Source organism: Cibotium barometz, chromosome 11, assembly GCF_041138505.1.
Source record: "Cibotium barometz isolate CiBa-2024 chromosome 11, ASM4113850v1, whole genome shotgun sequence".
Taxonomy (NCBI): Eukaryota; Viridiplantae; Streptophyta; class Polypodiopsida; order Cyatheales; family Cibotiaceae; genus Cibotium; species Cibotium barometz.
Window position 1 is genome coordinate 51515392 of NC_141056.1, and position 72089 is coordinate 51587480.

The following is a 72089-nucleotide window of genomic DNA, read 5'->3' on the forward strand; positions in this document are numbered from 1 at the left end:
GCCCATTCCTTAGTCTTGTTATGCAAATCTTGTAAAGGAATGGGCCACATAGGCCCATTCCTTAGTCTTGTTATGCAAATCTTGTAAAGGTAGGTTAACTTCTCCTGCATGATTGAGTATTATTGTAGCTTGAGCTTCTTTATTTTTACCTTCTTTAGAACCTCCCTTTGATGACAGATGTGCTGAGCATTCACAAGGAATGCATTGACATATGGGTATGTTAATATGTCTAAAGCTTTGCTTGGCCCTCGATCTTCTTTTGGGTTAGGTGGCTTGCCATTGAAGTGTTGCTTGAAATCGTTTTCCCATTGAATGACTTCGGTTTCATCAATGGAGGGGTAATTGATGTGAGGTAAATCAAATTCTAAAGAATTCCCCCCCTCGTTTTAGGCTTTCCAAATACAATGTAATGAGTCAGAATAATTTCCATATACCCAAGGGGTGATAAATATTTCTCTTCCTAGCCCTTAAATATAAGGAGCAATCCCTAGCCTCATAAGGTCCATAAACTTGCATCCAAGTTAGGCTTTTCTCTAAGTAGTTCCCAGATGTTTGGGCTTCAAAGGTTAAATCATCAAGCAAACCTAAATTTATTAGTTCACCCTCTTTAGAGAAATCTTGAGAATTTTGATGCACCCTAACTCAGGCCTTGAAATTGATAATTATAGGATGCAATGGGGCATAGAAGAGATCACTAGGGCTTTCTAGACTAATATGAAGAATGGCCATTACAAATGTTAGGGCATTTTGTCTAGACATCTTTTTAAAAACCCACTGAACTACCTCACTATTCAAAGAAGTCTCAAAGTCTATGTCTCTCACAATCATCATAAACAATAAAAGGGTAGAGGTGTAAAAATTATGGGTCTTTGCATGAGTTCTCATAGAAACAGTTAAGGTAGCTAGATTAGAGGCATGGTTAGAGATGGTATCAAGTAACGTACCTGCCCCTTATTCCACTAGAGAAGACTCCTCCTCTTCATGTTGATTTTGCTTCTAGAGAGTAGATTCTAATTCTCTTGCTTTGTCCATAGCTTTATTATGATACTTTGTGCAATCTTCTTGTGCCTTCTTTCAGCTCTACTGGAATAAAATGTCCTTTTCTGCCTTATGCTGCTTGAGGTTTAGTCTGAGTTCTTGTTCCTTCTGATTTTGAAGCTATTGTACCAGACTTCCCTTGGCTTCCTGTAGTCTACACTCCAAGTCACTACATTGGGTTGTCAAGTCTTTTAACTTATTTGTTTCCTCAGCAACCTTGCTTTGAAGCTGATTCTTGCCTGTTGTTACCAAGGCAAGTTCTTTTCTTGCAATTTCTATCTCTCTTATCAGATCCTAGTTTTGTTATTTTACCTTTTCATAAACGACCCTTAAGCATGTTAACATCTATAACCCACTTTAAAGACATCATTTTTTCCTCTTCAAGATTGACCCACCAATTCACTGATTTGTTCTGCTTGGTTGTTATTGGACTTTGAGCTGTGTTATTTGAGTATTCTATTGGTCAATGATGTGTTTCCTATCTAGTGCCTTTTGTTTGTAAAATTATGCAACCACTTGGTTTAGTGCCCTTGTCAACTCTAAAAGCTATAGTCCTAATTCCTCCTCTACTTATTCTATGCCCAGTCCAAACAGAGTGACTACCTACTCCTGTACTTGTTGCAATTTAGGGTTTAGGACTTCCTTTTGAATGGGTGCTTTTTTTTGTGCAAGAAATGGACACCTACTCGAATTTTCTCACCCAAAAAAAATCCCCTTTTCAATCCTTTGCTTCTTTGTCAAAGGTTCAGAGGGTTTTGACTCTTCTTCAAGCATTTGAGTAGTTATCCCAGAATCAATTTTACTCTTGCCTTTAGCGTTAGTTGTTGCTGCTACTATTGATTAAGAGGTGCGACCTCCATTTTATAAAATGGAATGACTTGATTCATGTCATCACCTAAGGTTTTGATCAATTCATCAAAGGATACCATGGCCCCAACATACTGAAGGAAATGCTTTTTATTTTCTAGCTCTGGATAGGGTGTAGGGTTGATAGTGATTGACTTTTTCATATTCTTCTAATCTTCTTCTTGGCTTTACGAATACACTTAGAAATTTCCTCATCTGAACTTGTCCCATCAGGGCAAAGCAGTAGGATCACCATCTTGCAAAGAAGCAGTTATCATATAAAGAGATATTTCCTCATTATTGGCATTCATGAATTTTGTTCCCGTCTTACTAGGAACTACATCTATCACCAACAATTACATCTAGTTCTCATATAATAAGTGGGGTATGGAATAGAAGCAATCTCTTTTTGTTGTTTAGAATCTCTTTCTTTAACTTTCCTTAGACCAATGTCTATTCCCTCATCGATGAGCTTCCAATGTCTATTCCCTCATCGATGAGCTTTTCCTTTTGTGCAAAGATTCTACTTTCTAGTTTTGCAGCGTTATGCTTACACACCATACATACGCTTCTTTCTGTAGAGTTTTCAGTATGAGATGTAGTATCTGAATCTAGATCGAAAGGAATTAGACTCATTGGATGGGCTTTATAACTCACCAAATCTACCCTAATGATTTGTTCATTCTTTCAAAGGTAAATATGGTTCATACCCCAATCATGTATTATTCGTAATTGCCTCATAAATGGCCTTCCCAATATTATTCTATAGTTGGTAGGATGTTGGAAATCCATGATTACAAATGTATGAGAAAAGTGCATACCATAGGTATCCATAGTCATGCGGCTGATCATCTTACCAAGAGGCTTGTCAATAGAGCCATCATCTATCTTGACTGATACACCTGTAGGTTCTAAAGGAGGTTCACCCCATCTCATCCAACAGGCTTTAGTTGCGATAGGAACACCAGTTCCACCATTAGGGAGAGCAGATACTTGAATTCCTTTGTAGGAAATAGGAATGGTTGCATTAGTATCCCCTCCTTTGTAGTATTGATACTACCCGAGTTTGTTGATGGGTACCTCAAGAATACTCTGGTCATCACATGAGAGTCGGAATTATCATACCTATCAATATCAAATTCTCCCTCGGACTCCATGTCCAAAGACTCAATTGGGCATTTGTTCTTTAACCAATGTTGTATAGACCCCCATAAGGTAGGATTGCCTTGTAAAAGTCCCCCCAATGTCATTTTGATAGGTGTTGATAAGAGGGATTACAACATGTTAGACGTCACAGGCTGTTTTGCCTTTCTCACCTTTTAGCAAGCCTTGGAAATCTCATAGATATCACTGTCACTAGTGGGAATCCTCTTTCTTTTCCACACCCATCCTCAAAGTTCTCACCACTCTCTAGGTAATTAGGAAGCATTAGGAATAGATCATTTTATTGACCCTTCAAGAGGTTCAAGGGCATTCATGATAGAGGGAACTCTAGAACTTGGAGGAGATCTATTTCTAAGATTAAACCAAAAATCATGAGACTCTAGCTGATCTTGACGATTGATAATAGGGTTTATCAAGTTTTCAACTTGTCCTTGCATATTTCCCAATGGCTTCTTCGGTGTTGCCATCATTGGGAAATTTAAAGAGGTTTAACTCCTCAGAGTCTGAAACTATCAATGTTGCATAGTCCTCATCATCCTTATGCAAGACTTCACTTTCTCACTCTGGAGGAATGACACATAGTGGAGGTGGGGGATTTGTTTTGAAGCCATAAATGCCTTCCAACTCTTGTTGAAACTTTTGAACCATCTTAATGGCTTCAGCAATTTGTTCTTTTTCCTTAACATGATTCGGGTATTTCTCAACCTTCTTAGAAAGCTTTTGAGGGTCAGCCTCAAAGCTATTCTCCATTGATCTTTTCACAAATTGCAGGTCCTCATCCTCAAAGATCAAAGGAAGAGACTCATTGGATGATGAACTTATTCTATCCGTAATCTTTACTTTGTCTTTTCCATTGCCAACCGTTATGGATTTATTTTTCTTAGCCATTCTTCTCTTAGCACCCTTGGAGGTTGAAGCTTCCATATCCCCAGTTTTAGCATTCTGGGCTTGAGTCCTTATAGTCTCACAGTGTGGATAGCACATAGAACAAAATGTTCAACATATCGATTTCGGAGTACGCTCATCATATTCAATCCAGTCATCTAACCCAAAGGATTGCTAGCACTGGGGCGAGTGTTGTGTTTTTTAGGGGTAATCCTTGAGTAGGTGATCTACTCCGCACTCTAGACACCACCTCTCCAAAGGAGTAGGAGTAATAACCATAGGAGCGTCCTTATATGCTCTATTAAGACATTTGACTTTTATACGTGGACCTCCACAAGCGTAGCAAGAGAGTGGAGTTCTCCGAGTCAAGGAGTTGATATCCTTGCTTTTGTTGGCCAAACAATCATATTTAACAAGTGGTATACTTGGAGTTAACCATAGTATAGCCAGGAGGCATGACTAGGTATTCCTTGTTTTTTAAAATTTCAACAGGAGAATCATAGCTTGGTTCCATGGTTATGTTCTCCATGTCACTTTTGGGATTTGCCACCATTTGATGCATTGGGGTCACCCTAGGAGGGACTAGTTGTGGTGGTGGCAAGACTGGAGGTGGTAAAGGATTTGTACCTCCCCCTGCCTATACTTGACTCTAGCATTGCACTTGTGGTGCAAGTAACACCACCAACGGTCTTTGTGGAGCTGATAAAGTAGGAGCTCAGCTACTTGATTCATCCATAAAGTGGGATTGAGTTGGTAACACCTGTTGGTGTCATGGTTACCCATGCGAGCACAATATCCACACCACAGGTTATAGGTCTTAGTTTGAGATGGTTCTAGTAGTCATCTCTATGTTGACTTGATTGTTACAGGGGTCAATGATGTTGACATTCATGAGGCAAAGATGCTGCTTCAAAAGAAGTTTAAAATGAAAGATTTGAGTGAGCTATGAAACTTCTTGGGTATAGAGGTGATAAGATCACTTGATAGGATTTGGCTTTTATTACAGAGGTAGTATGCTTTGAACATGCATCCAAGTATAGAATAACAGGTTGTAAGCCAATCTTAGTGTTGTTGGAGTAAAACATAAAATTGGCTATAGATACAAGTGATCTTTTAGAGGATCTTGGAGGATTAGCATTGATAAGGTTAGTTGTAGGTGCATGTGTTTTTGTGTGTTGTGAGATGCAAGAAGTGAAAAAAATAGTGATGTCTGTAGTGAAATATGCAGGCAACATGCATGGGAAATGGGCAAAAGAGGTGTGTGTGTGTGTGTGTGTGTACTTCTCCAAACAAAGACATCTCTAACTTAATTACTTTCTTTGACTCTGTTTGCTGCTTTCTTTGAAATTTACTTGGCATCCCTTTTCTTGGGGAGTCAAGATCAGTAGCTTTTAGAGGCGTAGTAGTGGACTTGCATACGGTTGTGCCCACAACTACAATGAAGTTAGAAAGCCCCTGTAGCTTGATGCATTTGTTTTGGTATTGTCAACACTTGAGATAGAGATGGTGGGAATTACTGGGTGGAGTTATTGAAGATGAGGCCATTTTCTGCTGATTTGGGGAAGGTCCAAGTGATGCGTCATACTATGGGTTAGTCTTTCTCACCATGGTGGGAATTATTGGGTGGAGTTATTGAAGATGAGGCCATGTAAGGTTTCTGTTGATTTGGGGAAGGTCCAGATGATGGGTCATACTATGGGTTAGTCTTGCTCACCATGGTCCCCCTATCCAAAAATGTACATGGAGGGCTGTCGAGACCACAATGAGGTTCAATAAAAGTTTGTGAAAACACACTACTATGTCTATTATATACAAATCCCATATAGATATTGCAAGTGGCATGCATGGGATTCGAGCAAAAGGTGGACCTGTGTAGAAGATTCTTTCAATGAAAACTCCAACATTCTGCTTCCTTTGACTCTTACACATGGTTTAAGATAGCAAATTGGTGGTACAGGACTAGCTAATAAGGTGGGTGAGAATAAGTTTAGGTTGTCCATCAGAATGGAAGAAAATAGGACACCTAGGTTAGCATGTAAACATTGGCCAAGCATATACTCACCATGGTGCCCATCTAGAGATATACTTGGAGGGTTAGCATTGATAAGGTTAGTTGTAGGTGCATGTGTTTATGTGTGTTGTGAGATGGAAGAAGTGAAAAAAATTTGTGATGTCTATTGTGAAATATGCAGGTGACATGCATGGGAAATGGGCAAAAGGTGTGTGTGTGTGCACTTCTCCAAACAAATACATCTCCAACTTAACTACTTTCTTTGACTCTCTTTGTTGCTTCTTTGAAATTTACTCGGCATTCCTTTTCTTGGGGAGTCAAGATCAGTAGCTTGTTAGAGGCATAGTAATGGAGTTACATATAGTTGTGCCCACAACTACAATGAAGTTGGAAAGCCTATGTAGCTTGATGGATTTGTTGGTATTGTCAAGCACTTGAGTTAGAGATAGTGGGAATTACTGGGTGGAGTTATTGAAGATGAGGCCATGTAAGGTTTCTGTTGATTTGGGGAGGTCCAAGTGATGGGTCATACTATGGGTTAGTCTTGCTCACCATGGTCTCCCTATCCAAAAATGTACCTGGAGGGCTGTTGAGACCACGATGAGGTTCAATGAAAGTTTGTGATGAAAAACACTGCCTATCTATCTATTATATACAAAGCCCATGTAGATATTACAAGTGGCATGTATGGGCTTTGAGCAAAAGGTGGACCCGTGTAGAAGCTTCTTTCAATGAAAACTCTAACATTGTGCTTCCTTTGACTCTTACACATGGTTTAAGATAGCAAATTGGTGGAAACTGGCTAATAAGGTGGGTGTGGGAATGAGGTTAGGTTATCCATCATCAGAATGGAAGAAAATAGAACACCTAAACATTGGTAGATCGTGAATAATAATAGATAGGTGAATGGATGCACGTGCTTTTTAAGCCTCTTTTTGAATGGATGCGGGTGCTTTTGAGGCCTCTTTTCAAAGTGTTGGTTGAAAACCCACTTATCAAAGTCTGGCTAGAATTTTGGTTTGGTAGAAACATGCAAAGAAGGAAATCCCTACTTAGCTTAAAAAGCAAGCCACGACCTCTTGTCACATAAAGGAAATCGGTATCTTTATGCTATTTCTCTTTTAATATTAAAAGCACCAATGTTTGAGAGGCTAACAAGAGCAAAGTTCAAAGCTTAGGTTGTTTCATACAGATTGATCACATTACAAAACTGACCCATTGGTTTACAAGTTATTCTCTACAAGTGTGATCAAAGAGGAAGGGATATAAGAGGAAGTTATCCTTGGTGGATGCTTTGGTTTAACAAACTTGCATGCATGATCAACTTAGCTAACATGATGTGAAAACACAACCCCCATGGCAAGATAATAATACTTCTTTGGGAAGGAGATAGAACCCATATGATCATAATGTCGATAGCTAGTAAACCCCCTACTGCTCTCATAGCACCAAAGAATAAACCCCCTAGTACTACTCTTATAGTAGCTAGTAAACCCCATAGTACTACTCTCATAGTAGCTACTAAACCCCCTAGTACTACTCTCATAGTAGCTAGTAAACCCCCTACTGCACTCATAACAATGTCCAGGTTCATGCCTTTAGACTCATGTCTCTAGGATCATCTATGTAAGCTCATGTGTTCAGGCTCACATCTATAGGCTCATGCCTCTAGGCTCATGTATGCAGGTTCACATGTCCAGACTCACGTATGTAGGTTCACGCTCTTTTTGTATAAACTAGGCTTACATCCTTCTCTAGTATGAAGTAGGCCTATCTGGGACACGAAAATCTAAGAACAAGGCCTATGTGACAGGGTTGGTGTATGCACTTATTGGGTAGTAATAAGCGTACTTTATTCCCTAATAATTGCAAAGGACAAATTTTTTCCTTAGAATTTATAACTAGTAAAGATTGTATGACAAGAATATCTTCCAAAACATGGATAGGTGTGTCTACACAGGTTTTTAACTGCAATAATTGGTCCATATGATATTAGGTATACCTACCTCTAGCCTCACATCTATAGGCTCATGGCTCACAAGTCCAGTGGACTCATGGCTCACATCTCCAAGCTATCATGTCTAAGCTCACATTCCCTACTTGAGAGTTGGTTTAGCATAGTTTTTGGTGGTTTTTATGATTTTTTGAACTTGATGGGGTGTGTTTAGTGTTTCTAATCCTAATTAAGAGGTGTGATGCATTTCATAAAATTGACAACTGCGATCCCCACATCACATCACATCATATCCATCCACATCACATCTCATCCATTCACATCTACCTAGATCCATATCACCTCTATTTACATCTATTCACATCACATCCATTCAGATATCATCATGTCACATTCACATCCATTCACATCTCATCACATCCATTCACATCTCATCACACCCATTCACATCCATCACACCCATTCACATTAATTCAACCTAATGAAACTCTGCTTATGTTTTTGGAGTGGATTCCACTCCTAATCATAATTGCTAAGCTAGTTCTCAACTTAAAGCAATGATATCAAGCCTCTTAGGCTTCAATTTCATGCAAATCATAAAAAAACCAAGGTTTTTCCCTACCAAATAGATGAAATAGAATGCCTTAATGCAAAATAGACTTCAAATAGAAATCAAAATAAACAAACAAACACATCCAAAATCGCATGTTTTTGGGAGTGTGTGCTCTTAATAAACACCAAGCTCAACACCAATGTTGATTCAGAGTGTGACCTCCTAATCAACATTGGGCAATATTAGGTAATCCCAATAGCTTGGCATATATAGAAAAATGGAGCTAAGCCCTAGGTTTGTCCTCGCTGAGACAGAGGAGGCGATGCCAAATATGTGCAAGTCAAGGGCTTACCTTAGCCTTGTTAAAGCATGTATCGTTGGGTCTTTCGAGCTACAAATGCAACTTCCCATTACGGGTGTGCTAGCATGTCCGTCGCATCCTCAATCGGAAGACTCGAAAAGGAGAGCTCTCAATGCCTAGATGGAGACAAGAAGAGAGAATCCTTCACAATGGTTCTCTCTCACCAATGTTAGAAATACACCAAAATATCATGTGACATTTGGGATACGGGCATCCGGTCATTAGGTTTATATAGCCAACTTGGTGTGAACACTCTTAAGTGTGAACAACCTCTTAGTTAGAGTCAAAAGATAGGGTTTAATGCCTGTAAAAGGGCATTGTACTTGGTGGTTCATTCATATCTCATATCTCATATCATTCATAATACAATCACCTTGTGTTGTGCCCAACTTGCTCTCTCTTTTCTCTCTTCTTCTTCCTCCTCAACCATGAAGAGATTTCATCCTCCATAGCTCCTTGGTTGAACGTGTGATTGCCAAGATGGTATTAGAGCCATGCTTCTCAATGTTCATGATTAATCTCTACTCATCATCACATATCTTAATCATAATAAAATCGTATTCACTAATACCTTGATCAATGCTAATCATCTGAGGTTTTTAGGGTCATTAATGGTTCATATCTCACATACAAGTGTTTCCAAACCTCTGTAAAGCATTCAATCAAATTTTTCCCTTATTTTGAGTAGTCATTTTGTTAATCCAAAATCGGGTATAAATCTATATTAGCATTGTTTAGGACAATGGGATTTCTAAGCTTATATGCTTCATATACCACATCTATCATGCTCATAAATCATTTGTACATGGGAAAGACACTGGCCTTTGATAAGGCTAAGACCTCCTTAAGAAGATTCAATGCATTATCATTTGGAAGGGACATGGCATCATCATCATGTGAGGCTTTATGAACACATTGGGAATATGATCCATTTTTGCCTACATGGATTTCATTACACAATGAAATCAAGGATGAAGAAGACCAAGGGCTACATCAAAATCTACATCGACATAAAGAAGATCAAAAGCTACATCAACATTATGAGCTACATAAAGAAGATCTTCATCAACATATTGGTCATTAAGGAGGGACTCTCCCTTTATTTCTAAATTCCTATTTTATGTTAAGTTGTGGGTTCTCTGCCTGGGTCATCCCCCAAAATTTGAATCTTTTAGACTTTTTGGGTTTGTTATATAGCCTTGATGTTATAAAAGTCATAGGTGGCTTGCTAAACTAGCCAAGGCCATCCCACCTATGGTCACCCCTCTATCCTAAGTGAATTGTAATCATAACTAGATGTCTAGCATCTATCGTCATTGAATGGCATTGTAAACCACCATGAGTAAGATCTACGGGCACTTGGATGGTCATCATATGCAACTTTGTAAACTGTAACTAGAGCTAGCATTGACAGCAAAGTAGCCATGGATATTTTATTAAGGGAGGTGTTAGAAATACACCAAAATATCATGTGACATTGGGGATACGGTAATCCAGTCATTACGTTTATAGCCAACTTGGTGTGAATACTCTAGGTGTGAACAACCTCTTAGTTAGAGTCAAAAGATAGGGTTTAATGCCTATAAAAGAGTATTGTACTTGGTGGTTCATTCATATCTCATCTCTCATATCATTCATAATACAATCACCTTGTGTTGCCTAACTTGCTCTCTCTTTTCTCTCTTCTTCTTCCTCCTCAACCATGGAGAGATTTCATCCTCCATAACTCCATGGTTGAACTTGTGATTTCCAATAAAGCAAGGGAAGAATGAACTATCAAAGAGAGAAGCCTACAATCAAACCTATTCAAGCATACATCCATCTAGCAAGCATGCATCTAGCAAGCATGAATTCAAAAGCATGCATCCATCTAGCAAGCATGAATTCAAAAGCATACGAGCACACAAGAAGAGGGAAAGAAAAGAGATCACAAGAAAACTATTGCAAGGAAATGATTGTGTATTGCTTATTGCCAAAAATAACTTATATACAAGTGACTAGTTTTCACACTAGACCGACCAAACATAAAAATGGTTCGACCTCTATTACTAGTCTTAAAAGCAACTATGTATCCATAGACTTTTCCTATTTGACATTAAACGCATATGGTAAGGACACTTTATATGTTCCAATGCAGTCTTACAAAAGATAAGTTCCCCTTCACATGGGTTAAATGGCAAAGCGCCTTACGGTAGGTTGGGTGGGTGAAACCATTTTAACCTATGAAGTTTAACATACCCTCCTTCCTAATGGTGATCACATCCTCGCCCAAGTCAATGGAGAAGTTGCTATATTGAGAAGCGGATGGTGTGGATGGTCCAAGATACGCCATGGAGTTAGCGACGGAGGTTAAGTGGTTAGTTCGGGATCGATCTACACGAGATGATAAGGCAAGATGATAGGTAGCCTTGATGGCAAGCAACTTACCGAGGAGGCATGGAAAGTGATAGGTGGCGATGTAGAGGTTCATCATCATGCTGGGCCTTCATTGGTGGTGGAAGTGGTGTGGAGCCTTCAACATGAGGTAGCTAAAAGAAGTGGTCTGCTCCCTGTGAGTGGTAAAATTAGTGCGAAGACCACCATGGAATGATTGGCATGGCTAGATAGAGGTCCAGGATAACTTGGCACATGATAAGATATTATGCATAGATGGGGCTTTTTTTTAAAATAAATATAATAGCCAAGGTGTAAGATAGGGAATGATTGTGTCTTGCTTATTGTCAAAATGACTTATATACAAGTGACTAGCTTTTACACTAGGCTGTCCAAACTTAAAAATGATCTAGTCTCTATTACTAGTCTTACGCAACTATGTACACTGTCTATAGACTTTCCCTATTTCATGGTAAGACTACTTTATATATTCTAGTGCCATCTTACAATAGTTAAGTGCTTGTTCGTAGGGTAACATGGCAAAGTGCCTTGGTAAGTTGGGCAGCAAGGGAAACCATGTTAACCAACGGAGTGGTTAACAATACTAGTATTATCTGACCTAGACAAGGCCTTCATAGACCACGACATCATAGGCATTACATGATAACGATAAATTGTGGATAATGACTCCCCACCCAATTGTAGATTCCTCCACCCTCACGTGAGTCATGAGCGTGGAGGTCTGAGCTTGAGGTTGTCATGATACCAAGAATGACGTGCTCAATCACCCCCAATAATGATGTCATTCCTAAATGAGCAAATGCATGATTCCTCTTTGGGGGGTTATATTTCATTCCCCTAGGAAAATGTAATTCCTCTTTAGGCAACACGTTATTCCTATGGGGAAAACATAATTCCTCTTTAGGCAACACGTTATTCCTATGGGGAAAACGTAATTCAATAGAGAGTGAGTTCAATCTTTTTTTTTTGTTTCTTGGTTTTACTGCAAACGTAAAAGTTGAAGAGTAGGCCCTATGCTATATAATAGGTCACGCAATGCATGTTTCTTGGTTTTATTAACATAAAAGTTGAAGATTAGGCCCTATGCTATATAATGGGTTGCTCGATGCATGGTAATTACTAATAAACAAAGACTAATGGTCTAATAAGGAGCTTTTTATTTAACCTATGTAAAGATGTCTTTTGATAATTTCCATACCGTCCACCACAGCCACGGTGCGAGTCTTTTTTTTTGTGCTCACTTTGAGGGTATCCATTGATTGCAACTCTGCTATCTCTAATCATATGCCCTTGAAATGGTAATGGGATATCACTGATGGGGAGGAGCTTAATCTATCTTAGTATCACACAAGGAAGCTGAGAGTCAATAATCTCCTTCTCAAGGATGCCCTTTTTGTGGAGTATACAGAGGAGGCTATTGGGAGGTTGAAAAGGAGAGGTGTGTCAAACGAAATGCAAGGGATTATTAGAGTTGTAGGTAAGTTGAGAGCAGAAGAAAGGAGGAGTGAGAGAAAGAAGTGGTCAACACAACTAGAGACTTCGAATTAAAAGACAGACTGGCAGACTCAGTACAGAGTAAACCAATATGTACTTCATGTATCAGTCTGGTTTAAAATGTGAAGATGATAGATGTGCCAGAGAGGAGGGAAATTGGGCTAAATGGAAAATTTTAAATGGAAAATTTTCAATAATAAAAGGAAACCAGAGAGCTGTTTATTTAAACTTACCAAAAGGGAGAATAACAGAGAAGTAGTGGGGAATATCTTGGATGAGGATGGTCAACCTTTGGATGACATGAAAATAATGGCTAGAAAATGGGTAGATTTCTTGAGCTCTACACTAAGTTTGAAGGAGGATTGTTCCCAGAGGAGGTTTCAAGCTGAAGATAGACTGCTAGGGCTAATCAATCACTGTGTGGACCGAGATAAGTCTAGATGGTTAGAAAGAAATGTGGATGTTGAGGAGTGCTGGGTTGCTCTCTTGAAATTGGGAAGGGACAAAGACCTTGGGTGAGATAGTCTCTCTGTAGAATTTTTTATTGCCTTCTGGCCATCCCTGAAGATATTGTGGGGGAAGTATAAAGAAAAGCCTTCATCAATACTGGCAGCATGGATAAGGACTTTAAAGAAGGCCTTGTGAAGTTAATTTCAAAACAAACTGCTTGTAAATAGATTTGGACATTAGAGGCCTATTACTCTTTTGACTATGGTTTATAAGATTTTGGCCAAGGTAATTGCCCTCAAAATTACTCTAGCGATGCAAGAAGTTATCTCTAAGAAGCAGCATGGGTTCATTAAGGGCAGATTAATACATGATAACATCTTTGCAACCTTACTAGTAGGAAGAGATGTGGCTCTCAAAACTTAGCAAAAATGTATCATGCTGCAACTAGACTTAGAAAAGGCTTATGATAGAGTTCATTGGTCTTTTGTAGTAACAAGAGTTGTGGAAAGGTTTGGATTTGGGACCAAAATGGCAACATGTATCTACACTTTGTCTTGTGCTACTAAATGGGAGAGTGGTTGGAGGATTTGAGATTAATAAGTTTGTTAAACAAGGTTGTCCCCTAGCTACCCTCCTTTTGCTATTGCCTCTCATCCCTTAGTGGTGTCACTGAGAATGCATGTAGAGGTGGGAGTATCATTGGACTGAAGCTAAGACACAGTGAGCAATTGATTATCTAGTGATTCGATGATGATTCCCTATTGTTCTTGTCGAAAGCCGAGAATAATAATGTAAGATTGGCTTTGGATATTGTACAGGAGTTTGCAGTTGCATCTAGCTCTAGATGCAATATTCAGAAATCCAAAATCATAAGTTTGACAGAAGACAATGATTTTGATTTGCAGAGATGGGGGTGTAAGGTGGTTCAAAAGGGACAAATTGTTAGATTGTTGGGAATCCCCTTTGGGGTTTGTGTTACAAATAAACAGATGACTAATTGGCTAGTCAACAGGTTTCTAGAAAAGCTGAGGAAATGGGAGGGGATCAGGGTGTCCTTTCATAACAGAATTGATATTTTTAATGCTATGTTGAATGATTACATAATGTTCTCATGCCCAGTGATGATGGACTTTGGAAAGTGTCATTGGAAAAGGATTGTTGGAACTATCAAAGATTTCTTATGGAGGAATGGCAGAGCTTCTACAAGGGTCCCAACTTGGCTGGCATGGGATAAATTGTCAATCCCTAAAGGGGAAGGGGGAATTGGAATATTGCATATGCCTACTTACACTTTAGCAAGGAATGCCTTAATGTTGCCCAAATGTCATTGGAGTGAACTCTGGGCTGTAATGATAAGGGAGTCAGCTGAACTGACAGAGGTGCATGCTAAAGGTAGATGGTTGGATTTGGGATGGAAAGATAAATTATTTTCTTATGCTCCTCTTAAAATGACAAACTGCTCTTTCTGCAAGATGTTATGTAAAAGGTGGAAAGATAGCCTATGCCTGATGACATGGGATGGGGGATGCAGAGTGACACGCAATTCTATGCTCAACCTAGGGATTTGGTGGACACAAATTCAAACCCCCATTGGGATTACTTGATATCACTTCTACAAAGAAGTTGAATAATCACTTCTATAAAGAAGTTGAATAATAAAGGGCTAAAGAGATTGAATGATTGTTTGGGACTGGACTGTGGTTGGGTGGAAGGATTTGGACCAGCTGACTTGGGAGTTCCACTTTTCTGGTAGGGAGAGAGAGAGACCTGATGACCCAGGTGCTTGGTCTAATTCCAAGAGGGCAATGCTCTACTGCTGCTGCAAATGAGACTTGCTAGATTAAGGATTGGGCTTAGATAATGGTGCTAAGTTAATAAATGAAAAAACTAAAGATTTATACTCTTAGTTGAGGAAAGGGAATGACAATGTTGAATACTACAACAAGATTTGGAGGGTGAGCTGGTGCTTTGACAACTGGAAAAAAAGATGGAAGCTACTATGGGAGAGTCAGATCCCTAGGAGGTTTCAAGTGTTTCTGTGGAGGGTTTGCATGTGGACTCTCCCTATCGGATCTAAATTGCTTCACAAAAACATCTCTACTAGATGCTGTCCAAGGTGTAAATCTGCATTGAAGGATGGTAAACATGCTTTAACATGCTTTTTAGGATTGTCCAGCCCCATTAGAGGGGCCTGGGGCAGGATTAGAAAATGGGTTGAGTAATGTTTAGGGATTCAAGGTTACTGGGGGGATTGGATTCTTGGAAAAAGGGTCTTAAATGATGAAAATGCAGGGATGCTGTTCAATATAATCAGAGCATACTGTTTGTGGGAAGTCTAGATCACTAGGAATGCCATTTTTTTTCCAAAATGCATCCCTTGTTGGTATTGAGGTGATAGATGTAATGCATAAATGTGTTTGTATGTGATGGTTTGTAATTAATGTGAATAAGTTGAGAGAAGAGGGATTGGATCAACTCGTGCTGAAATTGCAAAGGAGCATTCCTTGATTCATACCTTACTCTGGGGGGCTTCAAACATACTGAGGTTTCCTAACCCACGGTTTACATTTTGCAGGAGAGGTTTACTGAGGCTGGAACACCAGACTGCCCAGATTTGGACCCAGAACGAGAAGATGGTTTCTTAAAGAAAAGCATATTGATTATATTTTTATTGCATTTATAGAGAATCCAATGGAAACTAGACCCACAGTTAAAATATGGTCAAATAAAGGGGGCATTTTTAAAAAGCAAACCCCAAGGGGGTTCACCACACTGAGGCAATGATGGAGGCTTGCATTATGCTGGGCTACCAGATCTCTTGGGAGAAGTCTAGCTTTCTGTTGGAGGAGGAGAGGTGGTCATTACTTTGTGATCTCCTAAATAAAGTGAAGTGTGAAAAATAGTGGACGAAAGTGTGAAAGTTTTTGATGTAAATGACTGAATGGTGTACATGATTTTCTACCTAATTTATATATTTACTATTGTTCCCAAAAAAAAAGCTTGAAAAAGAAGAAATGGTTAGGAAGCAAAGAGGTAGAGAGCTCTGGAAAGATCTATCTCAACCACAATGCCAATGTGAGTGCAAGAATGGGGGAGAGAAGGAGAGGGAGAAGAGTGGAGCAAGCATCATCACTCATACACTCACATGCAATCCACTAGCAAAAAAGCAAGCATGCACATCAAAGAGACAATGCACATATACAAGAAAGCATCACCACAAGAGCACAAAGCTAGACTCAATTTTGATGATAGGATTATGCCTTTTCTCATTAGTCAAATGACATATATACAAGCCCCATATTTATAATGTTTGACTGGCCAAGTAATGTCAAGGACCCAAAAGTATACTTTGTGAATATATTACATGAAGCGCCTAGCGGGGATATAAAAAGATGTGACCTAGAAGGTGATTCTATGCATTAGGAAGTAATGTTTATCAATGTGAGTTAAAAATGTTAACCGTATTGGTAAACATTTCTCGTGATGCGTGGTCACCTTTTTACAAACCCTCTTTGTAACCATGCGAAGTGCTTCATGTAAATAATTTTGGGATATTACGACTTGTGTAATGCCCATTTATAACTATTTCACTAAGAGTATGCGAGTAGGTCAATAGTGTTACTAGCTTTTGGCTCCTCCCCAGACATTGGACTGTAGGTCAGTAGCTTTACTAGATTTTGGCTCCTCAGACATTGGGTAGCCAAGCATTGTGTACACATGAGGCTTTCCTATATAAGTCATCTTTTAGTAGTGGGAAACGGCATAATCCTATTATTACAATTGAGTCTAGGTTTCTCTTGAGCTCTTATGGTAGTAGCTTGCATGATTGCTTACTTCTTCTTTGTTCTAACATGCTCTGGATTATGGTGTATGCTTTGAGTGATGACTACTTGCTTCTCTCCCTCTCTCTCCCTCTTCTCCCTCTCTCTCTCCCCTTTCAGTGATGACTACTTGCTTCTCTCCCTCTCTCTCTCCCCTTCTCCATCGCCATCTCTCCCCTACTCTTTACATGCACATACGCATAGAGGTTGAGATTGAGCGTTCCATAACTCTTTCTCTCTTTCCTCACCACCCATTTGCATTAGCTAAATTGGAGTCACACCATTAGAGGCAAAATGAGGACCCTTTGTCTATTCTTGGATGGCTAAGGTGAAAACCAGCAAATACCCTTGCATTCTTCCCTTATTCCCCTCGTGCAAGTCTCAACTGTTCACTATTTGTGGTGAACAAGTTGCAAGGGCTTGGGCTTAGCCAAGACACAATGTGCCATTGATTCCATGCCTAGGTAGAGGGGCACAGGAAGGAGCTTTTTTGATAGACTCGGCTAGAGGGCACTGGTGACACTATCCTAGTTAAAGAAGTGGGCAAAGCATATAGTGCAAAGCAAGAATCTAGTGGGGGAAATGTAGAGGCTTTGGGTTTTTTATAGGTGGAGGGACAATGGGGATGATAAAGGTAGAGTGAGAGTAGTATGAGCACCTCAAGCTCAATTAAAATAATGTTAGATATAAGTCATTGCACATTGTGCACCTTTTCATATTTCTCATTTAGCCTATCAGTGGCTTATCAGAGGAAAGTTCGAGATCTGCACACTTAATGGTTACTGGGGCTTTGGACACATTCCGACTAATCCGAGTCCCAATCAAAGTCTACCTAGAACTTGTGAACCCAATGAATTCCCAAAATTATGTGTGCTCCTACAAGAGGGGTAACTATACAATCTCGCACAAACTCTATGCCATGAATCACTAGTTCAGCACCTTGAGCTTCAAACTTGATGCTTGCCGAGAACGAGTGGCCTGTTTCGTTACCACATCCTTCGAGCTGTCGTAGTAGTTAAATAAGACAACGACTCTTTGGCCACCTATGTAGCCAAAAGTCTTATGCAGTTCATTGCGCTCCCCATGGTAAGCTTCAAATTTGAGGGATTTGTCACCTACTTTAAAGTCCTTGAGCCTTCTTGTGCCCTAGATGCATGGGCATCTTGCACATCATGGCGAAATACATGAGGCACAGTGGCATGTTTGGCAATAAAACCCTTCTTGTCCATCTTGCCAAGATGTGATGTATTCCCAGTGTGTGTAGCCTAGATCATGTTGCATCCTATAGACATGTGATTCTATTTGCACCTTGTTGGGTTGCATGCCATCTTGATCAAAGTGGTCTTGAAAATTGTGTTTTGCTGTTCCATCTAAGTCATTTAATCTTATATACAAGAATGTTTTAGCCATCTTCATCAACATGGGCTTGAGAATCATGCTTGGGTGCACCTCCTTTTGCTTTTGGAACTGCAAAAATCTGCTTAATGAAGTGCTTGACATTGGCCATCTACTTTGTCTTTAGAACGTTGGTATGCATGGCTATCTTTTACAATGTGTTTTACTAGTTCTCCCTTTAATTTTTTTAATAGCAAGGGTTGAGTATTTGAAATTATCACCAATTTCTTATGTTGATACAAGATCATGGTTGTCTTTATGTGCAAACATCTTGGGCCGATCCAAGCAAAGTGCAGGGTTGTTGCATAAAAAATTTATTATGGCTGTGGGAAGAACATCTTCCACTTCTTTTGGCACATGATTGTGGGAAGAGTTGATTTCATGGGCTGTATTCCTTGTATGCAAGATCTCTGTGTGGGCTAAGTTGAGGAGAATCAAGTGAGATGGGGCTCAATGGAGGCATTTGGTGCTTTTAACTTTGACTCTTCTTTTCAGCTCTTCTCAAGATCAAAGGGGTTCTGAGGCCTTTGAGGCTCTAGATACCATGGACCAAAAGGCCATAACAAGTTAAGGGATATCATTACAAGAGAGAGAGAGAGAGAGAGAGAGAGAGAGAGAGAGAGAGAGAGAGAGAGAGAGAGAGAGAGAGAGAGAGGTTTTATAAATATGTTGGCAATCATATATAGAAGGGTGCTTTTCACGTGCATGAGACATGCGTTAATGACATGTGATGATTGATATCTTATGAGTGCATATTGGATGCATGCCTAGGTATCAAGTGTGACCTTGGAGCAATTGGCCTTCATTGTGTGCTATTGTAGCAAAAGCCCTTTCTCAAACGTGGGTGTCAAGAATATGGCTCCCCTTGTTTGCTTATGTTGTCGAGCTAGCTAACTGTGTGATAAAGATAATGCAGTTAACAGGGTTTTATAGGGACGAGAAAATTCAACACAGATTGGATGAAAAAGTAGAAGCCCATGCACTAGCTAGGTGGGCCATGCACATATGGATGAAAAAACAACATGAAAAACAAATTGGTAAGTAGTCTCGAATTAGTGGTACCATAACATTGCTTACTGTTGTTATATTGTTGCTATATGCAACTCTATTTTTGGAAGACAACAAGAAAAACAAATTGGAAAGAAGTCTCGAATTAGTGGTACCATAACATTGCTTACTGTTGTTATATTGTTGCTATATACAAATCTATCTTTGGAAGATATCTTTCCACTCAAGAACATAGGAAAAAGGTGAAGTGAATCCAAAGCAAATTGGTGGACGAGCTAACTCCCACCCTCAACTTGGAAAACATTGCCTTCCACTGTAGCGTTCGCCTATAGACAAAAGCCCGACAGTGTGAAGTAGATGGTCTTCGCGATCCCATCCGACAGATTGCGAAGAAGCCATGACGGCGGAGAGCGCAGCAGATCTTGCCTCCGAGCTTGAGCATCAGAAGCTCCAGGTACTATGCTGCCCCCGCCCTCCGCCACCTAGTTTTCTTTTCTGTTTTTTCCCTTAAGCTGTATGCGTATGCCTTGCTTCATCTGGTCGAGAGGTCAGAAAACCGTCACCGTTAACCCTTTTCAGTTCCAACGGAGGCCACTAAGTTCTTATCTCCCTGATAGCAGGCCACGACCTAATTTTTGCTTCAACTACTTGGTTCTCTGTTTTTCGTTTTGATAGCTCTATGTAAGAGTTTTGCTCAGCTGTGGTGCTCGGTAAACCCTAATATACTTGTCTAGCAAACCTAGTTGTTCCTTTTTGCCATCTTATGTGTTTAATATATGCGCGTTATGTTCTTGAATTGAAGTTTCGTTTGGCTGAGAAACCCGAACCCTTGTTGCTGAATTTGCTTAGCTTTTGGCATTCTTACGGTTAAAATAGTACCCAATGTCTTGATATGAGAGATGTAGCATGTATCCCTAACCTTTGGCTGCTTCATTGTAGTGTATATATGTATGTATAAGCATGTAGGCATGTGTGTGATGATGCTTCTAAGGTTTAAAGGGTTTGTTCACCGAACCAGTACACGCACGTACTTTTTAACCCCCTTGCATACATCCTTTTGTTGTTGCAATTCGGTAAGAACGCGCCACAACTTGTGGTGTAGCCACAATACCAATGGGGATTTGAACTCGGGACCCTTCCCTCCCCGAGTACATACGCATATGTATTGTCACGCACACACACACACACACACACACACACATGAATACATATGTTTATGTGCTCATGTGCCATGTCACAAACCCAGCCGGCCTGGTAGCATACATACATTCTTAAACATCAAATCAATGAATTTCCTCCTTTGTTTCCATGAGAAATTTGCGTCCTAAATTGACATTCTTAAGCACTATGTTGCAATTTGGTAAGAAGACATTACAACTTGTGGTGGCCACTATACCAATGGGGATTTGAACTTCGGACTCTTCCCTTCACAAGTTACAATCCCAACCCCACACTACTGGGCTGGTAGCACACATACATTCTCAATTGTCAAATCCTAGTGAATCTCCACCTTCTTTTTCAAGAGAAATTTGCATACTAAATTGACATTCTTAAGCACTATGTTGTTACGGCTTCACCATAGTTGCTCTTGTATGTAGTACGGCACTGTGGCATTGTACAATACGATATTGTATGGTACCGTACGGATTGATTTTTTTAAAAAACTCCGTCCCCTCCCTTTGTTTATGACTTGCCTAAAAAAAATAATGGCTGTTTATGGTTGTTTTTGACTGTTATGGGGATTTCTTGCTTTTGGTGTCTTTTTAGGCTTAATAGCCAAGGATCTGTGGATGTTGACTTTTGGTGTGGATTCAAAGGATGAGTTCGCTCTATCCTTGTGATCACTGCACCGTATTTGGAGGGTTGAGGTGAGGCACCTTCCTAAGTTAGGGCAACTCTCCTCAACTACCTCCCTCTTTGTGTCTTCGCAGACCGTCTTCCAACAATTAGTCCTTGGCCTTGGGTGGGTGCCTTGGACTCTTTGGCCTCCCTTTAAAAAGCTCTCCCTCAACCGTCTCTCCATCACAAGTTTCAAGCTCTCATAGCTCTAGCCTCTCAAGCTCAAGCTCCCATTGCTCGCATGCTCTGTTACAACCTCCGAGCTCTCTATCCTTTCAAATTGATAATCCGTAAATTTATAAGTGTTTTTTTTTTGGCTTGCCATAGACAAAGGCCTTAGTGTTTGGTTTCATATTTTTCTATAGGGGAACTCCCGAGGGTATTTTATCATTACAAGGAAGGGGGATTTATTGAGGGTTATCAATTATTTATTCTCTAGGGGAACTCCCGAGTCTCGAGGGTATTTATCATTGCAAGGAAGGGGGATTTATTGAGGGTTATCAATTATTTATGTCCCATCTCGCGCTTTCTCTCTCTCTCTCTGATCGCAAGTTTATTCATTTCAGGATTGCTTTTCAATTGCACACCACAATTGTGCTCTCATCCATTGTGGATACACCTTTGAGTATCACAACGGGCATGACCAACTATTTGTGAAGGTTATTCTTTTTTTTTTTTGGGAAAAAAGGTTATTCTTTTTTGCATCTTGATATACCTGATTTTGGGCTTAGAGATTGGGATTGTACTTGTTCTTTTTTAACTTGTAAGTTTTTTTGATGTTTGTCTTTCTATATTTATGAGAGATGCTGTGATGCTTATCATAATTTATTTGTGCTACTATAATTAGAGGTTTATATCTAGTTTCAACCATGAAATATTAGCTCCATCCAAGCATAAGTCTAACATGAGTTGGAGCTTCCCGTGTTGGTGTGCTCTTTTTGCCCTCATTTCTTCCCCTCTCCCTGTAGCAAACCAGAAACGAAAACCAAGAGTATTTTCACTTAAACACAATAATTAACCATTGAATTCAGCATAAGCATCGAAACATCATTTCACAAATATACATAAGAAGATTTGCTTCTTTCCATCATGGAACAATTGCACAACATTAGGGATCAGAAGATGGGCTGTCCCCTCTCGCCCCCTCCCCCCTTAAACTGACATTTTCATTACCATTAAGGAGTGAACTGCATCAAGCATCATTAGTGGGAAGCCCAAGGCCCAGTCTTGTCAAACTGCCACTTCTTTCCACGATGCAAGGGAAGACAGTAGCAAACAATGACTGGCAACCCTCAACCCCTCATCACTGTGAGAGCACCATGGGATTCCATCCCCATGTGATCATGCGTGAATCTTTCAAATTGAGGATGCTGAACTGATTTAAATTCATTCACCGCCTTGCCCTTGGCAAAGGCTCAAGTGAAGCTTCAAACTTGTGAACATTCTTGTCAATGGCCTTTACTTGAGCATATCAACATACATTTCATTTGCCCAAAGACTTCTCACAATTGAGAGTAGAATCATTGTTTTGCCTTCATCGTGTACCTGAAACACATGAAATTGAATGGCAAGGTGAAAGGTCTGATTCTTACCAATATTTCAGCAATGAATCCTCAAGATTTAAGAGCTGTTGCATAATTTGTCACGTGCACCCATGCACTACAAAGGGGTCACGCCATACGACAAAATATCCTATCAAGGTACTACTTCTGTACATGTTTCTTGCACTGTTGATGAGCCAGTGTCACTGTGTACCATGAGCCCGAGTCCAGGACATGTCAGGCACGAGCTATGTAGGTTAGTCTCCCAACCATAGAGGTTTGTCAGGTCAATCCTCTTAACCCACTTCGGAGAATTCAGCAAGTAGTCCTCATGTAGGTCCATGTAGATGTTAGCCTTAGGAGTAGAATTCATTAGAGAATGTTAGTTGCATCCATGTAGTAGGGGCCAGCCCTAAGGCAGCTAGCTGTAAGGCCAACCCAAGGAGGGGCAGCCTTGCAAAAGTTATTTAATACCTTTAGCCACCATCTAGGTCGAGTCGGCAGCCCTAGTTAGGGCTTGGGCAGCAGTCGACCAGGTTTGACAGTCAACGAGCAGCCAGGAAAAGCCCACGACCAAAGACTAACATTTAGTGCTAATATACCAGTCGTGGTAGAATTAAAATAGGTCGACAGTCTTTATGCGAGTTGACCAGCTCCCTTTGGACATATATAAGGGTGAGTTAGCCACAATTCATAAATCATTAGATAAAAATCAAGTTCTCAAGCATCAGTCAAGCATGTGTGCTTAGGCATCCAACCTTTGCATACTTTTAGCATTCTTGTGCTTTCAAGCCAAGGCATCAGAAGCTCAGTCTCTTCCGAGAGTTCTGAGTCTCGGGCTTATGTATTCTCTTCGAAGATAGCTTCACAGTCGCCTACAACTTAAGCACAATTTTGCCCAACATTTGGTCACTTTGTCCTTGCGTTTGGCGGTCGGTCAGTTAGTTTGTCCGCTCAGTCTTGTGGACATAGTTCACCTTATATTTAGTTCTCTAGAAAAAATAAAGCAAATACTCCTGCTTGCGGGGCGCAAGATGGGGGAGGGGGCTTCAGTGGGTAATTTGGGACCTCATCTGGTGTCGTCTGGACTACATCTTTTAGTTCATGTATGGTATGGTGTTTAAAGGATTGCTAAAGGCTCACTAAACTTAGGTTTAAAGAGAGGACTGGTTGTTTCACACGGTCTCTTCCTAGAGTTCTCAACACACCAACCCTCGGTCTCGGGCCGGTGTATTCTCTTCGAAGATAGCTTCACGGTCGCCTACAACTTATGCATAGTTTTGCCCAGCGTTTGATCACTTTGTCCTTGCGTTTGGCGGTCAGTCAGTTAGTTTGTCCGCTCAGTCTTGTGGACACGGTTCAGCTTGTATTCAGTTCTCCAGAAGAAATAAATGAAATACCCCTGTTTGCGCGCGCCCTTGGGGGGGGGGGGTTTCAGTAGGTACCTTGGGACCCCGTTTGGTGTCGTCTCTTTCAGTTTATGTATGGTGTTTAAAGGATTATTAAAGACTCACTAAACTCAGGTTTAATGAAGGCCTCGTTGTTTCACATGGTCCTAGCTTGGCGTATGCTACATTGGTATCAGAGCTTGGAACGTGATTCAACGTGGCAACCTAGGGTGGGAGCATCTTGTGGATGGTAAAGTTGAGATTGGGAAAAACCACTCGCCCATCCACCATGGCATCTAGCTCCGAAGACATTACTAAAGAAGAAGAACCCTTCGAAGAAACGCTTTCGCAAAAAGAAGACGAAGACAACCAAAAGTTAAAGGAGCAGATAAGGCAACTTGAGATTCAACTCGAAAGAGTTCAAATGGAAAAAAAAATTGGTAGAACTACAGACAACCTTGGCCTAGTAAACCCGGTCTATGGACACATAAAGCGGTAATTCATTCACAAATAACCTGGACTTACTTAGACACACAATCACAGAATCCTCGCTCCCTCGCTCAACAACACATTGGCCCCGAAGTCCGGCGCCCCTTGCGGTATTTCTTTATTGTTAAAAAGTTGGAAAATACAAAGCACGAGTGCAACAGAGCACTCTACTTGCACCAGCTGAGTTTTACAAATTCTGGGAGAAATTTGCCAGCATAACTGCACTAAAACTGTTCCATAACATCTCAGAATGAGTCCCAATTGACAGGCTCACTTCCATAGGCATCAGACTACCCAATGGAGTCCAAAACATCACAATTCAGCTTGCTGTAATTTCCTGCACAGACCTGTTTTCAGCCCAAATTAACCCTTGTACTGTCCTGGGGGACTTTAGCAAAGTCCTACTGCATTCTGGCATCAACCGGGCAACATAACAGCCCAAAAACAGCACCTAAACAGTGCTGAAACAGCGTTGTATTGAAGAGGTTATTACCCTCTTCCATCCCTGCTTTGGTGTAGGAACTAACTACACCGGTTCCTGTTCAAGGAGGCAACTAGCCTCTGCATATAAGCATGAAATTCACACAACTGTACCTGATTTTATCTGATGAGAGCATTACCATAGTCTGCAAGAGAGAGAGAGAGAGAGAGAGAGAGAGAGAGAGAGACTGTGGGGAGCAAGCTCAACCCTCAATACATGAGTTGCAGGGCAAGGGAGTGCACCACAATAGCTCTTAACCTGCAACAATCCACCATAATGGCTGCAAATGAGCCTCATTCAGCCCAAAATCCCACGCTTCCCTCTTCCCAGTGTGGAAAATGCACATAAATTTGACACTTGGCACATTTTTAAGCCTTTTCCACATGCAATCTTCCAAGCTAAAAATCTCCTGACTGGTTCACATTCTCACAACAGTCCTTTGCCAGCTTTTGGCCCCCTTGACATTCCGCACAAACTGACGCGAACACTTTTCAATTCCGACACTGCCCAAAATAGCAGTTCCCTAGATTTTAGGGATGATGTCATCTGCATTCCTTCTGGTCTCCTGACCATCTTTGACCACTATGGTCACTTCAGAATTTGCTTAGAATTCAAGATACATTCACATTTTGGTGGCGGCCACTTACTAGTGTAAACCGGCCTATGCCCTCATTCAGTGGCCATGTCCTGGACACTGTCATTCATCTTTCAATGTAGTTCTTAGGCTTAGCCAACCACTGGTCCAAAGTCCCACTGGCTGACCCATTCTGACATTGCAATGGCCCAAGCCCTTCCAAGAGATCTCGGGGGAAAACAACAGCAACCAAAGAGAAAGAAAAGAAGGGCCGGTCATCGAGCGTCCACACTTGGGTGCCCGCCCGTCCATACTTGGGTGCCCGCCCGTTAGTATATTCCTAACTCAGCTCGTCAATCAACCTGCCTAGTTCCAAGCTTTCCCAAGCCTTGAAACTAGTCTTGCATGCGTATAGCACACGGTAGATACACACTGTGCACATGACATACTCCCCTTCCTCTAAGAGCTCACTCCTGAGCTCACTAAAAAGCCAGGGTAATCTCTGTGAAGAGAAGTCAATGTCTCCCATGTAGCGTCCTCCTCAACACGATCCTTCCACTTGATCTTGTATTCCGTGATAAGCGTACTACGCAATCTTCGTTCACGAAATCCAAGAATCTTTTCAGGTTCGTGCGGAACAAATGTCATGTCCTGGACATCTATAATTTCTTGAGGAGTAACTAACTGATCTGCTCCACCCAGTACTTCCTTAAGTCTACTGACATGAAATACAGGATGAACTTTCACATGAGAAGGCAAATCCAATTCATATGCAACTAAACCAATCCGTCGTGTAACACGAAATGGTCCACAGTATCTAGGGGATAATTTCGGAGATCTACCTGTCCGCAAAGTCTCGGAATCTTTCGGAACTCGCAAATACACCATCATTCCTTCAGAGAACTCTCTAGGTGAACGATGTCTATTAGAATAAAACCTGTCTCGGTCTTGAGCACTTCTAATAGATTCCTTCGCAACTTGTAACATTTTCTGCATATCTTGCAAAAAATTACATGTTGCATCATGCTGAAGCTCTGAGAATCCTACTGTAAAAACAGGTGATCTAGGTTGAAAACCATACATAAGCATGAAAGGACTAAACCCTGTACTCGTATGCTTAGTACTGCTATATGCAAATTCTAACATAAGAAGATAATCCTCCCATGAACTCTGTCTTTTGGATACGTATACCCGAAGCATATCCTCCAAAATCTGATTCACTCTTTCAGTCTGGCCATCAGATTGAGGATGATCAGAGCAACTCAAATTCAAAGTTGTTTCCAACTTCTCAAAAACAAGTTTCCAAAAGTCACTCGTAAACTTAGAGTCCCTATCACTGACTATGTCCTGCGGTAACCCGTACAGTCTAAACAATTGCTCGATAAACTGCCGAGCTAATTGCGTAGGTGTAATAGTCTTCCGGGTCGGTAAAAATCTAGCCATTTTTGTTAAGCGATCTACCACAACCCAAATAGAATCGTGGCCTTGATGTGTTCTTGGCAATCCGGTAATAAAATCCATGGAAATACTTTCCCATTTATTACTTGGGATTTGCAAAGGATGCAACAACCCAGCCTGTCTAAAGCGTTCAGCTTTATTTGCCTGATAAATCTGACACTTGAGAACATATTCTTCTACATACCCTTTCATCTTCGGCCAATAAAAAGTGTGTTTCACTAAAGATAATGTCCTGTGTACCCCAGGGTGTCCAACAGAAGAGGCGTCGTGACACTCCTTAAGAATCTTGGACCTAATGTCCAGGATCTGTGGTACACAAATTTTGTCATTATGGAATAGTAAACCATTCCGAATCATCCACTGGCCTCCTGCAGCTTGAATAGTAGACTGCTCAGTCATCGAGTCTTGGTCAATCAATGAGCTCCCGTCCTGGATCTTCTACCAAAATGGACCAAAATAATTATCAGTCCTGCAAAGCCCTCTCAATGATTGAAATAAGTCAATAGAAATCTCGGTGAACGACAAAGTATTCACCTCTCTAATCCGACTAAGCGCATCTGTAATACTATTCACGGACCCTTTTCGATAACGGATCTCAAAATCAAAATCTTGCATTAACTCTGCCCAACGAGCTTTCTTGCCTCTCAAATCATCCGCATCACACACATAGTGTGAGCTGAGAGTACTCCCATACAGATTTCCGAAGAAAAACAACATAACCGAGAAAAGAACGAAGTTGTTTCACTGTTCGCGGTATAGGCCAGTCCAAAACCTTTTGAACTCGGTCATAGTCAATGCTCAATCCATCTCTAGTGATCTTGTGTCCCAAGTAAATGATGTTGGTCATAAAGAACTCACATTTACTTAGCTTAGCATATAGTCGATTCTGTCTTAAAATAGATAAGACAATCGTGAGGTGTCTGACATGATCCTCAAGAGTACGGCTATATATCAAAATATCATCCAGGAACACCACCACAAATTTCCCCAAATGTTCACGAAAAAGATCGTTCATCATTTGCTGGAAAGTGGCTGGAGCATTGGTTAACCCAAAAGGTAATACGAGAAACTCGTAATGGCCATACCTAGTCTGAAAGGCGGTTCTTTCGACATGTCTTTCATGAATACATATTTGGTGATAGCCAGTACGTAAATCTATCTTCGTGAAATATTTCGCTCCTGCTAACCGGTCAATCAGGTCATCTGATCTAGGGAGAGGATAACGGTTCTTAATTGTCAGCTTGTTCAATCTTTTGTAATCTATAGACATTCTCCAGGTATTGTCCTTCTTTCTCCTAAGCAACACAGGTGCACCCCAAGGTGATTTACTTGGACGGATCTGGCCCATCCTCAAATAATCTTCGAGTTGTTTAGCCAACTCATCTTCCTCAGCTCGAGGGGAAAACAACAGCAACCAAAGAGAAAGAAAAGAAAAATATATATATTTATAAAGAAATGTAAAAAAAGAAAACAACTGCAAAAAGTTTCACCTCCTGGTGACACCTAGCAAGAGACACCTAAAGAACAAAGTTCTTTAATGGAGTAGTGGTGTTGATGGATGACTAAAAAAGAAGAGCGAGACCGTGAAGCAAGATGGGCCGAACAGTTGTCAGAGAAAGCCAAACGTAAGCCTAAAGAGGAGCGGCTGCGGGCAGAGCTCGAAGCAAAGGTGAACAAGCAACAGGCCCGAGAAGACTTGAGGGACTAGTTCCAACAAACACTGTAGACTCTGGTAACTTCTTTCATCCCTTCTCAGTCCTCCACAACCCCAGTCACAGTCTCGACAACCGTTATGTGTGCCTCACCAAACTTCACCAAGTATGATGGCAAGTACGACCATTCGGTTGGGACCGAATTCATCCACCAGTTTGTTGCCCATTTTTCACTCTCCAAGATCACAGATACCCAAGATAAAGTCCATTTGACGGCTCCACACCTCACAGATGATGCAGTCACTTGGTGGCAACATTAGTCTAGTTTGCTACATTGGCTTATCGGACTATGATTGGGACACCTTCGTGTCAGATTTGAAGACATGGTTTCTACCTCCGCAGTACATGAATCTCGAAGACGAGTTCTACAAACTCACCTAGAACGGTTTCCTTGTGCTCACCTACTCCAACAAAGTGATCACATCAACTCAACAGTTGGGGAAGTCTGAGGACGAGAAGGTGAAGCAGTTCATTCGGGGATTGGATCCCAACATTCGGTTCCCATTCGAAACTTCGAACCCCAGAGTTATGATAGGGCTTTGACTCTTGCGTAGAACCACGAGATGATGCTCAATGGAGGCAAGCCCAAAACCGCTCTAGTTACCCCCAACTTCCAAGTTACCCCCAAGTTATCCCCAGTTACCCCCAAGTTACCCCCAAGTTACCCCTCCAGTTACCCCTCCAGTTACCCCCAAACCTTAGTAGCAGCAGATGCAGATCACTAGCAGAACCAAGCGTTTAACCAACAGTTAGGTAAGGGGACATCCAACAACAAAGATTAGAAGAAAGGCCAGAATAGCTCTTCTACTGGAAAGGTGATAGTAGGCTCAGGTAAACCTTCGACGACGATCGTGACTCGGTGTCCTACCTCCAATCATGCATACTGGCGGAACCACTGAATCCCTACGATCATGTCGCACCCGCGAAGGGGCGAGACAATGAAATCCCTCTAAAATTGGGCCTTCTCGATTGTGAAGGCGAACTATTGAGCTTTCTGGGTGATATGGGTACGCAAGTTGAGAGTGAACCCGTCCACGTCTAAATGATAGGGCACTCGGGCACATCTCATCTTGTTCGCCAACCCGGAGAGATGGCATCTTCGAAACTGCCCATGTTGAAGAGAAGAACAAATTGTTGCCCCTTCAATGTGCCACAAGCTCTGATAAGACCTTTCTGACACTCTTCAACTGTGCCCTCCTACTTATCATCGAATACTACTATGAGTACTACATTCAAAGCAACAGCATTGGTGGTTGAGGGCGGGGATGGAGGGCGTGGCACAACTACGGCGGTAGACATTGTACAGGTTTGTTGCTCGACACTTTGGGCCATGGGCTGCCATTTAGAACAATGCTTCTTTGTATGTCCTGTGTGGTTGCAAAAAACAACGGTTCTCTTTGAAGTACCATTGCTTCTCATTTGACAGTAGGAATCCTCCGGTAAGGCCCTCCTTGATCTTTTCTTCAGGAGTCTTCTTGGGTCCATCTTGTCGCTTCCGCGGGGATCGGAGCATTTAGGGTATTCCGCTCATTTCCCACCTCCAGGTTATCAGAAAGGGAGCAAAGTGTGTGATGATCTATGTCCGCCCATAGTAGATATTGACATCCACGTCGACTCCATTAGAGCCACAGATGACAGGACTCCTCCAGCAGTTTCAGGACATCATGTTGCGGGATGATCTCCCACCCGAACCCCCACCCTCTCGTCGTGAAGACCATCATATCGATTTGGTGCCTGGAGTTGAGCCACCCAGTAAGTTTCCATATCGTCTTTCTAAGGCGTTGGAAGCTGAGTTGGAGATGCAACTTGCGTAGTTGCTTAGGTCTGGTTTCATCAGGTCTTCATCCTCTCCATTTGTTGCACCGATTCTTTTTGTGTAGAAGAAAGATAAGACCGCACGTCTTTGTGCGGATTACTGAGCCTTGAACAAGTTGACAATAAAGAACAAGTTCCCCATGCCTAGGATAGAATACATCCTCGTGCATTTGTGAGACCAAATGGCATGACGAGAAACTCATAGAAACCAAAAGTGGTCCTAAAAGCAGTTTTCTGGACATCCTCGAGTAACACCTGGATTTGATGATAACCACTCTTTAGGTCAATTCTACCAAAGCATCTGCACCTTCCAATTTATCTAGGATATTATCAATCCTCGGAATCGAAAACCGTTTCTTGATGGTTACCTTGTGATGATAGGTGTTCCGGGTATTCGTCTTGTAACTAGATGCCAAGCATATGAGGAATAGCATGTAGTTGCATGGAGTGTAGGGTGGAACTCTAGCTTTGGGCCATGTCATGGGCCATGACTTTGGCCCATGAAGTCCCATAGCATCTAGTGGCCAGCCCTGGCAGCCTGTCGGCCAGCTTCTACCAAGCTTGGCCAACATGGCAGCCAGCCTAAGGGCTGTAGCCCAGTCGGCCAGCCGCAAGGGCTGCACAGCCAGTCAGCCAGCCCTTAAGGAGCAGTCCAGCCAGTCGGCCAGGCCAAGCAAGGCCATGGGCAGCCTGGACAGCAAGGCAGTCAGGCCAAGCAAGGCCGTGGGCAGTCTGGACAGCAAGGTGGCCAAGAGAAAAAAGAACATAAAAACGGGTCGTGGAGTGAATAGAAGCAGGCCGACCCCTGCTGAAGTCCACTGACCAGCATGGTTGAGACCATGTAAGCATTGGCTAGTTAGTCTTTTAGGCATCTGATAATTCACAAAGTGTTGAAGTGTTCCAAGGGCCAAGACAGCCAAAGGCAGCATAACGCAAATGTGAAACTTGAAGGTCAAGAACCAGGTCATCTTCAGGTTGAAGGTTTACAGCCAAGGGAAGATCTATAGATTTGAGTCTTTTTTCTCATCATTCAATATAGCAAATACACCATCCTTGGTGGGGGCCATGCAGAGGGTATCTGGGACCCAATAGGGTGTACTGTATCTTTATTCTCTCTCTTCTCTCTCTCTCTCTCCCCCTCTCCCTCTCTCTTGCACTCATACTTCCGCTACATTGTGCAATCATTAAGAACCAAGGTGCTGAATATTAATTATCTGAAGTATAATCCTGTCTGTAAGCTTCTGCATGTTACAGTGGTATCAGTGTTTGGTAAAGAGATTAAGCCAAAAAAAAAAGATTTTTTTTTTCCACTTATGTGGTTGGTTTTTAGACACCGGTTGCACTCCCATTCAGGTGATTCCCGTTCCTCGAAGGACGGTTGGTTTCTAGCCTCCGGAAGTGACTGGAAACATCTCCCACACAGTGTGGATGGTATTGCTCCGGTGAGGTAAAAACTTGACCACTGGTGGATTCATTGGGCCCAAGTCAATTCCAACTATGGAGTTGCTGACTATTGATGGCACCAATTTGTCACTGATCTCAAGAAGCGATTTCTACCTCCTCATTATCTTGAGCGATTGGAGGACGAGTATCAGGGATTGCACTAGAACGTGCTACCTATCCTCCAATTTGCAAATAAAGTCACTCGGCTCAATCATTCTTCTAATGTTTGCCAATGCGCTGCATCTTTCACATGTATATTGTGTACACTTGCAGTTTCCATGTACAGATTTTGGTGATTTTCAAGAATTTGTGAAGCCAGCAGGGTGGACTATCTTTTTGTAGCTGAAAGATATCCTGAATGTATTCATAAGAAAACTTGAACAAACTTGAGTGTTTTGTGGACTCACTGTAACTGAGGTGGGTCTTCACGTGCTACCAGGATGATCCAGTTATTGAGGATCATGAAGACGACGACGACGATGAGGATGATGACGATGATGATGAAGACGCTCCAGAATTAGAAGAGGCTCAGGGTGATGGTACGTGTTGTCTTAGCCTCCGTTGATGGACTTTTTGGCAAAGTAGGTTTTTGTAATTTTAGTTCTCTGCTCAAATGTAGCTAGGCCTTTGACACATTTGACTGTAGCACAGATGATGGAAGCCTTGCAAATGGAAAATCTAAGCAGAGTCGAAGTGAGAAGAAGAGCAGGAAAGCAATGCAGAAGCTGGGCATGAAACCTGTTACTGGGGTTACCAGGGTGACGATCAAAAGAAATAAAAATGTACGCTGTATTCTATTATTGTTTCTATATGTATGAAAGGGATTTCCAATCCATTTTATATTAGTTGTTTGTAGACGTGCACACATGCACCCAATGATGCAAATGAGCAGCTGCATGCTTTATCTTTTGGCTAACTTACCATTGGAACTCGGTTGTGCTGCAACAGATCCTCTTCGTGATATCTAAGCCAGATGTCTTTAAAAGTCCAGCTTCAGATACATACATTATTTTTGGAGAGGCAAAAATTGAAGATTTGAGCTCTCAGCTGCAAACTCAGGCAGCCGAGCAGTTTAAGGCTCCCGATGGTGCTCATGGCGTTTCTAAATCTGAACCATCTGTGGCATTTGAACCAGATGAAGATGAGGAGGTTGATGAGACTGGCATTGAGCCCAAGGATATCGAGTTGGTCATGACACAAGCAGGAGTGTCACGGTTAAAGGCAGTTTCTGCCTTGAGAACTGCAGATGGAGATATTGTCAGTGCTATCATGGAGCTAACAACCTAGGAGGACCGCTCGATATTTTGTATGCAACCATAGCTGCAATTGGTGTTCTCTAGAGTGTGTAGGGGCTTATGAAACTTTATTCCTTCTATATATGACATACTTATCAACATGTGATCCAAGACACAAGATTTTGCAATTTTGGTTGGAAAGGGTTTTTGGAGGAGAATCTTAACTGCTGCATATTGTAGGGTTGATACTTTGTTTATTTCCCGATTAACAGGTTTTAGTGGTAATATCCTTGAATTATGGCATACTTTGTTTTGTGATGTGTAATCTCAGATTTTATAATATGCAAGTGTTCTTTCATTTCAACAAATTAATAGAGTTTGGTAATCTGCAGATTCCGTTAGTGGATAAGAAAAGTTCACACTTTATTGTTGACACGCAATTAATATGTATAAATACATATAGTTGTATATACGATATAACCACACTTTCATGTGGGTGGAGAATGGGCATGCTTCCTTTCTAAAAATTACAAGACTCAAGGAAATTGATGGGAAGGAGGCTTGAGCCACGTTTGATACCTTTAGTTTCTCATCATCGTGCATCAATGCTCTTTTCACAAAAGTCCTAGCTCCATCATGCTCTCCCTTGTGGCATACCTAGATCCAAAGAAATTACACATCATCATCTTCAAGCCGGTGAGCTTGCAACAAAGTAGAAAGGCCACTTTGCTTTGAGTAGCACCATTTGACCTAGACCCAATGTCACAAGGTGAGGTACACAAAACTTGTCATTTCTACATTTTTGATGACACGGTACATGACACTTTGATTGTTCAACAATTCTTCATGCTATATCCTAAGTGGTGGTTAGAAAAAAAGGAGTACGATTTCAATATTCGAATATATGAGATGTGAACAAGAATAGTGACTTGGTTTGAATGCCAATGCATAGATTGTATTTCATTATGCTCCTTGAATGTGTAGTTCCTCGCAAAATCTACCATAGAGGCCACCACATCTTTAGGAAAAGTATGCACACATGCTTTGAATTGTTTAACTTGCCACCTAATTATGGAGTTGTGTTGAATGAATTTTTGAAGGGGACTACTATAAACTTATTTTCTTGATTATTGTAAGTACTTTTCTTGTCTTCCTTTTTCCCTTAACATAACATCACAATAGTCACGTCTTCGAATACCTCAACTGAAACATGTTGATTACATTCACCCTTCCCTTGTGGGCAAGTTTTAATTTTCTTGGGTCCACAACTACACACTCTCATGAGGGATTTAAAGTGATGAAAGGTGCCATATGATGGTGGTTCACACAACATACCCATCCACATAGATGTAACATTGGTGTATGTATGATCAAAAGCTTTGTAGTTGGATTTGGCGTGGTCGTGCTCACATATTCATAGTTGCAACTCCATGAAGCCCATGTTGGGATGTTGCATCTGGTTGATTGAATCCTTAAAAAAGGCCATCTAGACATATTGAATACAATAACATATATATCTATCCTTTCGTTTGTGAACAAAATAGGGTTTAAATCTCAAATGAGCATTGTTGGATTTTGATGTTGGGATAGACCTTGAACTCAAGAAAAATCTCATCCTCCACATTGCATAATTAAAAGGTTAGAGTTTTTAAATGCACATACAATAAAGGCTAAGAAAGAACGATTTGAAATTCTACCACTATCAGTGATTACCTAGCAGTCAATCCATAACTTATTAGCGGTACCTAAATAAATTAAGGACACTAGTGATCTTTGCATTGCTAATGAGCTGTAGCTAATAGCAACCCAATACCTACTGCTAGTTAATTGGCGCATCAACTGGCAGGTTACTAACAATACAAGATGTCTACTATTTGTAGTACTAAACTAGCACTAACCACTACTAGTAGCATTTGTCAACACTAAAGCGCTGATTACTTTGGTAGCACTAACTACTACTCCTAGCAAATTGTCAGCACTAACCAGCATTGATTACTTTGGTAGCACTCACTACTACTACTTGTAGCAGCTTTAACCAGCACTGATTACTTTGGTAGCACTAACTACTATTGGTCGAAAATTTCAATACTTGTCAGTACTAATTAGCACTAGTTAATAGTGGTTGCACTAATTATTGTTAGCAGCACTTGTTAGCACTAGCCCAACATTGATTACTACTGGTAGCACTAACTACTACTGGCGCACTTGTCAGCACTAATTACCACTAGCTAATATTGGTAGTACTAACTAGTAGTTGGTACTATTGGTAGCACTACCACACGAACTGTAAGACACCATAGCACTACTATGATAACTAGCAGTCCAAGAGCTACTATTAGAAGCACTTGTTGATAGGACTGACTAGCATCTCCTAACGACTCCTAATGACTTGACAGCACTAACTAGAACCTCCGAATGACTTGATAGCTCACTAGCACCACCTAATGAATTGTAAGGCACAAATTGCCATGCTACTAGTACTAGCACTACACTATCTAGTACTACCAAAATAGCTTTAAAACACTAGAGCATAGTTTTCATTAACTGTTGGAAGGTCATGGCCTGGCCACCTCCACATGTGTATAGTCCCAAGCAATGTGATCATTTACAAGTAATAGAAGACTAGGGCCATTCTCATCCCTCCTACACCAATTTCGTGGCTTGGAAGGGAGAGGTTAAGTGCGTAGGGGCGTGAACACTACTAGGATGGGTGACCTCTCGGGAAGTGGTCCCTAATTTTCTAACATGGTATCAAAGCCAGGCAGGGCATGTTGGGATGTTGTTAGTGGAGCTGGTGGACTTGCCAATTCCTCTTCACGGAAGTTGAACGAAGGCCGAATATCTCTATGTAGCATTTGAGAATATGATTGTGTGTGTGCGTAAGCATGATTATTGAAATAATCCCCATGCTGCATTTAAGGATATATATGAGCGGATGGACAAGCTTGCTGACATGCCGGGTGTAATCACTAGCGAAAAAGAAGGTCATGTGGGTAAATCCTAAGGGTACCAACCGTGACACTATTGACAGTGGGAGAAGCCTCTGAGTCCCATATCATTAGAGCCTCTGGGTACCCTACGTCCTTGCTGAGGGAGGGTGTTGGAAGGTCGTCGTGTCCTAGCCGCCTACATCCCACATGTGTAGAGTCCCAAGCAATGGGATCATCTATAAAAGTAATAGAAGACTAGGGCCATTCTCATCCCTCCACCAATTTTCGTGGCTTGGAAGGGAGTAGAGTGGTGGAGGTTAAACGCATAGTGGCGTGAATACTACTAGGATGGGTGACCTCCTAGGAAGTGACCTATGATAACTTAATAGCACTAGCTAGTACTACCTACTGAGTTGTAACATACTAGAATACTACCATGATAACCCAGTCACATTCAAAGGCTAGTTCTAGTGGCACTTATTAGCACTAACTAGCACCAACTACTATACTATGAGGTACTAGAACATTGCATGATAACTAACAATCTAAAGGCTATTTTAGTGGCTCTTGTTAGCACTAGCTACCACCATCATGTGAAGTGAAAGGAATTAGAGTATTGCTATAATAACTAGCCATCCATTTGATACTGATAATAGAACCACTTGTTAGCACTAACCAACACTACCTTTTGAACTTAAAGAAACTGAAACATTGCTATAATAAGTAACAAACCAGTTTCTACTAATACTAGCCCTTGTTTTAGTAGTATAACTAGCAGTATCTACTTTTTTTTTCTGAGAAAAGATCATTTCATTAGTTATATAAAAAAACGCCCGTAGGGCTACAAAAGACCCTCTCCTGCTCATAAGAAAACAGAGCAGAGATCCAAACAAGGCAGATAGGGAGACTCTCCCTAGGTGCAGAAAAATACAAATATCAGTACAAAGAACTGAGGGGCTATATCATACATAGGAGGGGGGAAAAGCCAAACAGGTGGCTTGTAGTGCCAGCGGGGGGAACTCGCGTGTAGGGTATAGAAGGGGCCGCTGCACCAAGTGGTGTGAAAGGCCTGGCACCGCAAGATCGCCTCATCCGTCGAGTCGCCCCGGATGCGGTCATACTGTCCTCGCAGGGTGTGGATTAACTCCTGCCAAATCCCCCGAACAGTCTCTGCTAGTGGCTCCAGTCTCCCCTCAAAGGCCCTGAAACACCGGGCTCTCCAGGTGAACCAGATGGTGAGGCTGCTGAGGAGCTCCCATCGTAGATCCCTCTCCTGTGTCCAGCCGGCAGACGAGAAATCCAGTGAAGGAACGAGGCAAGGCTGGCCCCTAATGAATCTGATGGCCTGGCTGTCCTGCTCCGTCTCGTAGCCCATAGCAGGCCCTGACGAAGTCGACCAAGCAGCGGCACCCCACGTATACATGCCCTCTGGAGAGAGGGGGGCCAGAATGCGCAGCATCCACAGCCAAATCTGCTGCGCCTGAGGACAGTCCCATAGGCAATGTCTCTGTGTCTCCAAAGGGTAGCCGCATCAGACGACGCAGGCGGAAGACCGCTGAAGACAAGCCACAGGTGCCAACTGCAGAGCCCCTGTGGTGGGCGACCAGCCCACTGGAAAGTCGAGATCCTGCGTGCCTGTCGACTAGCCCAGAGCCTGGTCTAGGAACTCCTGTGAGAGTCCCTGTAGCGCCAATGCTCCGATGCAGCTGGAGAGACCATCCTCCTCGCCGTCAAAATATGTCTCCCCAACCGAACTGTGTACTGGAAAAAGGTGATCTCTGTGGCCTCGCGGGATGCATAAGGATCATGCCACTCGTACTCGCCAGGGTCCCACTGGAGCCAGGCCAAGGGGCTCGCTGCATATACCCATATGCGCCACAATCAGAGTCCACATGTGTAGGGTCTGGATCAATATGCCACTTCCGGGAAGCGGCGGCCACTACTCGTATCCTTTGAAAGATGCACTCTGCAACCAAAGGCGACTCCGCCTCCACTCTCTGAAGTCTGCCCTCATCCTGGATCTCATAGTAGAGGCATCTACCATCCTCAGTGCAAGCTCTGACAGCAATCAGGATCTCCAACTGTGTAAAGGCTCCCATCTACCGTGGGGCCACTGGCTCGAGAGGCGTGAACCACTCCTCTGTTGTCATCCCTCATAATCAGCCCCCCTCTCAAGTGACTCAACCTCTCCACCTGGATCTCCTCTGGGAGACGGCAGAAGGCCTGCCAGTCTCCAAAACTACATGTTGGGCCTGCTGCCAATGGTCCACAGGCTAGACGAGGCCGAGAACCGAGCATATGACCCTGCTCTATGCGTACCGCTGGGCTCTAGATGAGCGGCTGTCTCGCCCGCTCCTCATCACAAGAAGGAGGTCTCTGAGAGAGTCCTGGTCTCAGCAACTCCCAAGCTCGCAGGATGCTCAAGGCAAATTTGTCCTCCCATCCTCTACTGAGGCCTGTCCTCCTCATCTCTATGAAGATCCATCGTATCTCTGGTGCCCAAGTGCCCCCTGCTGGGGGAGCCCGAGCCAGCCGCCGCCGCTGAAAAAGAAGCTCTTTCCAAGGCTCAGCGCTTGGAAGCAGTCCCCGAACAATAAGCTTCCCCAATAAGGCTCTACTCTGATATCAACTGGATCTATAATGCCCAAGCCCCCCTGGGCCAGCGGAAGTGTAATAACTGCCCAAGAAACCTTAGCCCGGGCTGGCTGACCATCCCGCCCAGACCAAAGAAAGTTCCTGATCAGCCTCTGTACCTGGTTGATGCAAGAGCTCGAGAAGATCCAGCAAGACGTGATGTACCACATGGTCGCTAAAAGCACCTGATTTTCCACCACCACCCATCCAGCCAAGGATAGCCGAGCTGTACTCCAATACAAAAGCTTCTTCCGGATGCTCAGAAGAAGCGGGGCAATCTGCTGCTCAGGTGACAAATCTAGTCCAATCTGGCATCCCAAATACCGCATTGCTGTGCCAGGAGGAATCCATCTAAAACTTGGGTCTGGGCTTCATGCCGGGGTGGGAGCGCTACTGATCCAAAAGGCCACTGTCTTGTGCCAATTGATCAATGCTCCCGAAGCTGCACTAAAAACCTGAAGCGACTGCTCTGCCCCCGCTGAAGATTGGCCTCTTGGCCATGCAAAAATAAACCCGTGTCATCAGCAAACTCAGCATCGAGCAGGTCCTCCCCCCGGACTGGGAGCTGGAGTCCTCTCAATCCAGCCTCCTCTGCCGTCAGATACATGCTCATAGCCTCAGCAAAGAAGAGAAAAAGAAACGGGGCGAGAGGACACCCTTGAGACGGACTGATCTGGTCTACTCAAAACTCGGCCCCCGTCCTCCTGCCATCAGCACCTGGCTACGAGCTGTGGAATATAGAGCCGCCACTCCTCGAATCCAAACTGGCTCAAAGCCCAGGCGAAGCATAGTGCCCTCTAAGAAACCCCAATCGACTCTATCGTATGCCTTCTCAAAATCGAGAAGCATCACGACGACCAGGTCCTCACCGAGAAATCTAGCTCGGGCCGTCGCCTCCCAAAAGGTGAAAATGTTGTCAAGGATACTGCGCTCCTTGACGAATCCTATCTGGGTAGCATGAATCAACTCCCCCAGGAAGGGTTGGATATTCAAACTCAAGGCCTTTGCTCTAAGACCTCATTAGGAAATTTTTGAGCTCATTTTGGGATCCTGTAAGGAAGTTTGACCAGAATATTCCCTCCAAAAAGGGACACTGGATAAAATTTTTGCAAACGGACTCCAAATTTGTCGGACCTCACATATTTAGATTCTACTCTTCAAAAGCTATCCATTGATATATAACACGATAGGGTTCGGAGAAGGGACAAGATAGATACCTAGCAGATTCCTTTTTGCCTAGGAAAGATTCACGTAACGTGAATCTTTCCTAGGATAGGGTTCGGAGAAGGGACAAGATAGATACCTAGCAGATTCCTTTTTGCCTAGGAACTAGGAAAGATTCACGTTACGTGAATCTTTCCTAGGCAAAAAGGAATCTGCTAGGTATCTATCTTGTCCCTTCTCCGAACCCTATCGTGTTATATATCAATGGATAGCTTTTGAAGAGTAGAATCTAAATATGTGAGGTCCGACAAATTTGGAGTCCGTTTGCAAAAATTTTATCTAGTGCCCCTTTTTGGAGGGAATATTCCGGTCAAACTTCCTTACAGGGCCCCAAAATGAGCTCAAAAATTTCCTAATGTGTAGACAGTATTGAGGATCGTAATAGGTCTCCAATGCCGAATATCATTTGATACTCCCTCCCCCTTGGGGATAAGAAGATCAAGCCCTCTGAAAAGCTCTGTGGCATCACCCCAATGTCCAAAACATACTGAAAGCCCTTGCGGAGGCCTGGCCCCAAAAGGTCCCAATAGTGCATAAAAAAGGCAGGCGTCAATCCGTCCTCCCCAGGGCAACTATGGCACGGAAGGACCCTCAAGGCCTCAGTAAGCTCAACCTCTGAAAGAGGCTCACCCAGAACTGTGCGCATACGATCTGTGACCCTCCTCTGCACATGGGCCCACACGGTCTGTTGTGCAAGCATCCCGACCCTTAGTGGCTGGCTTCGCTAAAAGCAGGTCTCTATAGAACTCAGTGGCAATGGCTCTGATCTCCCCGGGCTCAGTGGCTACCGATCCATCTTGCCTTATGAGCTGGCGGACTCCTGCTTGAGCATGGCGGGGTCCAGTAATCTCAAAAAACTCCCCAGTCACTCTATCACCCAGTTGCATCCACTGGGAGGCCTGGCGCGACGATAGTAGAACTCATGTCTCTGCTGCTTTGCCTCTCTGACCTCCTGGCGTGCCTGGCTCAGCTTGGACGCCACCCACTCACATGTAGGCTACTGCTCCTAAAGGCGCTGAAGCGAAGCAAGGCTAAGTCTCAACTGACGCTCCCGCTCGCGAGTCTCTCCCAGTCGTGTCAAGGCTGCAGCGTGCAAAAAAGAGCTGAGCTCGATGAGTCCCTGGGCACACTAGCCTGCTGCATCCTGGTCTAAGCTCTGGCTGTCATGCCAAATCCTCTCAATGTCCTCAGCGAGACTAGGATCTGTAAGTACCCTCTCTGGGATCCTCAACTGCAAGCTGGTCTCCCGTGTCCTCTCCTCAAGTGTCAAAATAAATGGCGCATGGTCTGAAAAAGAGGTGCCAGCGAGAATGCCAACGGGGCCCCCTCGCTCCCCTAACCTGTCGCCCACATAGAAGCGATCAATCCATGATAGACTGCCGGCGATCCGCGACCGAGAGAAACTAAGACTATCCTGAGAGTGGGAGAAAGCCTCATGCTGCCATGCATCAGTGATCCTCAGTGTCATGCAAAATCACTCCCACGCTGCAAGCTCCTGTGCCGTGCCTGTAACATGACTGCCACCCACCCTATCGGCGGGCGGGTCCTCAAGCATGTTGAAGTCTCCCCCGACACACCAATGTGTGGCCTCTGGCAATGCATCCGTAACCTGGGTCTAGAGCTATGCTCTGGCACTAGCATGGTTGGGCGAATAGACATTGAGCACGCCAAAGAGCTCATCATGCATCCTTAGAATGACATACTGTGCTCTACCAGGCACAATGATCCCGCGATCCACAATGGCGTGCCGCCTTACATCCGCAATGACCATACATACTCCTCCCTGCCCACCCAAGGGGCCAAACCCTGCAGACCAAAAGGTGTCCCATCTACCAGGCATCACCGAACCGTATCTCCGGCTCCTGCTCTCACCCAAATGGTGCTCCTGCATCATCAGAATATCAATACTGCCCCCAACCAGGCATCTTTGAAGCTCCTGCCTCAAGCAACCACGATAACGTATATAGTGTGCGCCGCCAAGGCCCTGTACATTCCATGAGATGATCCTCATGGATGACCTGTTGAGGTGGAGGCTGTCTCAGCCATACTACGCAGCGGGCCTTCGCAAGCGCCTTGGATGGAGAATAGTCCTCATCCGAGCGGCTACGAATCTGCCCACTCGGTGTGCTGCAAGAATCTCGGATCAGGCGCCAGTGGCTGTGTCCCATGGCGACTGCCTCCCGCTCAGACAGAGCAACCTCGTGTATGCATACATATCCAAGGTCGCGTGCTAAGTCTGCCACTATGTGAACCACCAAATAACGAATCCTGGAGGCATCCACACTCCTGGTATCAAAGAAAAAATGAGCCAACTCCCATAGTCAGCCTATCACGTCTGTCACCTCCAAACCGCTCACATGATGAGAAAACTCAACTGCCTGAGTCTTCAAAATGCTAAGAGCGAGATCCAGAGTCCACTCCTGGTCGCTAGGGCCACAGAGAGGGAATGAGAAGGCCACCACTGAATCAAGTGCCTCCTCCCCTCGGGCCGGAGGTATCACTACATGAACTCTGATGGGTGCGGGCTCATGGGGACCCTCCGCTCCAAAAAGCCGTGTGAAGGAGTAATCAAAAGCCTCCGAGCGCTGTCTAGTGTCAGACGACTCAGCCGACTACGGATAGAGGATATCCGTGTGGTGAAGCCCGAATCGGCATGGTAGGTCTCCTCTGCGGTGCTCAGTGTCCGCCGGACTGCAGGTGAGCGCCAGGGAACTGCCAAGGCCTCCCGGGGAGATGAGGCGAGCGGGGGGGGGGGGGGGGGGAGGAGGGGGGAGAAGGGGGTGGAGAAGGAGCCGCTGCCAAAACCGGAACGGGAACGGGAACGGGAGGAGGCGAAGGTGGAAGCGAGGTGGGAGGGGGGACGGGGGAGGGGGGTGTGGGCAAAGGAGGGGGTGCTGGCATCTCTTGGTCCTTAGTCGGCATTAGGGTCTCCTCCTGGAGGGGAGCAAAGCTGTTCCTCACGAGAACCTAGTGATGCTGAGACTGTGGCTGCTGCTGCATCGGTCTCTGGGCATGCTGCTGTGGCTGTCTCCCTCGACGGTGCCCCTGTCTAGGCTGCCACTCCGAGGTCTCTATGGGCTGAGCAGGTGTCTCGTAGGCTGCCTGCCGAGCCGCATCTGTGGTGGGCAGGCCATCGGGGGCCTACTGCTGCGGTGAAGGTCGGGGTCTCCTGTGGCCATGTGGCCGACCTACCTGTAGATAAAGCATTGGTTTGGGAGCCCCAAAAACTCCACTCTCTGATCAATCCATCCCCCCTATCCTAGGTAGCTGAATGACCTTCGAAAGGGAGGAGATGTCAGGAACCAAAACTCTGATCGAAGGTAGCCCAGCTGGGTCTAGCCACCACTCAAGCTGCTGTGAGGCCAGTCTCAAGCACCGAGCCCATCAATACTTCTACCCTAGAAAGGAGCGGAACGTACTCACGGCGGAGTCCAGGGAAGCAAACTGTAACATGGAAAAGGCGCTCTCCTTGCTCGGTACCTGCTCGGCCGCTGCTGGGTCAAAGCCATGCTACCAAGGTCTGAAGAATGCCCGAGCGCCCCTAATGTCAAGGGGACTCATGGCTAGGACTTGGGCCACACTCTAGACTGTCTCAAACTCAATTTGGTAGTGTAGCTGAACGTCCAGGATCTTGCCCACATCTGCAAGAAGGCGGGCCTGGAGAAGATCCCGGTTCTCCCCTCTGCTGGGGCGAGTGCCGACTATACGACAGATGGTGGAATGTGCCTGGAGGCGTTCCACCTCTGCGGCGGCGAGGCTTGCTTCCTCTTCTGGCGAAAGAGAAAGCCTGATGGGGGTATCCTCAGGGGCGGGCGAGGGGGCTGCGGAGTCCCTCTGTTGAGGTGGGGCGGGAGGAGCCTCCATCAGAGTCTGAAGCTATGTCGAAGGCGGAGCGAATGCGGGGAGTCCTGCAAGAGCCGAGCTGCACACAAATGGCGGAGGGGGAAGGCGGAAGGCAAAAAAAACCCCAAGGGACGGAAAAAAACAGAAAGAAGGGGAGCGGGGGGTAAGGCGGGGCGAAGAAAAAAAAAAGCCCTAGAGGGGGCGGAAGCAGCGCAAAAGGGTGAGAGGACGGAGACTGGCGGAGGGGGGCAGGGCGCTGAAGAAGGGAGGGGGGCGCGATGGAGAGGAGCAGGGGGCGGACGCTACAACGCTGGGGCGGGGGGCGCAAGAGAACCAGGTGGGGGGAGCAAGCGCGAGGGGGGCGGCAGAAACAAAGGGCAGGCAGGGGGGAACAGACGCATGGGCGGGAAGGGGGTAGGGCGTGCAGGCAGCGGCGCGAGCAGGGGGAGCGGGAGCTTCAGCGAAGCGATCGGCAGTGGACACTTCTAAAGTACCACTAGCAGTATCTACTTAACTACATAAAGCTCTAGAACATTGCTTGATAAACCACCAATATAAATGCTAGTTTTAGTGGTAGTAGGTAGGACTACCAATATAAATGCTAGTTTTAGTGGTAGTAGGTAGTAGGTAGGACTACCAATCCAAATGCTAGTTTTAGTGGTAGTAGGTAGTAGGTAGTAGGTAGGACTACCAATCCAAATGCTAGTAGCACTACCACACGAACTGTAAGACAAGAGAATATTGCCACCACACTTCCATACCATAAAACAAAATGCTTGAGGGATAAGGATTGTTAATCTACTAACCTGGGGCATATTGAGAAGACGAATCCTGTACAACTGATTTCCTTCCTATCCTTTTGTGATATCCTTTTACGGTATATATCTTTTTTGTTGGGTAAGACACATGTTTGAGTAGACCAAAAAGAGAAAACGCCTTTGATCTGCAAATGCAAGAACTTACCTTAGCCTTGTTGAAGCATGTGTGAATGGGTCTTACCTTTGAGCTGAAAATGCAAGAGCTTACCTTACCTTGTCAAAGCATGTGTGAATGGGTCTTGCCTTTGAGACACAAATGTAACTTCCCATGTGGGCGTGCTAGCTTGTTCGTCGTATCCTCACTCCATTGTCACACCGGAATGGTCCTTGCCAAAGGGGTGAAGGGAGAGATCTCAATGCCTAGATTGGGGCAAAAAGAGATGGTCCTTTGTGACATAATATCATGCAAGCAAGAAGAGAGCTCTCAAGTAAAGTATTACTACGAGGGAGTGAATGTGTATTGCTTATTGTAAAAAATGACTTATATACAAGTGACTAGTTTTTACACTATTACAAAGGAATGATTGTGTATTGCTTATTGTAAAAAATGACTTATATACAAGTGATTAGTTTTTACACTAGGCTGAAGAAACTAAAAAATGCCCCAATCTCTATTATTAGTCTTAAGCAACTATGTACACTAAGTCCGTAGACTTTCCCTATTTGACATTAAGCTCATGGTAAGGCTGCTTTATACATTCTAGTGTCATCCTAGAAAAGTTAAAGATGGAAAAGTGCCTTACGACAGGTTGTACAGGCACAAAACCATGTTAACCAGCAGAGTGGTTACAATTGTATTAGTAGATGCACCAAATCTCTATCAGTGAAATAAAGATTTTGTGCATCACTGAAATAGATGTAACAAACATGAGACTAGATAGGGCTTTTTATAATTGTTTGTTCATTTTTACACGTACATTTTGATTAGTACGCATATCAACTTACCAATATCTATATGTATGTAATTAATGTTATATATACGAAAAGGATTGTATAATTTAATTTCATACGATGGACCATTAGTTTTGTATGTCTGGATCAATGTAGCTCAAAATATGCAAGTTGAAATGTACATTAGACTATTTGATATTGTCTACATGTAGTTGGAATTTTATGACATCTGTAAACTATATGACACATACAAGTTGAAAGGTACATCAGACTATTTGATATTGTCTACATGTAGTTGGAACCCTACGACATACAAATTGATTTATATGTATACATTTATAGACATAGAAAAAATCAAGGTTCTTATAATTGGAAATTTCATGCTTTTTGAAGTCATTTGGTCCTTCATACGTGGTTCATTTACAAGGCCCATGCTTTCATTTCAATCTCCATCCATTATCTCCAAGAACTTGACATTTGCAGCACCTAATTTTAAGGACTATGCTTCACTGTACTTGTTCTTTTTGGGAGGTTTTTGTTTTTATTTGAAAGTTGATTGTCTAATAGTGCTTGAGATGTCACTTGTATACTTTCTTCATTAGCTCCATGTGTTTTGATTGCCTTTTTCTTGGGTGTCCAAGTTAGTCAATTTCCTTGGTAGAAACCTTGAGCATGATGGTTGTTGATATTCTTAATGGAAGACATGCATATGCCTTAGACAACCATATGTGCTATCTTTATAATATCCTTGAACCATATCCATGCGTTACCCTTGTAATATCCTTAAGCAAAATATTTGATATCAACCAATTTGTGGCATTGGCTTGGTGTAATGGCTTCTCAACTTTAGAGACTGCTTGTTAGTATTTGTTGATGATGTATTTTTTAAGGAATCAAAACTTTAGTGTGTCCATCATAGTAGCCCATGAGCTACTAATAATTCCTTGGGCACAATTTTAAAGTTATCACGAAAGGGGTCCCGATGATAGAGTTTTTATCATATAAGAAAATCACTTTAGGAGAACAATTTCATGGTTATTAATGGTGAGGATTCTATTTGGTTTGGAAAGGCTGCATGATCTTTTAAAGGTATAAATTCTTCAAAAAATATCGATGTCAAAGCTAGTGTGGGTAATGAAGTAGTGCTTTGGCAAAAAGGGTTTCCTCTTGGTTGATAAGATCCCTTATCAACTACGGTGTTCCCTCTTGGATAAGATCCCTTATTGAAGTTCTTGACTTAAGTGTTATATTCCCCATGTTTATTGGGGAATATAACACCTAGTTAAGATCCTTTATTGAAGTTCTTGACTTGCAGGCCAGGTGTTATATTCCCCATGGAGAAACCATGGGAGTTTTGGGAAATATGGGCCCTTTCTATTGGTAGGATTATAGCCATAGACTCAGGATTGGTCTTGAAAAAAAAGAGAGGTTGGAGATGAATTTATCCTTTCCAAAATAGAGAGGGTGGAATTAGGTTTCCCGACAAGTTTAGCATAGAGAGGTACAATCTCCTTTTTAGAATGGATTAGCAATGTAGTAGTCCCTTTTGATGGCTATTGATATATTATAAAATCCAAAACAAGGAAGCTTAGAGTCTTTGGACAATCTCATGTGGCCTCAATTCATTCCCATCTAAGTATTACCTCTTCATGTAATGTAGCTATTTCATCAAGCACATGTATTCTACACTCCACAAGGTTCCAACATATATATTGATTATATTAAAAAAATCCAATACAAGGATACTTGGCGTCACTAGTAAAGCTGATCTAAAAACATTTTGGTTCAAGTATTGCTGACCTAGAGATTTCCATGTGTCAACAGACATCATAACAGTAAGTTTATGTGTTGTTTTATGGGGCTTGCTTTAGTTCAATACCTTTGTGAGTAGAAAAGCATAATCATATGTTTGGTTCCTTTCTCTTTTTCAAGTATTAGTGATATACTTACCGAGTGTATGTGCCTTGATCTTTGACACTTCTTCTTTATTTCTAAGCACCAAAGTTATGTCATCTATAGGCCATTGTTGCAAGGTCATCATGTCAGGTGAACTCTATGTATTGAGAGATGAGCTTCCTCCAAGGATAACATATTCTTCTAGTGTAGCACTACCTGTTGACATTACATGGAACTTGGATTGCAAAGGATTAGCCACATTGTGAACAATTTGTGTAAACTTGTCACTTTGGAGGTTCATGTAACACATATCAAGCTATCAAACTCTTCAAGTAAAAGTTAGAAAAGGGTAGCCTACATTTCCATCAACGCTAGAAATTCTAAAAAAGAGGTTCTAATTTTATATACTCAAGAAGTTGACTATAAAAATTGTGGGTTATGTTTCCTGTAACTTCTTAATTTACACGTCATAGATCCCAAAAGGATTAATTTTGGTACCTCTCACATTTGTGGAAGTTGAAGGAAGGTTTATGGGTACTTCTAACTCAAGATACCTTGGGCATCCCATCTATGGCACCTAATAAATGCATCTAGTTCTGGGAGTAATGCATACATAGTAGATTCATCCCATCTATGGCACCTAATAAATGCATCTAGTTCTGGGAGTAATGCATACATAATAGATTCATCTAAGACGTAGATTCCTTTGGACAATCGATTAGAATAAGAATGCAGGGATTATCATGATATCTCTTGGATATAACATGTAGGTGATTGGATAAGCATCTCTTCTAGAGGTGTATGTCATCCGTCACATCAAACATTTTGGATATCAAGTTAGATTTCAAACCTCCTTCCAATTTCTCTTTAGGAAGTTTTGGAATACTTAAAGGTCTTGCAAGTTATGGGAGTATCACATTTGGATTTATGATCCTAGTAGTAGCTTTTGGAAAAGATTCTTGTGGTTTATCTATGTATGGTGGAATTGGTTTAAGTTTTGCTTCATAACCCAAAATTTACATGGGTTGATTGATATGATGATAGTAATCACATACAATATGCACAATTTAACATCGATCTTGATCTCAACTGAGGACATTTAGTTGTATTTTTTTGGAGGCAAATTTCACAATTGAGGACATTTAGTACTTGTACGTTTCTGGAGGCAAATTTCACACCACATTAGATATCTATGAGGATACAAATGAGCATTTTAGCATTATTAATTTTGAGTTTTGGTCCCAATTTTCTAACAATGTTGCATTCAGCTTGTCAATTTGTCATCTAATAAATATTGTTGATTTGTTCTTTGAGGACTAGATTAGTTTTTTGGGTAGCTTGCAAAACCATTAAGGGAGTTATTGTTGTCAAATCTTTCCCAAATTTATCCTTCATACTATCATTGAGTTGAATGGCTAGATGACAAAAATCTCAAGCCTACAATCCACTAAAAATCACATGATCATGTCAGGATCGCACAACCCCACAATTAATTAAGATAACAATTGTTCAACCTTTCTCTATCTTTACATATCTTTTTAGATGTTTTATGTGAGTAATAAATTCATGCATTTTCTCATCCTTATTTTGGCTAATGTTATCCAATTGCATGCATATACTCCTCCTTTCTCCACTTCAAGCAAATCTACACTCCCCTTTGCATGACTACACTCTTCTTTACTCATCTTCAAGCAAATCTAACCATAAACGTTGATTGTTGCAAGGTTTTAAAATCTATTATCTCCTTAGCCTTTAGAGATCTAAACAATTCACCTCCTATTTTAGTCAGTGGTGTAAGAATGAATACCCTTACATGAGTCCAGTCATACAATTTACCAAATGTTTCACAGATTTGCATACAAAATTTATGGTATTATCCCAAATCCGTATCTCCTTGAAATTTATGCATACAATTTTTTTGCTATTATCCCAAATCTTACCATAAGTCTTTTTGCTATGCTGCTATTCTTCATCTACTTAAAGGTGATATTGAGATGGTTCCTAATTCCCAGTTTGGTGGAGTTGGTTTACCCCTTAAGCATACATGAAAGGTTTTACCTAGAATATTAAATTCTTGAATACCAATGTGAAGAGGAAAGATTATTGATAAAAATTTGGATGTGTGGTTGATGCAAGAGAACAAGATTCTTGGGAAAAAGCTAAGAGAAAAATTTTTATTAGTGGGGTGTTGAGCATGGCTAAAAACTCTCCTTACCATGTGATGATTGCTAATAACCACCCATAAGGGAAACTCTTATGGTGAAACTTTATCTTAAGGAGGAATTCTAGTTGGTGAATGTTTATAGGGATCAAATTTCTAAGCTAGGAGTTGAACTATGGACTTCGCTAATGTCTTGATAATCAAAAAGTTTGGATCTTTGCATGAGATTTCACCATGGTGGAAAAGCAAAGAGATAGGGTGGGGTCTTCTTATATCCTATGGACAACTAGAAAACAAGCTTAAAAAATGGAACGTATGGACTTTAAAGACATTTAATTGACCAAAATTTTTAAGACTATAAATTTTTTTAAATGGAGAGGTCTTCAAGGCTTTTAAAAGACCATGTGCTATGCTTGCTTAGTCCAAGATAGCATGTCATAGTATTCTCATCATTTATACAAAACCATCAAACTAAATACAAATACTTAAATGGCTTCCAAGCTATAATCAATCTCTAATAAGAGTAAAATTCTTTAAGGTCACCCATCTGGAAGTGAGAAGAGTGAGTTTGGCTTATCTTCCTAGAATCTCCAATAGAATTTCTGTGAGTTGTGCTAGAGTAGAGCGTAAAATTGCTTGAAGAGCACATTATGTACACATACAAATTTGGAATTCGTATAGAGTAGAGACAAAAATTTCTTGAAGAGCACACTATGTACACATACAAATTTGGAATTTATATAGAATTTATACCCTACTGCCTACTACCACTACTTATCTTCTTTCAAAGGGAAAATGCAAAGGAGGGGAAAATAGAGGGAATCTATCCACATCATGAGCAATTGCTTGAAGAGCACACTATGTAGACATATTGAGTTGGCATCCCTATAGAATTTATACCCTATTGCATACCACCACTTATCTACTTTCAAAGGGAAAATGCAAAAGAGGGGAAATAGAGGGAATCTGTCCACATTATGCAAAGTAAGTCAACAATCACATATATAAGTATTGCCTTATACAAACATGCCTATATATATATATATATATATATATATATATATATATATATATATATATATATATAGCTTCCCAATCATTGATGCAACAACCAGCAAGGATGATGATGATATACACTAACACTATATCCCTATAGAACTTGTCATTCTTTGATACAAAAAACTATGCCTTGCCAATTGGGTTATGGTGGGTGTCCATGTGGTAACCTTCCAATTGGGTTATGGGTGATGTACATGTGGTAACCTTCCAATTGGGTTATGGGGTGATGTCCATGTGGTAACCTTCCAATTGGGTTATGAGTGGTGTCCATGTGGTAACCTTTAAATTGGGTTATGAGTGGTAACCTTTAAATTGGGTTATGAGTGGTAACCTTTAAATTGGGTTATGGTGGGTGATGTCCATGTGGTAACCTTCAAGTTATGATCAACTGAACTATAGATGCATCTTTACCTCAACAAACAATGAATTTTCCCACCAATGAAACATTATAATTTTTGTATTATGCAAGAAATTAGTAGTGACTAAGGAGTAACAGTTGGCTTTGCATTTTTCCTTGAGCTGAAGTATGTATATTGAGCATCCCTCTTGTATACATTAGTTTATTTCTTAATGACAAAACTTTCCAAAGACAAGAGTACCTCATCATGCCAAGTAAAATGTTTATTTCTTAATGACCAAACTTTCCAAAGACAAGAGTACCCAATCATGCCAAGTAAAATGTTTTTTTCTTAATGACCAAACTTTCCAAAGATAAGAGTATCTAATCATGCCAAGTAAAATGTTTATTTCTTAATGATAAATTTTCCAAAGACAAGAATACATAATCATGCCAAGTAAAAGACAAGAATTATGATGCCAAATAAAATGTTCTTTTCTGCTAAAGGACCTATGGATTTCCCTAATAGCCAATGTCTCCAAGAAACTCTATACCCAAGTAAAGGAAAAATTCATCCAATTAGATGAGGCCATATATTTTTGAGTGTTGGTGGACAATTCCAAAATGCATGCTAGCTATCTTCTCTAGCTGTTGGTGGACAATTCCAAAATGCATGCTAGCTATCTTCTCTAGCTGTTCTACACCTGAGACATCCATTAGAATTTATTACTACATTTTTTTTAGCCTAGAGGAAGAGCACACAACATGACCTTCCATAAGGGAACTTTGGCTCTCAAGGGAATAGGTAATAGTTCTCGGACAATAGTTCATCTCCCCTACCATACATCCCCATTTCCATAGCTTCTTATTCATATATGTAACATTCATCTCAGATTTTCATCACAGTTGAATACATGCTCTCATATTTTCACCACAGTTGAATAAATGCTCTTAAGACTATATTAGGGAGTTTGGGAGAATCCTATTGCTTTGAGAATTTTCTTTTTAGTCTAGTTTTTGGTGTATCTCGAGCATACCAATTCCAAAGTTATTGGATAATGTGGATTTAGAGCCTACTCTTCAAGATATTTCAATGATATATCACATAAGGGGGTTTTGACAAAATCTTAAAAGGCTGCCCCCCATTTTTTGATCTTGAAAAATGGGAATTGGGATTTTACCAAACTCCCTAATATGGTCTTTCTTGGTTTGAGGTTTGATAAGTGAAGCACCACCAACTTAAGTTGACTCATTGAATGAAGTGGAGATAGGGAGATCATGTACCTTGAGTAATGTAAGTTTCATCAAGTCTCTATTTGCTCTAGCAATATTAAACATGATACTAAGCTGTTGCTCATCTCTCCAACCTAGAAGAGGCCCATCCCAAAGATCCAATAAATGAACTAACCCTTTCTTGATAAGTCTTTTAGAACATTTTGAGCCGAGAAAGGCCAATGGAGGGTTGTATATAAATGGGACCACCATATGCTTTGGGAAAGTAGAGAATTACATGTGATTCTAGGGCTTCCATTCCATTCTACGAATCCAAGAGAGGACTTGTAGGTTTTGATATAAAAAAAGAGCAAAAGGGGGTGGCTTTGCAACATAATGGAGTAAAGGAGAAAAATTGATCTATCCAAGCAAGTCCCTTTTCAAAAAAACAGTAGAAGGGGGTGGCTTTGTAACATAATGGAGTAGTAAAGAGAAAAAATTATCCATCTAGGGAAGTCCCTTTCAAAAAAGAGCATAAGGGGGTGGCTTTACAACATAAATGAGTAAAGGTAATGTCTTATATAGGAAGAAAACTGGGTTATTACACTTAATTTGTGTCCCTTTGGTCTAGCTCACCCTTTCTTTGCCATCAGGTCTGCAGCACCACCCAAAGTGCAACCGCCTCTACTTGTGATTTATCCTTGGCAATGATCAACCACACAATAATTGTTTGCAGTAGATGTAGCCCTGGCCATGATATCACTAGCTTAGCTAACAATTGTTTTATCTATATTTTCTACTTCATTTGGTTTTCCTTGCACATCTACTCAATGTTGGCCTAATGATTACCACACAACACGGTAAAAATCTATCCTTTTAATTTCTATATTATCAGAAGGAGACGCCACGGTTACATCTTTGGTTTTTCTCATCAGAAGAGGAAGGTCTTGTGTAAAAATGGATAATCATGTCAGCACGGGCACTTGCCCTAGTAGTCAGTTTACAGGTGCACTAGAGATTGAGCAAAACATCCGAGTGGAACCATGGAAATCCTTAAATAAGGGGTCAAAATTCAAGTCCATTAAACAAAAGTTGTGAAGAGAACCTACCTAACCTATTGGAAAAGTAGAATCACATAAAAGATTCATTAGTCTAGTTTCTTGCCTGATGGGGAATTCTACATGATGGAGTTACATCTTTCCAAAGAGTGATCCAAGACAACATAAATTACATGGGATGAAAACAAGTCCACTACCATCATTGAGCCATGCTATTGTGAACTTCACCTTAAAAGAAGCCAAGATAAAAAAAAACTTAAACAAGCTTTGGATATCCAAACAAACTACAACTCAACAAAAAAGAAAGCAACATTAGAAAAGGTGAGGGTGACATGCACGTGGGTAATCCTTCATCATGAAGGTAAGGCCTTGATTCAAGAGTTCCACACCAAACAAGGTGAGCCTTCATCCACCAAAGCCAGCTCTAAACATACATGACATAATAGCTAACATCTTTATTTTGTTGTTCACTTTTTTTGAGCTAGATGGAGTCTCAATTTCTAACCAATGCTTTGGGATTATAATGAATGCATATGCTTATATGGGTCCCATAGTCTATTTGTTCCTCATGCAAATATTGAAACCTCTACCTCTCTCTCTCTCTCTCTCTCTCTCTCTCTCTCTCTCTATTTAGCAAAGATAATTAGCCCTAAATTATCATTAGGGAAAAAATAGACTACAAAAAGGTCCCTGCAAGGACCAGCTTAAGTTGCTACTTTTTTTGGGCTTAGAATGCTAAAATTGGATCCATAGTGGGGGATAAGGTTGATGAGTACCCTACTTTGGGTCCCTTTAAGGCTAGTAGATACTCTCCTCTCCTAGATCCCCCTTATTTTTACTCTAGAGTGTCCATTTGACTTATTGAAAAAGTTACCACTATTTCTAGAGCTCACTTGCCTTCTTTTTAAATACCCTACTTTGGGTCCCTTTAAGGCTAGTAGATACTCTCTTCTCCTAGATCCCCCCTATTTTTACTCTAGAGTCCACTTGCCTTATTAAAAAAGTTACCACTTATTCTAGAGCTCACTTGCCTTTTTTGTAAGGGACCCTAAAATTAGAGTTTTTTTTAAAAATTTTAAATAAAAAAGGTCCCTTAATCATATGTAAACCCCAATAGTAGCTTTTCAAGGTCATTTTTAGTCAACTACCTCATTGAAGCCCCACATCTTTTTCCATCACGTTATGCATATGTGGTCCCACAACTCTCTTCCCCCCAAATTTACAAAATGCGAGTATACAAGGGACCTAAAAATTAGGGTTTTTGTTTCAAAATTTTAAATTTTAATATTTTATATTAAAAAAGTCCCTAATCATATCTAACCCCTAAGTGTACCTTTTCAAGGTCATTTTGAGTCAATAACTAACTCATTGAAGCCCCATGTCTTTTTCCATCACATCTCGTGCATATGTGGACCCACAACTCTCTTTCCCCCAAATTTAAAAAATGTGAACATGCCCTGTAACTAGGATTTTTTTCCAAAATTTCAAAATTCAACATTTTATATTAAAAAAAGCCCCCCCAATCATATGTAATATCTAAGAGTAGCTTTTCAAGCTCATTTTGAATCAACAACTACCTCATTGAAGCCCCACATCTTTTTCCATCAATTACAAAATCTCTTGGGCCACACCAACCACCCATTGGTCCGTATTCTCTCTTTCTCAAATTTGAAAAACATGAGTATAAGAGACCCTAAAATTAGGGTTTTAAAAATTATTTTTTAATATTTTATATTTAGAAAAGGTTCCCTATCATATGTAACCCTAAAAATTAGCTTTTCAAAGGCCTTTTCAACTTATCACTATCTCATTGCAGCCCCACATATTTTTCATCATATCTTATAATCCACAAATAAAATTAGTATGATCAAAAACAAATCTCCCTATTCATCTCGCATGCTTCTGCCACCATAAAGTACTGTTCTATTTTCTTTTTTTCTCTCTTTTTTTGTGGATTTTCTACGTTACGTTGGCCTTCTCTTGATTGGTTTGCGAGACATTTTCTCCAAACCCTAAAAGGCCTCAAAATGAGCTCCGAATTCTTCTAATTTAAGGAATAAAATAATCTTAGAGACAAATTGTCATTTGAAAAAAATCCCAATCATTACAAGGAAATGCCAAAGGAAGCTATCAAAATTAACGATAGGTGGTGGTGCTAGGAAAAGGAGAATCATAGCTACAAAGTAAATAATTGAGTGTCGAATAATTTATGTTAGAGTTCTACAACTAACACTTTTATTGAACGGTTACATTTCATGAATTATTTTTGGGATGTATCATAGAATGCTCAACTTGTGCCCATAGTCTTTTGAAAGCTTATATTAGGAAGAAAGACATGTTGGCCATTGGTCATGATCCTAATTACAAGGAAATTCATGATGTTTTCACATAAAATAAATAAATGAAGGAAATTGAGGGGGGGCTTTTTAACACAAGTTTTCAAGGACAAATTAAAGGGTGGCATCATCAAAGTAGTATACAATGCCTTCAACAACATTTTCTTGGATTTAAAGAGGCTTCAACAAGAAATGATCCCTTCTCTCTTCTCGTCTTGCTGAGTATTTCCATGTAGAGAGAACACAAGTTTTCAAGGACAAATCAAAGGGTGAAATCAAAGTAGTTTACAATTCCTTCGACAACATTTTCATGGATTTAAAGAGGCTTCAACAAGCAATGATCAAATTTTACAAAGTGTCTCATGAAGGTTAGTATGGTGTTAACTTTCCTATTGATCATGAAAAATTAAATAATACATATCTCTAATAATATATTGCATCCTAATTGTAGAGTCTAATAATATATTTATCTGCATGCAATGATGATGTATGGTATGTGGATTCAGGTGCTTTGAACCACATGACCAGTCATGACGAGTGGTTCAAGAATATGAAAAATCCTAAAAAAGCTAGGTTTTGTTAAAATAGGGGATGATACTACTCATCCAATTGCCCATGTTGGAAATGTGCCATTGTCTATGCAAAATGGTAAGGTGAAGTATCCTGCAGATGTACTTCATGTTCCAAATATTACAAAGAATCTGGTTTCTGTTGGCCAGATGATTGAGCAGGGTTTGTAGGTGCACTTTAATCCTGATGGTTGTTATGTCAAAAACTTTAAAGACAAGTGCAGGTTGATTGCAAAAGGTAATAGAGTGGGTAGAATGTTTACACTAGATGTAAATATGCCTGAAGTGAAAGCTACAATGTTTGCACAGGGTTCAGGAGTTGTTGTAGATACAAACATTTGGCATAAGAGAATCGAGCATGTTAAAGGGCAAAGAATGAAGTCTATGTAGATTAAATAAATTATCACAGGGCTGCCTAAGTTTAAGGTTGATGGTATGTAGAAAGTATATGAAGCATGTCAATTTGGAAAGCAGACAAAGCATGCGTTTCAACATGATAGAAATGTGAGTAGGAATGTACTAGATGTGGTGCATTCAAATGTATGAGATCCTATAAAAACTATGTCTATGGGTGGTTGCAAGTATTATGTAAAATTCATTGATGATCATACGAGAAAAGTGTGGGTGTATTTCATGAAGGAGACGAGTGAAGTTTTCACTCATTTTTAGAATTTTAGAGCTAAAAAGTAGTCAAGAAAGCATGTGAAGTGCCTAAGGTCAGATGGAGGGGGAAAGTACTTCTCTAATGAGTTCTCTAATTACTTGTAGAAGAATGGCATTTTACATGTAGATACACTCTGCAGTAAAATGGAGTTGCTGAGCGAAAAATAGGCACATTGCAAAGATAGCACGAGCATTGATGATAGAGAAGAATATGCCACATAGCTATTGTGCGACAACAACAGTCCCAGAATTCACAACAACAACAACACGCAGGTGGAAGAGGCCAATTCAGAGGCAGGGGGAGTCAAAGAGGTCGTGGAAATTGGCAAAGGCAGTATAATGATACACATGGATGCTTTTATTGTGGTAAGCCTGGACATGTACAGGCAGATTGTTATAAGAAGCAGGTTGACATGCAAAATGGGAAATTGCAGCAAAACAACTATGCAGATCCTCTGTACGATCCCTGTTTTCACTGAGCAACAGATTCGGGGTACTAGCAGCGGAAGTAGCACTTCTCGCGCGGGACAGGGGTCCCACATTCGGGGCCTCGTCCAAGGATATCCGGACAAGAGACTAATCCATCGGTTTTTCTAAAACCGGGCTCGAAAAAACTTCCCTTACCCGGAAAGCACGGGCGATTCCACCAGGAAAACTTTTTACTCTAACGTAGTCAAGATCATTTCTGATCAAGCTGATCCAATTGCATCTTTGAGATACTTGATCAGATCAAGGAAGAACTTACACTTGGATCATTAGGATCAACGCTTTTTTCCCCATTCAAGAGGCACAGCCGTTGATTCCTATCCATAGAACAATAACTGTCCGGGATTTACTTTATCTATCATCGTAATAACAAAAGTTGAGTCTCGATTTACGGATCCATCAGTCCAGCCTAACCCCATCCAGTCCCATGGGTTAGCCAACCGCCCAACCACTGTAGTGATGGGGTCCAATTAAGAATTTGGTTAGGTTTTGTCCCGGGTACCAGGGAAAAGAGTTCCAAGGCCCCCTAGCCGGATGTTCATGCAAAAATAAAACTAGTCACACCACTCACACACCCAATATGAAATTGCCTTTTCACAGATTCAACCAGTTTAAAACAATCCTTTAATAAAACCATAGTATCACTGATCACAATCTTCCAATTTATCCGGTTGATTCTTAATTTTCCCATCATTCCTTCATCAGAGTATCTATGGCATCATTGGCAACTAGGACGCTCACCACCTATCCACTCAGCGGCCGTTTCCTAGTTCCTAGCCCATAATACTCGGCAATATAATCCACTTATCAAGATGGACTCTCGTTGAAGATCAGCAAGATCAACCAACAGATCCATATAAAGAGCCATGGACTCATCCATTGAAGACCAGCAAGGTCAATCAACCAGATCCATGCCCGATTTTAGAAAACAGCTCTTACTCCTTGTTCCAATATCTTCCTTGACGCACGCGTGGGTATCCTGGGGCGACCCAGAGCCCGAGCACCGTATGGTCAGCACCCTCTAGGATCCTTCGCAGGTGACCTAGCGCTTCACTCATAGGCCGCTTCCTTGGCCCCTCATCCACCGTATCGGGGAAGCTCACCATTTTAATCGCACCGAGGCTGGTCAAGACCTCGGCCGACCTTGCTACGCGAGACGTCCTCCATTGACTCTCCGTCAGCAGTTGCAACTTTATCAGTTAGGTCTCCACGGCCTTAATCACAAGATGGTCAAAATGCTTTCCCAGAATTCTTGACATAAAATAGTCGTTTACAAATAGCATTTACAAATAGTCACAAAATACAGTTTCTATATTAACTCTCATTTTTCCACATTATCCCTCATCAATCCACATTGCTTATTCCACATTCCAGTTATATGTGTACTCATCCCATCACATCATTTTTCATCTCATCACTTCAGATTCCTTCACATCACATATCATATATTCACATCCATACATATATTCACATCCATATCATATATCCACATCCATATCCATACATCCACATCTACATCCATGCATCTATTTTCACATCCATATCTACATGCACATTCATGCATCCTCATCCATACATCCATATCTACATGCACATTCACATCCATACATCCACATCTATATGCTTACATTCACATCTACATGCATACATCCACATCCCATCCATGCATCTACATCGACATCCTCATTTACATCCATACATCCACATTCACACTCACATCTACATGCATACATCCATACATACACATCCACATTTACATCCATATTCTCATCCTATCACAACCCATATACATCTTATCCCATCACATACACTTCTTACCTCATCCCATACACATCCTATCACTTCTTAACTCATCTTATCACATCCTAACTCATCTCTTATGCATACCTCTATGCATGAAATTCAATTATGCTAAAAGTAACTCTTTTATGATAAAATATTCATCTCTTATGCATACCTCTATGCATGAAATTCAATTATGCTAAAAGTAACTCTTTTATGATAAAATATTCATCTCTTATGCATACCTCTATGCATGAATTTCAATTATGCTAAAAGTAACTCTTTTATAATAAAATATTCATCTCTTATGCATACCTCTATGCATGAAATTCAATTATGCTAAAAGTAACTCTTTTATAATAAAATAGTCATCTCTTATGCATACCTCTATGCATGAATTTCAATTATGCTAAAAGTAACTCTTTTATAATAAATTAATCATCTTCTATGCATACCTCTATGCATGAAAATCAATTATGCATAATATAAAAATCAATTTCTCTAGGATTACAATGTATATCTTTCAATTAATCTAGGATGATAATTCCTAGAATATGGTAGGAAATCCTCTTTTCATGCTTTGAATGAAATTATTTTATGTGTAAATTTTTATAAAATTTTGCCATAGCTCCGCTACTATAACTAATAAATCTCAATTATTTTAAAAGATAGGTTATCTCTTTAAGGAAATGATTAGAATGATCCCTAATTGGATCATTAACCCTTAATGGATTAAATAAAAAATAATCATAAACTAAAAGCATAGATAAAAAAAACTATTAATTTATTCTCAAGCATAGATTAATCTTGGATTAAGAAAAAGCTTTATGAAAAGCTTCATTTGGATTAAGAATGGGTCATGAGTATGACTATTTCTTAAGTGAGAGAGAGAAAAAACCATTAGAATTAAACATAAATAAAAATTTATGTAATTTCTTACTATCATTAATCAATTAACTTTAATAGCATTCAAAAACCATACCAATTAAGCTTCTCAAGCTTGAGAGCGGTTGAGAAGAGAGAAACATTGAGAAATTATAGAAAAGATCAAAATTCACCATACTTACCTTACAATTTGCTTGATTCTTTGTTCACGATAGAGGCCCTCAACCAATCAATTGGTTTAGTATGTTGATGGAGCCACCAATGGGGATTGAAGAAAGAGAGAAGTGTCAAAAACTAGTGAATTATTAAAGAATTCACAGTTCTTGGCTTAGGTGGAGTAGAGTAACAAAGCATAAGACACTATATTTTTTTCAAAAAGAGAAGGCTTCTATTTATAGGAAAAATTGAGCTCCTAACCAAACAAACTGATTCTAGAATTTTTCAAGTCAGTTTGGTCACTTTTTGACCATTTTTAGGTCAGTTAAGCTAACTTTTTGGAACTAGACTTGAATGAGGAGAGATGAAATATCTCAATTTTTATGAGTTTAAAACTCATTCAAGCATGTGAAATATGCACCTCCTTTAAAGAACTCCCCTTCCTTACATATGTGTCAAAATGGAATCATTATACCCAAAATATCTCATATTTTTAATATTGCTCAGTTTTTTACTAATAAACCTTGTACATTTTCAACTCTTCATCTTATGTGAAATATGCACCTCCTTTAAAGAACTCCCCTTCCTTACATATGTGTCAAAATGGAATCATTATACCCAAAATATCTCATATTTTTAATATTGCTCATAGTTTTTTACTAATAAACCTTGTACATTTTCAACTCTTCATCTTATGTGAGCATTTACTCATTTTTGGATACCCAAAATATCTCATATTTTTAAAATTGCTCATAGTTTTTTACTAATAAACCTTGTACATTTTCAACTCTTCATCTTATGTGAGCATTTACTCATTTTTGGATACCCAAAATATCTCATATTTTTAATATTGCTCATAGTTTTTTACTAATAAACCTTGTACATTTTCAACTCTTCATCTTATGTGAGCATTTACTCATTTTTGGGTATCTTCTTTTACAATTTGGATTTATCTCCTCCCTACACATGGATTGATGCTATTGGCCCATAGGAACCTTAATTGGACTATAATCCCAAAAGTTTTGAAAATCTAGACCCTTAGGCTAAGGTTCTTTATACCTATTTCCAATTAATTCCAATTGCACATTGAAAAGTTCTTTTTGAATTTCTCTTTCAGGGGAACTTATTTTAATAAGATGCCCTAATTTTCTATCCAAAAATATTAAAAATCTGAATATTCTCTCTCTAGAATATTTTCTCTCTCTCTATGTCAAAACAGGCAGTGATGAGATCTCTTATAATTCTGAAGAGGGAATTGATTATAGGGAAAGATGTTGGATATCTTGAGAGGCTGGGGAGGAATCTTACATTCTACCCCACTTAAAAAACGCGAGATGTCCTCATCTCGCAAACTGGGATAATTTCGTAAGATGCATGAATTATGAGACTTAGAGAAAAATTTAAATCAGGATTAACCACCAAGAAAAGTCTCAAAGAGAGCAAGATTCAAGATAAGAACAAGATTTAAACTTTATTCATTCTCGGAACTTATACAGTAAAGATAGAAGAACTCTTTACACTTCCATAAGCCCGTCCATCATATGATCACAAAAGCAGCACTCACAAGCTGCGCATGTATAAGGTAACTCATCTATGGGAATAATTCTGTTGGTTATTGCCGCACCTATCTCAGTGGTATGAGGTGATCTAGCAAAAGGACCTCTGAGAGGTAAGCCAAAAACAGGGTAAAGGCATATCTTCTCATGAGGAAGAAAACACGCAAGTAAGAAGACCCGCTCAGAAAACCCAAGATGTCTTGATCTCATGACGCAGTAGTATCGGGGACCCAAACCTAAGGCTTCAATAACCATGGCCAAGCGGACATTGTTACGAAAATGCTGCTGACCCCAGGGTGTTACCCTAGTTATGTCTTGATAGGTCCGCCATTTGGTCTGAGCTACAGAAGTCCCCAAGTGAGGGAAAAGTGAGCGCTCATACTGTTCTATAAAATCCTTCTTCACAGACTCGCTTGCGTCTTGAAGGTGAAAAATCATCATGGATAAAACTAATTCTTGTTGCCAAGCCATGAAGGAGATTAAGAAAGAAGGAGATCGATGGGAGTAAGATTACTGTGAGCGACAAGTAAAAGTTACGACTTATATAAAGGAAGGAGCTAGCATAACTTAGAAGCCAACGGTAACTTGCCACTGAAGTTTTACCGTCTTTCCATGATTTGGGTTTGGCACATTTTTCTATAGAAGGCATTAAGAATTTTGAGATGAGGAGGTAAAAGAAGCTTGTAGGCTAAGTCACCTACTTTCATTGAATTCAGATATAAGGCTCACAATATTTGGGGGATAAGTTCTTATACTCCCCAAGAGATAAAGAACTTCTTTTGGGCCGTACTCGAATGAAAACCAAAACCTTGGTATCCAAAACACCAATTTTCACTTCTGAACTCATTGTTCTGAATCCTTAAAACAGGCGTGACTCTTGAGAAGTATTCTAGGGAAAGGGTCTTCCTTTTTTAAACAGAATCTTTCTTTTATTTTAGAGAGGGAATAATTATAAGATCAAAAAGGGAGATTCTTACTCCTGTATACCTCGAAGGCTGGGGAGGAATCTTACATTCTACCCCACTTAAAAAAGTGCGAGATGTCCTCATCTCGCAAGGTAGAGGACAACTCTTTTCCTTAAGATCCAATTTTATTCTGGGGTTCCTTATATTCTGGTCAACCCAACAGAATACTGGGATAAATATCCCTTATATAAAACTCATCAATAATTAACAATTCATTCAGATCATATCATTCATATCTTTAACACGATAATGGTCCATTAGACCGAAAAATTTCTTTCTGAACATTCCTTCACGGGAATTTCAGTCAAGTAAGTCCTCAATTTGTCATCCCTTAACTTGATCTATCGGTCAAGTGTTAACAGTAACAATTTGACAGCACAACCCACTAATCTCATAGTGATTTGCTGAAATCATTATCATCATTCTAGTTATGAATATCATCACAGGGACTCGTCCCATTAATCCTCATTGTGGTTTTGTTCAGATTATTATATTTCAACTAATTTCAGAAATCATCATTTTTCAATCAAAATTTTCAATCAGAATCCAAATCAATTCATCAATTCTCAAACAGAATTAAAAATCATATCAACCACATTCAAAATCATCATCTGGATAGCATTATACTCTCGGTATATACGGTAGTCACGGCCCTTGGAATTATAAGGTAAATACCATCATGTCTAGGTCTCAAGCAAGTCACGGATTCTATATAATTGCGGTATTTCCATCTGGAGACCCAATTACCAAATTACGAATTTCAGTTTGAATATCAAATTGTATGAATTATATCACACAATTACAACCTTTTTTTGTGCTTCTTGATAAATTTTTGACATATTTGGTTTCTCAGTTGATCTTTATTAGCCAAATGCTCTGATACCAATTGTAAGATCCCTGTTCCCACCGAGCAACAGATTCGGGGTACTAGCAGCGGAAGTAGCACTTCTCGCGCGGGATAGGGGTCCCACATTCGGGGCCTTGTCCACGGATATCCGGACAAGAGACTAATCCATCGGTTTTTCCAAAACCGGACTCGAAAAAACTTCCCTTACCCGGAAAGCACGGGCGATTCCACCAGGAAAACTTTTTACTCTAACGTAGTCAAGATCATTTCTGATCAAGTTGATCCAATTGCATCTTCAAGATACTTGATCAGATCAAGGAAGAACTTGCACTTGGATCATTGGGATCAACGCTTTTTTTCCCATTCAAGAGGCACAGCCGTTGATTCTTATCCATAGAACAATTACTGTCTGGGATTTACTTTATCTATCATAATAACAAAAGTTGAGTCTCGATTTACGGATCCATCAGTCCAGCCTAACCCCATCCAGTCCCATGGGGGGTTAGCCAACCACTGTAGTGATGGGATCCAATTAAGAATTTGGTTAGATTTTGTCCCGGGTACCAGGGAAAAGAGTTCCAAGGCCCCCTAGCCGGATGTTCATGCAAAAATAAAACTAGTCACACCACTCACACACCCAATATGAAATTGCCTTTTCACAGATTCAACCAGTTTAAAACAATCCTTTAATAAAACCATAGTATCACTGATCACAATCTTCCAATTTATCCGGTTGATTCTTAATTTTCCCATCATTCCTTCATCACAGTATCTATGGCATCATTGGCAACTAGGACGCTCACCACCTGTCCACTTAGGGGCCGTTTCCTAGTTCCTAGCCCATAATACTCGGCAATATAATCACTTATCAAGATGGACTCTCGTTGAAGATTAGCAAGATCAACCAACAGATCCATATAAAGAGCCATGGACTCATCCATTGAAGACCAGCAAGGTCAATCAACCAGATCCATGCCCGATTTCAGAAAACAACTCTTACTCCTTGTTCCAATATCTTCCTCGACGCACGCGTGGGTATCTTGGGCGACCCAGAGCCCGAGCACTGTATGGTCAGCACCCTCTAGGATCCTTCGCAGGTGACCTAGCGCTTCACTCATAGGCCGCTTCCTTGGCCCCTCATCCACCGTACCGGAAGCTCACCATTTTAATCGCACCGAGGCTGGTCAAGACCTCGGCCGACCTTGCTACGCGAGACGTCCTCCATTGACTCTCCGTCAGCAGTTGCAACTTTATTAGTTAGGTCTCCACGACCTTAATCACAAGATGGTCAAAATGCTTTCCCAGCATTCTTGACATAAAACAGTCATTTACAGACAGCATTTACAAACAGTCACAAAATACAGTTTCTATATTAACTCTCATTTTTTCACATTATCCCTCATCAATCCACATTATCCCTCATCAATCCACATTGCTTATTCCACATTCCAGTTATATGTGTACTCATCCCATCACATCATTTTCCATCTCATCACTTCAGATTCCTTCACATCACATATCATATATTCACATCCATACATATATCCACATCCATATCCATACATCCACATCTACATCCATGCATCTATTTTCACATCCACATCTACATGGACATTCATGCATCCTCATCCATACATCCATATCTACATGCACATTCACATCCATACATCCACATCTACATGCATACATCCACATCCCATCCATGCATCTACATCGACATCCTCATTTACATCCATACATCCACATTCACACTCACATCTACATGCATACATCCATACATACACATCCACATTTACATCCATATTCTCACCCTATCACAACCCATATACATCTTATCCCATCACATACACTTCTTACCTCATCCCATACACATCCTATCACTTCTTAACTCATCTTATCACATCCTAACTCATCTCTTATGCATACCTCTATGCATGAAATTCAATTATGCTAAAAGTAACTCTTTTATAATAAAATATTCATCTCTTATGCATACCTCTATGCATGAAATTCAATTATGCTAAAAGTAACTCTTTTATAATAAAATATTCATCTCTTATGCATACCTCTATGCATGAATTTCAATTATGCTAAAAGTAACTCTTTTATAATAAAATATTCATCTCTTATGCATACCTCTATGCATGAAATTCAATTATGCTAAAAGTAACTCTTTTATAATAAAATAGTCATCTCTTATGCATACCTCTATGCATGAATTTCAATTATGCTAAAAATAACTCTTTTATAATAAATTAATCATCTTCTATGCATACCTCTATGCATGAAAATCAATTATGCATAATATAAAAATCAATTTCTCTAGGATTACAATGTATATCTTTCAATTAATCTAGGCTGATAATTCCTAGAATATGGTAGGAAATCCTCTTTTCATGCTTTGAATGAAATTATTTTATGTGTAAATTTTTATAAAATTTTGCCATAGCTCCGCTACTATAACTAATAAATCTCAATTATTTTAAAAGATAGGTTATCTCTTTAAGGGAATGATTAGAATGATCCCTAATTGGATCATTAACCCTTAATGGATTAAATAAAAAATAATCATAAACTAAAAGCATAGATAAAAAAAACTATTAATTTATTCTCAAGCATAGATTAATCTTGGATTAAGAAAAAGCTTTATGAAAAGCTTCATTTGGATTAAGAATGGGTCATGAGTATGACTATTTCTTAAGTGAGAGAGAGAAAAAACCATTAGAATTAAACATAAATGAAAATTTATGTAATTTCTTACTATCATTAATCAATTAACTTTAATAGCATTCAAAAACCATACCAATTAAGCTTCTCAAGCTTGAGAGCGGTTGAGAAGAGAGAAACATTGAGAAATTATAGAAAAGATCAAAATTTACCATACTTACCTTACAATTTGTTGATTCTTTGTTCACGATAGAGGCCCTCAACCAATCAATTGGTTTAGTATGTTGATGGAGCCACCAATGGGGATTGAAGAAAGAGAGAAGTGTCAAAAACTAGTGAATTATTAAAGAATTCACAGTTCTTGGCTTAGGTGGAGTAGAGTAACAAAGTATAAGACACTATATTTTTTTCAAAAAGAGAAGGCTTCTATTTATAGGAAAAATTGAGCTCCTAACCAAACAAACTGATTCTAGAATTTTTCAAGTCAGTTTGGTCACTTTTTGACCATTTTTAGGTCAATTAAGCTAACTTTTTGGAGCTAGACTTGAATGAGGAGAGATGAAATATCTCAATTTTTATGAGTTTAAAACTCATTCAAGCATGTGAAATATGCACCTCCTTTAAAGAACTCCCCTTCCTTACATATGTGTCAAAATGGAATCATTATACCCAAAATATCTCATATTTTTAATATTGCTCAGTTTTTTACTAATAAACCTTGTACATTTTCAACTCTTCATCTTATGTGAAATATGCACCTCCTTTAAAGAACTCCCCTTCCTTACATATGTGTCAAAATGGAATCATTATACCCAAAATATCTCATATTTTTAATATTGCTCATAGTTTTTTACTAATAAACCTTGTACATTTTCAACTCTTCATCTTATGTGGGCATTTACTCATTTTTGGATACCCAAAATATCTCATATTTTTAATATTGCTCATAGTTTTTTACTAATAAACCTTGTACATTTTCAACTCTTCATCTTATGTGAGCATTTACTCATTTTTGGATATCCAAAATATCTCATATTTTTAATATTGCTCATAGTTTTTTACTAATAAACCTTGTACATTTTCAACTCTTCATCTTATGTGAGCATTTACTCATTTTTGGGTATCTTCTTTTACAATTTGGATTTATCTCCTCCCTACACATGGATTGATGCTATTGGCCCATAGGAACCTTAATTGGACCATAATCCAATTTTTTTTGAAAATCTAGACCCTTAGGCTAAGGTTCTTTATACCTATTTCCAATTAATTCCAATTGCACATTGGAAAGTTCTTTTTGAATTTTTGTTTCAGGGGAACTTATTTTAATAAGATGAGATAATTTTCTATCCAAAAATATTAAAAATCTGAATATTCTCTCTCTAGAATATTTTCTCTCTCTATGTCAAAACAGGCAGAGATGAGATCTCTTATAATTCTGAAGAGGGAATTGATTATAGGGAAAGATGTTGGATATCTTGAGAGGCTAGGGAGGAATCTTACATCCTCGAGCAGAAATAATGAGGATAATGAAAGGTTGTTTGTTATGCAGCATGCCGTTAATGCCATGTCTGAAAATGTTGAAGCAGCATATAAAGATGATGTATGGTACGTTAATTCAGGTGCTTCCAACCACATGACAAGTCATGGGGAGTGGTTCAAGGAGATGAAAAACCTTGAAAGACCAGGTTTTGTGGAAACAGGGGATGACGCTGCTCATCCAATTGCCCATGTTGGAGATGTGCCATTGTCTATGCAGGATGCAAAGTGAAGTACCGTGCAGATGTACTTCATGTTCCAAACATAACTAATAATTTGGTTTCAGTTGGCCAGATGATTGAGCAGGGTTTGCAGGTTCGGTTTAACCCTGATGGTTGTTATGTTGAAGACTTTAAAGACAAGTGCAGGTTGGTTGCAAAAAAGGCAACAGAGTGGGCAGAATGTTTACATTCAACGTAAACATGCCTGAAGTGAGTGCTGCGATGTTTGCAAATGGTTCAGGAATTGTTGCAGACACATACATTTGGCATAAAAGAATTGGACATGTGAATGTGGAGAGAATGAAATCTATGCAGACTAAAGGAATTGTGATAGGGCTACCAAAGTTTAAAGTTGAAGGTATGCAGAAAATATGTGAAGCAAAATATGTGAAGCATGCCAATTTGAAAAGCAAACAAAGCATGTATTTTCACGTAATAGAAATGTGAGCAGAAATGCACTAGATGTTGTGCATTCAAATGTATGCGGTCCTACGAAGACCAGAGTCTATGGAAGGCTGCAGGTACTATGTGACATTTATTGATGACCACATAAGGAAAGTGTGGGTATACTTCATGAAGGAGAAGGGTGAGGTGTTCACTCATTTTCAGAATTTCAGAGTTATGGTTGAAAAGCAAACAGGGAAATATGTAGAGTGCTTAAGGTCAGATGGAGGGGGAGAAGGGTGAGGTGTTCACTCATTTTCAGAATTTCAGAGTTATGGTTGAAAAGCAAACAGGGAAATATGTAAAGTGCTTAAGGTCAGATGGAGGGGGAGAGTACTTCTCCAATGAGTTCTCTGAATTTTTGAAGAAGAATGGTATTCGGAGACAGTTTCCATGCAGATACACTCCGCACCAAAATGGAGTTGTTGAGCGAAAAAATAGGCACATTACTGAGATTGCACGAGCATTGATGGAAGAGAAGAATATGCCGCATAGCTATTGGGCTGAGGCTATTTCTATAGCAGTTTACATCATGAACATGACTCCAATTGCAGCCATACATGATGTAACTCCAGAGAGGAGAGGTTTACTCTGTTGGTGGCAGAAAATCTGATTTGTCTCATCTAAAAGTCTTTGGTTGCATTGCATTGTGCATGTGCCAGATGAGCTGAGAACTAAACTGGATCCAAAAGCTGAAAAATGTGTGTTTATTGGGTATTCCCTTGTGCAAAAGGGATACAGGTGTTATAACCCTACTACACGTGAATTGAGAGTAAGCAGGGATGTTGTTTTTGATGAGATGAGCAGCTGGTATGTTGCTGAAAAAGAAGCTGTTGGGGATGATGTGAGTGGAAATGTGGTTGCACAGAATGCAAGTCAGCAATCACAGTCTTTGAGTGAACTAGGAGAGTGCTCATCTAGTGGTTCTGTTTGATAGACCATGGAGTGGCAGGCTGCGTCATAATACCAGTCCTGCAAATGTGATTAGTATATCACATAAAGGCAAAGAGAAAGTGGCTGAGCCCCTTAGTATGCCTGACATTTTTGTAGGGCATTCTCATGGTGATGGAGAGTCTAGTGGCTCAGAGATGAGCCTTGATGAGGAGCTTGGGATACCAGCTATGAGAACACCTGGTGTAAAGAAGGCTATGGAAGCCATGAATGCAAAGGTGCAAAGATCTGGGAGAGTGAAGAATCCTGTGTAGAGGTTTACCTATAATGGTTATGTGGCACATCACTATGCATACATGGCAAAAGTTGTTCAGGTTATAGAGCCCACATGCATTGATGAGGCTGTTGTTGGGAATGTGTGTTGGGAGAAGGCTATGGATGAGGATATGGATGCACTATATGGAAATGAAACTTGGGATTTAGTGCAATTGCCTGAAGGCAAGAAAGCCATTGGATGCAAGTGGGTGTACAAAGTAAAACATAACAGTGATGGAGCATAAGTAGGTATAAGGCTAGATTGGTAGCCAAAGGATATGCGCAGACATATGGCATTGATTATGAGGAAACTTTCAGCCTAGTTTTGCCAAGATGGCAATAGTGAGAGTTGTGATAGCAGTGGCTGCGTCAAAGCAATGGTCTTTACATCAGATGGATGTAAAGAATGCATTCTTGCATGGGGATTTGTAGGAAGAGGTGTATATGTTACAGCCACCTAGTTATGAGGATGTGAGTCACCCCGAGCATGTTTGCAGGTTGAAGAAAGGCTTGTATGGCTTAAAACAAGCACCAAGAGCATGGTCTGACAAGATTTTTGAATATCTTGTCATTATTGGCTTTCATGTAGCCAATGCAAATTTCTCGCTATATGTGAGACACAGTGATAAGAGGGGTTGTGCTTGTTGTCATCTAAGTAGATGACTTGATCATTACGGGGGACCATGATGCAGAGATCTTTGATGTAAAGATCTTGCTTAGACAGAAGTTTGAGATAAAAGATTTGGGGGAGCTCAGATATTTCTTGGGCATTGAGGTGATTAGGTCACCACATGGTATTGGATTACTGCAGAGATAGTATGGGGCTTGGACATGTTGTCCAGGTATGGTATGACAAGCTGTAAGCCTATCTCAGTGCCATTGGATCAGAATGGCAAGTTGAGTGTAGATTCAAGAGAGATTTTGGAGGATCCTACTATGTATAGGTGCATAGTAGGAATCTTGATCTACATGACGATCACCAGGCCAGATTTGAGCTATGCTGTTGGGTTGGTGAGTCAGTTTATGCAGGTTCCACAGAAGCCGCATTTGGATGCATTGAGACGCATATTGAGATATGTGAGGTCTACTTTGCACTGTGGACTATTTTATGAAACTGGGACAGAGATATGTGTACATGGGTACACAGATGCTGATTGGGCTGGTAGTATCTCAGATAGAAGATCTAATAGTGGCTTCATGTTTGCTTTGGGGAGTGCTGTTGTGACTTGGAGCAGCAAGAAGCAGCCTATGGTTGCTCTATCCAATACAAAGGCCGAGTACAGAGGTGCTGCTATGGCAGCATGTGAGGTAGCTTGGTTGAGAAAGCTACTTGCAGATTTGGGTCTATCAATGGGATAGACAAGTTGTTATTTTTTGTGACAACATTAGCAGTATAAAGTTGGCCAGGAATCCAGTTTTACATGCTCGCACAAGGCATATAGAGGTCCACTACCATTTTGTCAGAGAGAAGGTTTTAGCAGGAGACATTGACCTTTTTTATGTCAGCACACAGGATCAAGTCGCTGACATCTCCACCAAAGCATTGGGTACAGAGAAGCTCCACAGATTCAGGGCTTCGCTTGGTGTACATGAGATGGAGTTGAGCTCGAGGGGGAGTGTTGAGATATCGAGCTCATCTAGTGAGGCGGTGACACTGATGACCCGCTGTGGCCCCACACTTACACTACTGGCATGGTTGGTGAGATCATGGGTGATATGCGGCCAGTGGGATGACAGGCTGTGTGACAGCCATTCTAGAGACTAGCATAGTTATAGCGCCAGCTCATTTAGTTGGGTTCACACTATAGACAACCTAGTATATATTTGGTTGATTACCTTTTCATATGTGTGTACTCTTATCTTTGTATATGGTGTGTTGAGTGTTGTGAAAGAGAAGAATAAGATTTTCAGCCTCTCACCTTGTGTGTTCTCTTTTAGGGTTTTGTGTGTGTGTGTGTGCTTGCAAGAGCTCAAGCTCTCTTCTCCCTTGCATCTTTTCATATACTTATCTACCCAACCACCCCCGAGCGCCCAAGGGTGCACACATAAATACAATGAAGTACCATATACCTTACCTTGGTGTACCATACCACCAAGAGATATGACATCATTCCAGTAGCAAATAGCTCTAGTGTGAAATGGCAAGAGAGTAGATACCATGCTCTACACAAGAGGACATCCCTTGAGTGTGCCCCATGCCCCTATTATATAGGAGGGTCCTCAAGTGACTCTTGACTCTCCATTTTCCATGTGTGACCCTTGGATGCCTGACCCCATAACCTCAACCCTTAAGATTAGCCCTAACCCATGCTCCACTAGTGCTTGTTCCCATGCTCCCATGCTCACAAGCTTAATGTG

At 40.9% G+C, this 72089-nt stretch overlaps 1 protein-coding gene and 1 pseudogene across 1 annotated transcript; one reads left to right on the forward strand and one right to left on the reverse strand.

Moving 5' to 3' along the window:
- Positions 1-19603: 19603 nt before the first annotated feature.
- LOC147634308 (nascent polypeptide-associated complex subunit alpha-like protein 1) lies at positions 19604-33662 on the forward strand. Its single transcript, XM_086805446.1, has 4 exons — positions 19604-19828; positions 32554-32653; positions 32766-32896; positions 33063-33662. Exons 1-4 carry the CDS (start codon positions 19772-19774, stop codon positions 33399-33401), a joined length of 627 nt encoding a protein of 208 aa, XP_086661572.1. The 5' UTR covers positions 19604-19771; the 3' UTR covers positions 33402-33662.
- A 7340-nt stretch (positions 33663-41002) lies between these two features.
- On the reverse strand, positions 41003-42148 carry LOC147634309 (uncharacterized; annotated as a pseudogene).
- Between the last annotated feature and the right edge of the window lie 29941 nt (positions 42149-72089).

Coding starts and splice junctions, on each gene's coding strand:
- LOC147634308 (XM_086805446.1), top strand. CDS start 19,772: ATGACGGCGGAGAGCGCAGCAGATCTTGCCTCCGAGCTTGAGCATCAG. Junction 32,654..32,765: donor AGAAGAGGCTCAGGGTGATG/GTACGTGTTGTC, acceptor ACTGTAGCACAG/ATGATGGAAGCCTTGCAAAT. Junction 32,897..33,062: donor CGATCAAAAGAAATAAAAAT/GTACGCTGTATT, acceptor GTGCTGCAACAG/ATCCTCTTCGTGATATCTAA.